Genomic DNA, 72,089 nt, shown 5'->3' on the forward strand with positions numbered 1-72,089 from the left:
TTCCAAACCAATAATTAAATCATAACATCTTTGCACAAGCAAATAGAGTTCTAAATTCTTCCTAGAGACCTATTCCTAAACCATTTAACTATGTACTTGTCACTATAGGACTACCCTAACAATGGCACCATCCTAAGATCAAACAAACAGAACGCAACTAATCTCGAAGTCGGCCGCCCCGGCGTAATGTGACGTCTCGTTCAGCCTGTTGATGTCTCCGTCGTTCCCCGCCTGGCGCGCCATCACTGGATCAGTCTAAAATAGGGTAAGAAAGGGTTAAAAGATGGGAGAAAGAGGTTGACTAAGTCAAAATGGAGTCCGGAACAATGTTGTAAACGACTTATATTTATAGGCTCGGACAGACCCTATCTCGTTTACAATGTAAACGAGATACACACGTGACAGCTGACGTGTCATATCTCGTTTACAGTGTAAACGAAATACACGCAAAGCCATCTCATTTACACTATAAATGAGATATGATCCTAAAATTTAAAATGATAAATAATTTTTAAATTATTTATTTTAGTAATTATTATATTTATTTTATTTATAAAAATAAAAAATCCGTGAGCATATACATATCAACTTGATAACCCAATTCTAGCAAAATTTGAGTCCAAAATACGTGAAGAAATTTTTATTAGGTATTTCACTTCTAATAAGATCTAGAATTTTATCAAATTCATCAAAACTATTGAAAAATTTATGCAGGTCTCTTTTTTTAATACTAATATTTTTAAAAATAACAGTGTAAAAGTTTCACAAATTTTTAAAATCTTCTATAAAAAAATAATTCTATTTTATTTTCTACTTTTGCTAAATTAAAGTCACAACAACTAAAGATAATACTAAAATTTTACATTGTGTTTGGATGAAAGGAATTTAAAAGGAAAGAAAATGTAAAAAAAGAAATTAGATGGAAAACTCAGTTTTTTATTGTTTGGATCACAAAAGAAATTGAGTGAAAAATCAAAAAGGATATATGGGATCCATATAAAAAAATTTTCCTCAACATTGCCAAAAAAATTCGTGGAGAAGGATAAATATGATTAAAATTCTATATTTACCCTTTTGATTTTAATAGTTTTAATATATTATTATAATAAAAATTTATATTTAAACATTATATATGTATTAGATAAATAATTTAAATTAAATATATAAAATTATAATATTTTTAAAATATAATAAAATATAAATAAATAAAAATATTTATATTTTATTTTATTATAAGGGTATTAATGTAATTTTATACTATTATAATTTTTTTTCTCTCACTTTTTTTCTATCTAAACAAAAAAAAAATTTATATTTTTTTCATCCATTTTCTCTTCATCAAAACAATGCATAAATAACTCTACTTTTTCTTCTATTTTCTCTCTTCTCATTTTCTTTCCTCTTATTTTCTTTCCTTCTATTTTCTTCCCAATATCTAAACAAAGCCTACTGGTTCAGATGGTATCCAAACAAATTCAAAAAATAAAAATTCTACTAGAATTATCCTCATAAATTTATTATTAAAGATCCATCAATAAAAAGATTTACTAGATCAACTTTAAAAAAATTGGAATCTACCAACATCACTTTCATTTCACCTATTGAGTTTAATGATATTTGTAACACCCCATTACCCTAAGCCTTATCTCTAACCGTAAAGCAAAGGATAACAAAGTACCACGACAGTTCTAAAACTTATAATATATAATATATGTCCAAGAATTTATATAACTAGAAGCCCGATGAAGGAATAAAGCTCAAAATCGCACAAAGCGAAATTACAAAACGCGAAGCGTTCACACACGATGACTAAATATGTAGGCACAGACAGAACAAGACATAATATATATAAAACCTTGTAGATAGCTCCAGAATATATAAGGTAATAATTAAATTAACAAGACATATATATAAGTATGAAATACCAAGAAGAGAACTAGTCACAGCCTGCGGAGTTTACGCCGGCTAGTCAAACTGAAATACAAAAGAATTTTTGGAAGTTTAAAATAGCTTGTACATCTTATCTCTAAAATCAAGCCTCTAAGGCCATAAAGTCTAAAATAATATATGAGAGAAGGTACTACAATAAAATAAAACAAAAATAATCAAGGAAGAAACCATACTCCGCTCTGTCACCATGTCCGCAATTTCACCGATGTGAATTACGACCTGCATCTGAAAATCAACAACAATATATAATATGAGAACCGGAGGTTCTCAGTATAGTAATAGTGCCCAATATATAAGATGTAAAGTTCCGGGACGCCAAAGGCAATCCTAGAACTTCACATCGATGCCGATATTCAAGCTTAACAAAATAAATAACTTAAACCGTAAACAATAAACAAGGGTATCTAAACTTAGGAGATTTCTAGCTAAAACTAGTCACCGCTGTTCCACAGCCTTCACCAACCTACCCTCCGTGTGATCCCATCGCCACCGCCTACCTAACCTCCTCAGCACTAGACAAATCACAGATAATGCAAGAAAGTAATACACAGTTAATATTCAAATATAGCAAGTAATTCAAGAAGCAAGTAGGCATGTTATACATTTAGGAAAACCACAAGTAATCAAGGCAACCAAGCACATAAGATATGCATATGATGAATGCCTGTCCTATTGGCTGTGATATCACATGTCGGTTGTAGTGCCAAACCCGACACATAATCCGGCCGGCAACTCCCAGATTAGTCTCTCTGTTGCGCATACTCAGGAGGAATAATTCTGAGGGATGAGTGCCCTACCACCTTCTTCTTTCAGAGGGAAACATTCCAAGGGAGAGTGCCCTACCACCTTCCTCTGGATGCCGCATGATTCCGTGGGTTAGTGCCCTACCACCTTCTCCTTTCAGAAGGAAACGTTTCGAGAGAGAGTGTCCTACCACCTTCCTCTGGATGCGAGAAATATGAGTGAGAAGCCCAGCTTCAACCCTCACATCCGAACGTAGGCGGGAGACTGTCACAGCCCCTACGACAAAGAACAAAGCATATCACAATCACATAATCCTTTTCAAAGGCCACTGCTCATAGCACACTTTCGTTCATACTCATTCCATTAACCATAATCATTCATGTTTTTGAAGCCAGGATGACCTCAACACTCTGCCCAAACACTCCAACTATTCCATCCACAAAACTTTCCAATCCTAAATCACCGTCTTCTAACTTGTAACTAAAATACCCCTTTTGTACACTTATTATTTTATTCCTTGATTCAAGATCCTAAAACTGGTAAAAAGGTTTTAAATAAGTGTTACGAAAATTTGTAAGCTTGCCGAGAAGATAAAACAGTTAAAAATAAAGTTTTCTTTAAAAAATAGGGCAGTGTGCGTACAGAAAGGGTTGTGCGTACGCTCTCAACAGTAGGCATATCCCTGTGTGTGCGTGCGCACCCGAGTGTGCGTACGCACGTTTTCTAAAAATCATAGGGTGTGCATGCTCACAAGGGTGTGTGTACGCACAAGTGAAAATGTGGCCTCTGTTCAGAGCACACGCATAACAGTGTGCGTGGACACACACAGAAATCATAACTTCTGCAACATCACAGAATTTCAGATTTTTGACACCAACTTTCAACGATTATATCTTTTTCTACAAAATCTATATTGTTTTAAAGCTCTTTAAATTATCTTTAATTTGGTACAAAATTTAATAAATCTAAAAAACTGTAGCTCAAGATATGATCCGCCAAAGTTGGTCTAAAACCCATTTTTACCAAAAAACACTAAAAACTCAATTTCACCAAAACTTTTAATTTAAAACCAAATCAAAGCCAACTCAATCATCATAAAATACCACTACATACAACAACATACCATTTCATATCACTTCCATCAATTTCACACCTAATTCACTCAACCATTATACCATAAATCATTACAAATCCATAATTTCCAATTCAATCATTAATCAACACTCATAATCATTATTCATAACTCTCACCAATCTATTTCTAACATCACAAACACTATCTTCACTACATTACATCATTATACTCATAATAATCATCATAATCATATATTGCACATTCCAACATTCTCTATACTTCTCTTCATCATACAATATAATTTCATATATAATTAAGCATACACCAACATCATTCAATCCTATCTTATGGTCCACTAGCCTAAGTGTCCAGAAACATTACATATTACAGAAAGAAAACTGAGACCATACCTTGGCTGATTCCCAAAATGCACCAAACCTCAACATGAAGCCACCAAGCTCGATCCAAAGCCACAAACTAACTCCAACAAACACCAAAACTCAATCTAACATCATAAAACATACCAACATCAAACCTAACGTTCACAAAATAACTAAACACAAGAGTTTAGTGAAACCTTACCTTACCCATCGATATTAAGGGCAAAATCCAACAATATTCCAATTCTATATCACCCCTAAACAAACAAAATAAAAAAATCTACTAAAAAACCAAACATAAAATTGCAAATTCCATTAGGGCAGAAACTGGAGTATGAGTTTTGATTTCTTACCTACAAAACTTAGCTAGAAATGACAAACTCAGCGAGAGCTTCGCGTGGCCGTAAACGGCTCATCAATCGGAGCTCCGTAGCTCAAGTTATGATCAAAACAAAGTTTGGGTGAATAGTAAAATCCCAAACCCCTTCTCTTCTCTCTTCTCACCGTCCATCTCTCTCTATTTTCTGAAAATGAGGCTGAATGCCTCTGTGTTTAGGAAATTTATATGTTGGACTTGGATCTACTTGGGCCCGGTCCAACCCGCTTAGTATTTTTGGTCCGTTTGGCCCACTTTGGGGCAAAACCTTTAAGATTAGTGCCCAATTTTCAATTCTAAATTATTTTTGTCCTTTCAAAATAATAAATCAATTTTTAAAATCTTATTTTCCAAAATACGCGGTACTGGACAGACTAGAGCTGGTACTGCCGGCTTAAGTGCCCGTACACATTTTTACAAAAGCTTTTTGAAAAAGATACATTTTTCAATTCAGAAAAATTCATTGAAATCAAATTTCACCTTTTTATTCTCAAAATATTATTTCTATATTTTCGAACCTATTTCGGGCAATTAAATTATTATTTTATTAAATTGGTTAAGCCGGTTGTTACATTCTCCTCTCCTAATAAAATTTTCGCCTTCGAAAATTTGAATCACGTGATATATCCTCCTCGAAGTGTCCTACTACCAACATTGTCAACCCGAACAAGTCGTCAAAGCATCTCATCCTCCGTCATCCTACCGTGTCGATGTTCCCTCTCGCCTTCCGCTGCGTCACTCTAATTATTATCATTAAAAATTCGAAATTTTTCTCAAACCAAATACCGATTTTATAATATTTTTCAAAATCTTTAAAACAAGTCCAATCTAAACGGGTTCATTGTTAAAACTTTTTCAACAGAGTCATAAATCATTTATTTGTGAATCAATCACTTTAAATCATGATTTTCCTAATTTCACTAAAATCCTTAAATCATAGCTTAAATTTCAAACCAGATTCACAAATTAACAAAATCATAGAAATCACTTTTCTTTTAAACGATATCATTTAAACCAAAGTTCCCAACCAAATTTGAAAATCATTCTAAACCTTAAAAATTTTTCAACATAATTCAAGACCATACTAATTAGAAATTAAAAATCATAATTAAAAACCGCAAAAGTATCAGCCGTTACTTCCGTTGCCATTAGTGCTGAACCGCACCCATCAACCAACATGCCACAAACTCCACAAACAGATTTTTCAGAACATGCTGAGCTCATAATGCATAGGCTAGGTTAATCATCCTCACTACATCTCCGTTAACATGATCGACCTCATCCGTCAGTTTCCATTCGGGTTTTCTTTCCACACCAAACAATCGATATCAAGGTGATCAATCTCAATATCTCAGGCTCAATGCTTCAATTATCCCCAAAGGCACTCACAAACAAGCATGCTGTGCATATCAAACAGATATCCTAAATAGCATGAAAGAAACACGACCCAGAGTGTGTAACGAAGCACAATCGGTCCATCCCTCAGGCTCACGAGGATGAACCTCGATCTAATATCATAAATGTAACATGTTGTTATCCTAAGCGTTACCTCTAGCTGTAAAGCAAAGGATAACAAAGTGTCACAACAGTTCTAAAGCTTATAATATATAATATATGTCCAAGAATTTATATAACTAGAAGCCCAATGAAGGAATAAAGTTTAAAGTCGCACAAAGGAGAATTACAAATGCGAAGCGTTCACACACAATGACTAAACGCGTAGGCACAGATAGAACGAGACATAATATATATAAAACCTTGTAGATAGCTCCAAGATACACAAGGTAATAATTAAATTATATATATATATATATATATATATATATATATATATATATATATATATATATATATATATATATTTATAAGTATGAAATACAAAGAAGAGAACTAGTCACAACCTGCGGAGTTTAGGCCAGCTAGTCAAACTGAAATACAAAAGAGTTTTTGGAAGTTTAAAATAGCTTGTACATCTTATCTCTCAAATCAAGCCTCTAAGGCCATAAAGTCTAAAATAATATATGAGAGAAGGTACTACAAAAAATAAAACAAAAATAAACAAGGAAGAAAACATTCTCTGCTCTGTCACCATGTCCGCAATTTCACCAAGGTGAATTATGACCTACATCTGCAAATCAACAACAACATATGGTATGAGAACCGGAGGTTCTCAGTATAGTAATAGTGTCCAATATATAAGATGTAAGGTTCTAGGATGCCAAAGGCAATCCGAGAACTTCACATCGATGCCGATATTCAAGCTTAACAAAATAAATAACTTAAACCGTAAACAATAAACAAGGGTATCTAAACTTAGGGGATTTCTAACTAAAACTAGTCACCGCTGTTCCACAGCCTTCACCAATCTACCCTCCATATAATCCCATTGCCACTGCCTACCTAACCTCCTCAGCACTAGACAAATCACAGATAATGCAAGCAAGTAATTCAAGAAGCAAGTAGGCATGTTATACATTTAGGCAAACCGCAAGTAATCAAAGCAACCAAGCATATAAGAGATACATATGATGAATGCCTGTCCTATTGGCTGTGATATCACATGTTGGTTATAATGCCAAACCCGACACATAATCCGGTCAACAACTCCCGGATTAGTCTCTCTATTGCGCATACTAAGGAGGAATAATTTCGAGGGATGAGTGTCGTACCACCTTCTCATTTCAGAGAAAAATATTCCGAGGGAGAGTGCCCAACCACATTCCTCTGGATGCCGCATGATTCCATGGGTTAGTGCCCTACCACCTTGCAACCAGAGAGAAAACGCATACTCAGGCGGAAAAATTCCAAGGGATGAGTGCCCTACGACCTTCTCCTTTCAGAGGAAAATGTTCCGAGGGAGAGTGCCCTATCACCTTCCTTTGGATGCGAGAAATATGAGTGAGAAGCCTAGTTTCAACCCTCACATCCGAACGTAGGCAGGAGACTGCCACAGCCCCTACGACGAAGAACAAAGCATATCACAATCACATAAACCTTTTCAGAGGCCACTGCTCATAGCACACTTCCGTTCATACTCATTCCATTAACCATAATCATTCGTGTTTTTCAAGCCAGGATTACCTCAACACTGCCCAAACACTCCAATTATTCCATCTACAAAACATTCCAATCCTAAATCACCGTCTTCTAACTTATAACTAAAATATCCCTTTTTGTACATTTATTATTTTCTCCCTTGATTCAAGACCCTAAAACTGGTAAAAAGGTTTTAAAAAAGTGTTACAGAAGTTTGCAATCTTGTCAAAAAGATAAAGTAGTTAAAAATATCCCTTTGAAAAACAGGGCAGTGTGCGTACGCACACACAGAAGAGTTCTTCAAGCTTGTTCGTACGCATGATGTTGTGCGTACACACAACTTGAAAATTTCACAAAATGTGTGTGCGCACCAAAGTGTGCGAACGCTCTCAACAGTAGGCATATCCCTGTGTGTGCGTGCGAACAAGGGTGTGCGTACAGACAAGTAAAAATGTGGCCTCTGTTCAGAGCACACGCACAACAGTGTGTGTGGGCACACATACCAGAAATCATAAATTCTGCAACATTACAGAATTTCAGATTTTTGACACCAACTTCCAACGATCATATATTTTTCTACAAAATTTCTATTTCTACAAAATCTATATCGTTTTAAAGCTCTTTAAATTATATTTAATTTGATAAAAATTTAATAAATCTAAAAAACTGTAGCTCAAGATATGATCCGCCAAAGTTGGCCTAAAACCCGTTTTTACCAAAAAACACTAAAAACTCAATTTCACCAAAACTTTTAATTTAAAACCAAATCAAAGCCAACTCAATCATCATAAAACACCACTACACCCAACAACTTACCATTTCATATCATTTCCATCAATTCCACACCTAATTCACTCAACCATTATACCATAAATCACTACAAATCCATAATTTCCAATTCAATCATTAATCAATACTCATAATCATTATTCACAACTCTCACCAATCCATTTCTAACATCACAAACACTATCTTCACTACATAACATCATTATACTCATAATAATCATCAACACTTATCATCATCATAATCATATATTTCACATTCCAACATTCTCTATACTTCTCTTCATCATACAACATAATTTCATATATAATTAAGCATACACCAACATCATTCAATCCTATCTTATGGTCCACTAGCCTAAGTGTCAAGAAATATTACATATTACATAAAGAAAACCGAGACCATACCTTGGCCGATTCCCAAAATGCACCAAACCTCAAAATGAAGCCACCAAGCTCGATCCAAAGCCACAAACCAACTCCAACAAACACCGAAACTCAATCTAACATCATAAAACACACTAACATCAAACCTAAGGTTCACAAAATAACTAAACATAAGGTTTAGTGAAACCTTACCTTATCCATCAGTATTAGGGGCAAAAACCAACAATCTTCCAATGCTAGATCACTCTAAACAAACAAAATCACAAAATCTACTAAAAAATCAAACATAAAATTGTAGATTCTATTAGGGTAGAAAATGGAGTGCTAGTTTTGATATCTTAACTACAAAACTTAGCTAGAAATGACGGGCTCGGCGAGAGTTTTGCGTGGCCACAAATGGCTCGTCAATCGAAACTCCGTAACTCAAGTTATGATCAAAACAAGGTTTGGGTGAATAGTAAAATTCCAAACCCCTTCTCTTCTCTCTTCTCACCGTCTCTCTCTCTCTCTCTATTTTCTGAAAATGAGGCTGAATGCCTCTTTGTTTAGAGCATTTATATGTTGGACTTGGGCCCACTTGAGCCCGGTCCAACCCGCTAAGTGTTTTTGGTTCGTTTGGCCCACTTTGGGTAAAAACCTTTAAGATTAATGCCCGATTTTTAATTCTCAATTATTTTTGTCCTTTCAAAATAATAAATCAATTTTCGAAATCTTATTTTCCAAAATACGTGGTACTCGACAGACTAGAGCCGGTACTGCCAACTTAAGCGCTAGTACACATTTTTACAAAATCTTTTCGAAAAAGAAATATTTTCCAACGCGAAAAAATTCATTGAAATCAAATTTCATCATTTTATTCTCAAAATATCATTTCTATATTTTCGAACCTATTTCGGACAATTAAATTATTATTTTATTAATGCGGTTAAGGCGGTTCTTATAATATTGAAAAAGTTCTAGATGATTTATTTTGGATAAAAGCAATGAAAGAGAAGTTACAACAATTTGAAAAAAATCAAGCATGAATACTAGTATACGTCTAGACTAATCAAAAAGAAAGTGATCGACACTAGATGAATTTACAGAAACAAGATAAGAGAAAATGACACAATAGCTAGGAACAAATAAGACTGCTGGTAGTTCAAAGGTTTGACTAAGAAGAAGAAATTTATTTTAACGAGTCTTTTGCTCTTGTGGCTAGAATGGAAGTAATTAGATTACTACTCACCTATACTACACACAAAAGATTCAAACTATTTTAAATAGATATAAAATATGCATTTTTAAGTGGAATTATAAATAAAAAAGTTTATGTTGAACAACCCTCGGTTTTTAAAATGAAAATTTTCAATCGTACTTTTATTGAGTCAATTCATATATTTAGTTTTAAATTTTGGAGTCTTTCTATTTGAAAAGAAAAAGACATATTTTAATATGAGAGATTTTGAAGAAAAAATCGACGAAAAAAAAGATCTGATATAGAAAAAAGGGCAAAAATAATTTCTATAAAATTTTGAATCTTTATTATTAGTTTTGTTTGGTCTTCGCATCTTAGGTTTTTTTTGGTTTATGAAACTCGAAATTGTAGCTTCATTTATCTGGGGTAGAACCAGTTTGAATTTATTTGTCCTTGTTTTTGTCTTTGAATTGGTATTTGTAATCTTGTTTATCGTTATAATGAAATTTCACTAAAATTATGGTAGAGATTAGACATGGTTCTCATTGCACTTCAAATTTAAAATAGAATACATGTTGGTGTCACTTTCTCTCCTCATTTATCTTTAAGCTTTTATAATTATAAGAGACGAAACTGAAAATCTCCTATTTACTTAATAACTCGTTCTAAAATTAAAATAGTTTCTTGATTTAAACTCTTCCTTTTCTCAATACCTATAAAATTTACATTTGTGTTTTATAGGATAGAAAAAAGGTTGGTTTCTTCGACACAAGTTATATCTTGATATATTTAATAATAAAAAGAAATTATCTATTTTGATTTAAGTTAAAATTCTACTTTTATTTGGAAAAATATTTAAAAAAAAAATAAGATTAAAATATTCATTTTATTTTTGTCAATAAAACTATGATATTATATTATAGATTATCATTCTAAAATTTAATTAAACTATTGAATAGAAATTCAACATCTACTGTAACAAAGCTCAGTACATGTTCTCTTTTTAACCTTATATGAAGGGAAAATTTAGACTTAATTAACATTGTTGTTGACTATTTAACAATTTGTGGACGGGAAAGCAGCATATTAGGCATATTATTATTATTATTATTATTTAATTCTAACCGACATAATGACCTAATAAATCTCAATGCAACCAGTTGGTGGAAACCGATTTATTAATTTTCTTTGTAAAAATCAAAAAGTGAGAGAAATTTAAAATCTTCAAGAATCATCAGAAACTTTTTTATTGCGTTGAGCTAATGGCACCAACAAGGTACTATATATTAGTGGTATCTCTTTTGGACCCTTATTTGTCCACCAAACAGACTCAACGAATCTCCTTTTAGAGTCAGCCACTCTGCACTTCCTTGACTCCTTAGCCTTGACTCCTTAGCTTCCTTGTATTCAATAATCAATAGAAAAGTCTAGGGCTAACAACTTTGTTAAATTCTAGCCAGCATCTAACCAACAAAGAAAAGTGAGTTATTGAATGAAATCTCACACCAATTTCACATCATTAAAATTATTATTGATGACTATTTGATGGCTACAAATCACAAAAGTTGCTGGCCCTCTAACATTCCTCATAATCAATATTCAATTAACAACAAACCTTTAAATTGCTATCTCGTGAGAAAAAGAGCTATTTCTTATACGAAAGAACTTAATTTATAAACATGTGTAAAATAAATTATTAAATTTTATCAATATAATAATAAGAGGGAATAATTTTGTTCTTAGAAACTAATTAGAGAAAAATAACATTGCTATGGCCAGCCCTGTATTTTATTTTGAATATTTTCTTCCTTTTTTGTACATGAAAAATTCTCTATAAACATTTAACAAGTTAATTAGTAATTATCCATGTTTGAACTAACTAAGATAAATTTATTATTATTATTATTTTTTTTTTTTTTATAGAAACCAACTAAAATTTTTGTTAGTAGTTATCAGCATGAATAAACATAAGCGACTTTGAGAGTCTTTAGGCTGATACACCCTCAGAAAAGAGGTGTGATATGTGATAGTCTTTTTTTTTTTCAAGTTATATTAAGAAAGGTTTGAGCTCTAAATTATAGTTCTGAAATTGGATTAAATTGGCCAATTGAAACGGTCCGACCGAAAATTGGATAGCTTTGTAGTTCGATTGTAACAGAAAAATCGAAATTATAAAAATCATTATTGAACTGCTGAATCTGCCAAAAATTAGTCGGCTGGACAGAACCAAACCCGACTGATTTATATATAGTGACTCCATTTTTTAAATTAAAAAGGAAAAGAAAAACGGTGAGCTGAAACTGAAAATGCATTCTCCTATCCACTTCTCTCTAAAACAAAAAGAAAGCTAAAGCCTGTAGGTGAGAAACCCTATCTTCTTCCCACCGCCGCAAAGGTTGCTGCATCACCGTCGCATGGACTGCTGTAAGGATTGCCACCGTTTCGTCTGTCGCAACTTCTTCCTCGAGTTTGGCGTCAGTCCCTGGAATTCATCTGCTCCGTCGTGCTCCTGCCGTCGTCCGTTACCCTCTTGTCGCCATCTGTCGTGCTTAGGCACCATCGTCTTCGTCTGATCGTGGTGCTCGAAGTCCTCCCCAACCCACCAATCGGAGCTTCTTCCTCGAGCTCAACATCTTCGAGTCTGCTCTTTGGTTGCTCAGCCGCAGGACTGTTGCCGTCCGTCGTTGTGCTCATCGTCTAGCCTTTGTCTCTGTCGCACTTCTACCCCTCTACTCAAAAGTCGTCAGAACAAAGGTTTAGGATTTTTCTATTTCCTTGTTTTCTTAATTTTTCATTCTTCATTCTTTGTTCTTCGGTTTAGGATTCTGCTAGTGCCACTCAGATTGAATTGTTGAATAATTAGCTTGATGTTGCTCTGTTTTGTTTTTTTTTTTTTTGTGTTGTGCTAAGACTTTGATAATCTTTGTTAATTTTTAGAAAAGTTCGTTGAATTTTTGTTAAATTTGTGCTGAAATTATTAACATGATACATGACAGAGCACAATGATGTCGTTTGATTTATTTAGCCGACCCCACCTAATAGGACAAGGTTTTGTTGTTGTTGTTGTGCTAAAATTATTAACATTGTGATGTGCCTGTTGTCTGTTGAAAATCTTGTTAATATTTGTTCAAATTATGAACTTTGTTACAACTTAAACATTTGTCATGTTATTGCTGTCTGCTGGATAGGTCAAGTTTGTTAAAACTTACAACTTTGTTCATTATGATTAATTTTTTGTTAGGGAAGGAATAAATTGGTTAGCTTTGTTTTTAATTCAATGAAAAAATAGATGAATTGACTTAAATCAATTAACTAGATGAGTATGAGTAGATTAGGGATGGCAATTTTCTCCGGCGGGGTGGGTATCCGCGGGGATTTACCCAGGTGGCGGAGATGGGTACCTGTCTATTAAATGGGGCGGGGGCAGGGAAAGAGGTACCTGTCCCGTGGGTACCTGTATAATACTCACAAATATAAAATTACATAAATGCCCATATAAAATTAAAAGTCCAGCCCCAAATGTTACCTTAGCAGCTGCCCTTCTCACTTTAGATTCACTTTCAAACTCTCTCCTTCAACCCAGTAGCCACCTCCTTCTTCCTCTGCCTCCAGCTGCTGCTTCTCTTCTCCAACAACAGCATCGCCGCTGTCTTCCTCCTACCTCGTCACCTCGCCAGCCACGCCAAGGTTCTCCGCTGCTTACAAGCCTCATCGTTGGTCACCGCCTCCTTCCCTCATTCACATCGCAAATCACCGCCCTCTCACTCACCGTCGCTGCCTCATCATGCCGCCTCCTGCTCCTTGCTCATTCATCATCATTGCAGCCTCCTAATCGGTCTTCCTTGTCGCTGCCTCCTCAAGCAGAATCGTCACCGCCACCAGCACAATTGTCGTCGCCTCCAACAGCTTCTTCACCGCTCACCGTCGCTGCCAGCCGAAGCCTCGTCGTCGCCGCATCAATAAGACCCTTTCTCTCTTATTAGTTTCTTTTAAGGTTTTTTTTTCAACATTTGGGGTTTAGGGTTTGTTCAATGTTTCAAATTGTTTATCTTCTGTGATTGTATCTTTATTTCTGCAATTATTATTAAATTTTATTTGGCAATTCAGGATTTGTTCAATTGCTAATTTTCTGTATTTGAAATTGTTAATCTTCTGAGTTTTATTTCTGTTTGGGCAATTGTTGTTGAATTTTGATTTGAAAATTTAGGATTTGTTCAATTGTTAATGTTTTGTGTTTGAAATTGTTTATTGTTATGTGTTTGAGATTGTTAGTTTGTAAAATTTGTGGATATCCAGGTCTTCGGCGGATACGGGATTTCCGTTATTCATGGCGGGGACGGGACAGGGACGGGGGGTGGATTGTGGTGACGGGGCCCCCGCCCCATGAAGACCCGTTGCCATCCCTAGAGTAGATGGTTGAAAGAATTTTTTTTGTTTCTTTAGACTATTTTGATAAGTTCAATAGTAATATAATGACTAGTAAGTGTGAAATTGAAATTGTTAATAATTCAGTAGATGACTGAATAAATTTTTGTTTATTTTGTTATTTAACATTGGAGTTTGTATTTTGATAATATCATAAGATTTTGGTTGATGTAATATTTTAAATTTGGATAATATTTTAAAGTTTATATTAATTTATAATCATATTTTAGTGTGTTTATTTATATTTTATTTATTATTTTACTATAAAATGATTATTCCAGTTGAACTACAGTTGAACTGGTTAATTAGACCAATAAATTAATAAATTAATAATTAAAATGATTTGATGATTGGTTCGATTTTTAGAACCTTAACGTAAATCTCTTATTTTAGGTGAGAAATATATACCATTTGAATTATAGTCTATTGGCTGATATGTGATAATTTTATTATGTTGTTCTCTCCCTTTTGGATCGAGAATTTTGAACCAATTAAAAAAAATAAAATTATAACTCTTCTTTCTTTTAAACTCAGGTTATTCCTGAAAAAAAAAAACCCTCAAGTTATGTATTGCCAGTAGAAATGAGTAAATTAAATTTCTTCACATTCTTAATTATTCTCATAGATCAAGATTGAATATCAATCACATTTTTAATGGAAATAATCATCTAAAGTAAAAAAAGGATTAAATTATATATTAATTTTACTAACTTGATTTAATGATAATTAAATTTTTTTATTTTTTTTTATCTCATCACCTCTTTATTTTAGAAGAACTTAATTCACAGATAATAAATTGTTTCCTCATTTATTACCACTTTATTTTTTGTTGGGTGGTAGGAGTACTTAGCAGTAAAATTTAACTGGGTGCATTTTAATTTTATACTATAATAATGATGTAAATATTTATGTCAAATTGTCAACATATATTAATTGTTTGAGTAAGTTTATAAGGAAATTCGAGTTATCTTTTTTATTTAAAAAATTTTTAAAATAGTAAAAATAATGTTGTGTTTGGATATTTTATACAAAAGGATGTTTTTATTTATCAATTATATTTAAGTACAATAATATAAAAATAGTTTTTGTTTATTTATTATATGAATTTTTTTTAAGAAAAAGATTTCTTTTAAAAAATATAAATTATAACTTCTCGAAAAAAATATTTTTTAATTTTTTAGTACTTTTATTTTTTATTACTAAAAATTTATTAAATACAAAAAAATAAAAAAAAATTTATTAAAATTTTTTTTTTATATATAAAATTAATGGTACCTTGCACAACCACTAATAATACTAACTACTGCTACTATACTCTTTAGTCTTTACTGTTGATTTTCCATGTTATATAATTATAGATTTTGGTAATAAGTAAAAGGTTGAACTTTGAAGAGCTAATCTTCAGTTGTAGGATGGACCTTTTGTAAGGAATTGAGTTGTCTTAATTAAGAGAGAGATATAGATGAAACGGAGTAAGGTATAATTAATAGATAATGCTACATAATTAAATTGTTTTAGTGACTAATTAATAAATTCAATCAAATTAGTCTAATAATACTTTATTGGTACAATAAAAATCAATTAAAAAAACACATAAAAAGTAAAAAAATAATTAAATTATAAATTTAATTACAAAAATAATTTGTGCATTCTTTCGTAATCAATAATTCTCTATTGTCACAAATCTCTCTAAGATTCGGTTTGGATAAACAGTTTAATTAAATTGTTTTTGAAAAAATAGATTAAACAATAAATGATTATATTAAAAGTAATTTATATATAAATTATTTTGTGTTTAGATTTTTAGTTCTAAAAGTGCTTATTTTATAGAAATGTAATAAAAAGTAGTAGTATTATGAAAGAAGTTATTTTTTTTAACTTTTTATAAACTCCTAAATAGCTTCTTAAAACACTGCAATTTGATTTTAAAAATTACATCTGACATTAATATTACTATTTTTCATAAATCAAAAATTCAAAAAAATTACTTTTTGACTTTCTAACCGATGCGTAATGGTAACACTAATTACAATTTGTTCTAATTAATTACTTAAATTCCACAATACGAATAACCCACACAAACATCATCAACTACTATTCAATTCATCCAAGTCTATATACTCATATAGCATTTTCCATAGTAGTTTTAAGTCTTTCTCATACAAATTGACGGAACATACGCATTATCTAGAATACATAATATAGCTAGCAAATAACATCAATCATTAGGATTATTACCAAAACCCAGTCAATAATAGTGATATTGAATTACTTTATTAGAATTTTCTTCATTCAAAGGCTTTAGTGCTTTATTTAATTTTATACGTGAAGCCTTTGTCTCATACATCTCTATCAATGGTTAATCTATAGTTTCATCATCATCTTGATCAACATTATATATATATATATATATATATATATATATATATATTGGATTTGTATGCTTTTCATTTTTCAATATATAACATGTGTTCGCTTCCAATCTCCTACATACCTTATGTATTGATCCACATAAATATTCACAATTTCATAATCTCCACCTACCTACTAACTATTGTAATTGATTAAATTACATTTCATCTCCGGATTTGGAAGTAATTAAGGAATAAATCCGCGAGTATACATGTGTCGTTGATGTAATAATCCTGATTCTAGTTTCTTGTCTCAATCTTTAACAGCTAAACAAAAGCGTCGGCAATTATTGTTATTGGGCACAATACAAAACACATTCATACGTATTCTCGTCTATCTATTAAAAAAGGCTAAACAAAGTGGACTCAACAACTGCTTAATTGGTTGATGAAGCTAACATGGTTTCTTTAATTAATTAACCTTAGTTTTATTTTTCTAAGGCACTAAGAGGATTCCCCATTTCTTTATTAATGCATTATATTATTGTTACTTTGCTTATTATTCTATTTACATGACACCATTAATTAATAATAAAAAATAAACTAAGAATCCGTATTATTGTTTATTATTATTTTACCTTTGTTTTCTTTAATTTTTTAAAAATGAAAAAGAACATATGCTTCTCTCTGTAATTTCTCTCTTTCATCCAATAACAAAAAAAAAAAAAAAAAAAACATACAACCTTATAAAAATGCAGTGAAATTATCTGAAGAATGGAGCCAAGCTGTCAGGGGGGACACATACTAATAATAATACCAAAAAATGCTTGGGTCCATAAGGATACACCATAAATAGAGAACATACGTGGGGGTGATTGATGCTTCCTTCGTTTTGTCTTCAAAATGAAGCATAATGTTATTAATTTATAGAGGTCTTAATGCAATATGCAATATTTGAGTTGAGTTGGGTATGGACTGAAATTAAAGGAGTGGGGGCGTAGTGGCAGAAGCAAGTTTCACATTCCTTCTAATGTGCATGTGAATAGACTCCGCGTGCCTTTCTTGGACTAGACATTGCACCTTCTTCATTCTTCAATCTTCCCTTACATTTCCTTCTTCGACTTCAATCCTAAGGTTGTCCACACGTCTTCGTCCTCACACCATTGACTATACCATTCATCGCTATATATATGATATAATAATTAGAATATAAAAATTCTTATTGATTTGTACGTTACAACTCCGCCATAATCAATGATAAAGTCAAATTTTGAGTTAATTATATTATGTGTAACATTATACGTTGGTTACAATAGACTATAATCAATCTTATTATTGTAATTAATAATCCAATGATAACTGATCATACGAATAAAGATAAATTCCTATTCATCCATCTATAAAGAAATTTTCAGAAGAGGGAAAGAGGTACGTCTTTGTAAAAAGAAAAACATCACAAGTAACACACATATATTGATTTGAGTGTTGAGTGTCTTTTATAGGTAAAGATATTCTATATTCTTGGTAGTCCGATTTATATTCCATTCACCTCAAAAATATTGATGAGCTTAAAACCCTGGTTGAACAAGCTATACCACATGAAGATCAATCAAGTCAGAACACTTATTAGTTAATTTATTGATTGTTTAGTAATTATTTTTTTTTTGTTATTATCTTCATCAATTGCTAAGATAATTTTAAAAAAAATGTTAGGAACCAACACTTATTAATATTTGCTAATATTTTGCTCCAATACTTTATTTTATATTATTCCAATTTAAGTTTAGAGTTTAGAGTCTAAAATTTAATATAAAAATATTTTTATCGACTAAATGTTTGCAAAAAATAATAAATTTTATTAATATTGTAATATATTTTTTTTAAGATTTGAAACCGAACAAATTTTAGAGAATCGGACAAATTTACTAAACCCCCTCCTCCCTTCAAAATTGCTTTGGTGGATTAGTTTCTTTCTTTTTTTTGAAAAAAGAAAAACGATTAATAAGATAGTACCCGTTCAGAATTTTCCCTTTTTGCTAGAAAAATCTTATCCATATACACACGTTGAATGAACCAAACCAATACTATATGTGCACCAAAATGTACTGAACAGAGTCTCAGAAATTAAGGGCAATATAATATCCATCTATCCACGCAATAATGCATTATTAACTTCAAATACATTGTTTTAATTTGTGGTCTATACTCTATACAACCGATAATCAATTGTTGCAATGTTTAAATCAGTATTATTTTGATTAATCTCCCGGTTGACATAGCAACGACACTCTTCTGTTACACGCTAAACTTTGGTAGAACAAGAAAAGTATTAATTTGCTCCTTAGCCTTGTACATAATTATTTTGTATCACAATAATATTAGGAAGCGGTAGAATGTAAAAATTTAATCTTTAATAGTAAAAGAAGGAAAAAAATTATATACATTATATTACAGTATATTAAAAAGTTCTACAAATATAATTATTTAAAGAATTATTTTAATATGGTTATATGGATTTTTTTTAAATAAATTAAATAAATATATTATTTTGAAAATAAATAATTTGTACCGTTTTTCTGAAATTGCATCCTATTATTATTGATTTCGTTTACGGTATAAACGAAATAATTTTAAATGTATTTTGTTTGCACACAGATAGGGAAGGCCTAGAATATATTGTCGAACATACTGCATTCACACACCAAAAGGTGACTATCATAGTACGGTACAATACTGATATCATATACTGTTCTGGGACAACAACTCTGCGGTGCTTGTAATAACCTTGGCACACTACAAGAAAAATCATTTTTAGCGGCTATTTATTTTAGTTTTAGTGGCAATAAAAATAGCCCCTAATACATTTACCGGCAATTAGACATTAGCCGTCTTATGCTCTGTCGTTAAAAGGTTTTAGAGGCAATTATAACATTTACCGAAAAACCATTTTAATGGCTACAAAAAGTATATAACTTTTAGTGACCATTTTCTTGGCAATTTATATGGCTACTAAAAGTAATTCTAAGATTGCAATGTTATTCACTTTTAGTGGCCATTACTATTGCCGCTAAAACCTATTTTACCGGCAATTTATATGGCCACTAAAAATAATTCTAAAATAGTAATATTATTCACTTTTAGTTGCCATTACTATTGCCGCTAAAATCTTAAGACTTTTTTAATTATACTCTTTCAAAAATAACAACCTATCTTTTTTTTAAATTTCAAATTATTTTTACCAACAATTATTATTATTGTATATAATATAAATATACTAAAATTAATTACTACAAAATAAAATATTTCATTAAATTTAAAATATTTATACATAAATTTCTCTTAAAAAAGATACAAGGCCAAAAATAATGACTTGCAATTCACTTTTGTATAGATAGAATCCTATATATCAGTATTAAAAGTAGACCATCCATCACTTTAATGTTTTTGTATAGATACAAGGCCAACTAAATGAACTGTGCCAGTTCGCTTATCCCTCACTTTAATGCTTGAAGAACCTGTCATGCAACAAAAATGATATTATTACATGTAAAAAGTCAATTTTGAATTAAAATTAAAATCCTGTAATTTTATTACTAATTCTAACCCAAACTTAAATGACTTGCAAACAGATAATGCGACTTGACTTTCTTTTCAAAAAACCAAAAAATGATACTCACAGTTGTACTCGGTCCACCCATTAACTTGACTTTTAAAGTTGTAAAAGACAAATTTATTTGAAAACACCAAATCTACAATAGATAAATGAAAAGTATTGTTGAAATTCAGACATTACTAAGCATAATAGCAATAAATCATAAAGTTGGCATGGGCAAAGGTTTTTAAGAAAAATACCACCCAGTAAAGTCATATTCTTGTTATCTCTGGATTGAGTCCCACTGTTTTACCAACCAATGCACCAGAAGTTACCCTACAGACAGGCCATATTAGTATTTAACTTATATAAGTATTATACATAATGATTAAGAGGCACTACATGTGGTGCTTTGCACTCTTTCAAATGGAATGAAATTGGAAAGATGAGGAAAGAAGATTGATGCAAGCTGCACTTTTTGCAAGTGTCCATGTTGTTATTGATATAGTTGCTCATTTTAAAAGAATACTAAGATATCTCTTACTACATTACATTTTAATAAGTTATTTTTATTTCATAAGCATATCTAATTTCTTTCGCTCATCATCTATGCTAGTAAATTTTTCAAATTAATGTTGTACTGGAACTGCAGTCTCAAACAGAAAGCTTATAACACACTTGAGAAGTAAATGACAAAGATAAAGCTTGAGTGGCTCAAATGACAGAATAAGCCAACAATAGGTCCCAAAACAAGGGTCAACAACCCTTTGATAGCCATAACAACAAAGATATAATGGGTTTGTTGTGTACTTATAGAAGCAAATAGATAATCATGTGGATAAACCTTCAAGGAGAGTCCATTTTCAAAATAGAAAGTGACAAGCGGAAATCCATCATTAACACTGCAACATCGAAACAAATAGCAGTTACAAAACTAAATGGAGAGATACTAGAAGTCATTTGGTACACTAAGGGACGTGACTAGTTACTGAAGCACCCCGTTGATACATACTAAATGATTTCAGAAAAGTAAAGTGATAAAAACATATTGCAAAAACACCACCTCCATTTACTCCATTTAAACAATGAGCAAACATGTTTTTCACTTTTCCAGAAGAAGCAAGTTGTGAAATCAATGAAGAATTAGCTTTTCCAAATCCAAGTATTCCATCAAGTGCTTCTTCATTTGATGAGCTTAGCTCTCCAGACTGTCTAGCACCATACCTTAAAAAAAAAAAAAAAATCAAACTTTCATGTTAAATTGGAAGGCAAAAAAAATAAAAAACAGAGGACATATTTAAGTATATCAAGTTAATTTATCATATACAATTACCTATGAACACCATTACTTGCCTCACAAGGCTTCATAGAGAAAGATTTACCTTTGCAAGTTGGTTTTTGGGGCTTGGCAAGACACCAAGATACAGTTCCTCTTTCACCTGGCACGGAAGGGTTTGCAGCGTGGGTGTCAAAGGTTGAAGGCTGGTGGTGGAAGATTGCAGCAAAGAACCAGGTAGAGTTGACTCCAATTCATTGTGAAGATCATTAATCCACTGCAGTAACTCCCTCAAGTAGTCGATTGCATCCCCAAGTATCGAAGTCCTATCCATCTATGAAAATGAAATACATTAGAATGTATAATCCCTAAATCCTTAACACATCAAAAGAATGCATTAACTAATTAACAACATAATCTGAGGTAGAACTTGTCATGAACATCTATGTGACCAGTAATTCAACAAGACACCAAGGCATCAACATCAGCCAATTGATATAACACTTAAACAAATCAACAATTATAACTACTGTTCTCACTCAATAGTCCAAATATCAAAAGGCTTCACAAATCACAAACCTTGCTAATCTTTGGCACAATAGACCTAAGCATGTACAACCTATCATTAAGCATCTTCCTGCGCCACCTCTCGGCCATGAGATTCTTCATCGGCATCCTGATGAGGGAAAACGATTCCACACAAACTCACCGGCAAGTGTATCGGGTCGCATTAAGTAGTAAAACTCACAAAAGTGAGGTCGATCCCACATGGATTGATGGATTGAGCAACTTTAGTATAGTGATGAATTTAATTAAGCGAATATTTGATGAATTAGGTGAAATTTGGTCAATAGAAAATAAATTGCAAATAAACTAAAGTGCAGAATGAAAAATTGCAGAATCTTAAAGTGCAGAAGAAGTAAATTGCAGAAACTTAGAATGTAAGAAATTGAAATAGCTGAAACTTAAATTGCAAGAAAGGTAAATGACTGAAACTTAAAGTGCAAGAAATTTAAAGTGCAGAATCTGAATTGCTAAGAAACTTAAATTGCATGAATAATAGAGGGAATTGGGTGCTGGGACTTAACACAAAACTGAAAAATTTAAACTGCAGTAATTTAAAAGACTCTCAAGTGCAGAAATTTAAACTTGTACCAAACAGAAAAGGAACAATTGCAGAAGAAAGAAAAATGGGAAGTAAACCAAGATCAGATCTAAAATTCTAAAGAAAATTATGAATAGGAAAAATAAAAGGAAATTCCAAGGTGAAGCAATTCAAAAGAATTGATTAATCAGAGTTCCAAAACGCCAAAAACAGAAAAGAAAAGTTGCAGAGGAATAAGAGTAGAAAGAAAACTCAGATCTGATCTCCAAATCTTAAATTCTAAAAAGGAAAAATTAAAAGAAATATCCCATCCTTTTTTTTGAAATCAAATTCTTCTCTATTTATACACTTTCCAATTCTGTCATCTAGTGCTTGGAGTGGGCTTTTTGGCCATTGTTGCAGTGGGTCAAAATGACACTTGATTTCAGCTTCCAGGGGAACGTTGCATTCTCAAAGTGAGTGCAGCGTTCATTCGTTCTCGGGCATCCCTTGTGTTCTTATCCATCGATGCATACGCGTCACATATGCGTGTGCGTCGCTGCCAACTTCAGCCTCAGCCATGCTTGCGCTTCCCATTCACGCGTACGCGTGCTTCAATAGCGTTCTCTTATCGAGCGCTACGTTCGCGCCAACAACGCTACCCACGCGTTTGCGTCCTCTGCACGTGCGCGTGGGTAGCAAAATATCAATTCAATGCTTTAGCGCCACTTATGCGTTTGCGTGCTTCCTTCCAAATTCTCCATCGATGCGTGCGCGTCAATTGCAAAACTCAAATTCCAATTTTGAATTTGCCTGAAAATGTTGAGTTAATAAACGTAGCGCTCCTTTTGAAACGAGCGCCAATCACTTTCACACGTACGCGTCATGCACGCGTACGCGTGGATCTTCAAACTTTGTTGCACGACGCGTCAGCGTCCTGTACGTGTGCGCGTCGCAAGTGAGCGTGGCGTTCTTTATTTGAACGCAATGTTATTCTGCAGTGCCCTTCTTTCCCTTCATTTTTCACCTAAAATAAACCAAACAAGCAATCAAAGTCTCACCAAAATCACAAATTTTTCGCATCATTCATAATAATCACCTAATTCTTGCATAAATCTCATGATTTTGTATACAGTTAGTGATGTTTGATTGAATCAAGATAAACATAAAATTCCACTCCAATCACTTACTTATTGTGTAAGAAAGTGCATAAAACCTAATGAAACAAATGAAAAATGCTTGTAAAACTAGCATAAGATGACTTGTCATCACAACACCAAACTTAAATCTTGCTTGTCCCCAAGCAAGCACTAAAACATGAGAAGACATGAGAGGAAACAGAAAATCATATATGTCCTTATTTAGCAGGTAATTGAATTTGGTTCATGGGGTTTTATGCAGATGTAATTGAAGTTCTACTTTTATTAGTTTTCAGGATTGAAATGTCCCTTTAAGTGATAACCAAAGTTGCTGCTGTGAACTTTATTATTTATCCATCCTTTGTGTTTTGATTTTCTTTTGTTTTTCTGGTAGGAAGCTTACATTTTTATTCACAGCTAAGTGTTATGTGTTGCAGCAGCTTTTTAGCTTTGTTTTTCAGTCAACACATCTTCACTACAGACACTTGGCTCACACTTCATCCTAAGACATTGATATCCAGCACCTCTTTGGGTTACTAAATGCCTTGTAACTAGGTTGCTCTTGATAATGGACTTTCAGTTGATAATCCTGGATTAATCAACCCAAGTTACCAAGTTTTAAAATACTCCTTAGAACCTAATTGTCCAAGTAGATCCTAGTACAAGAAGCACCACAGGCATATGTCCTCAGGTCTAAGCTATTGGTGTCTAGCCTTATTATTTGTTTCTTTCATTTTTGTTGCCAATTCTTGGCTTTTCTTCCTTTCCTTTCTTGTTCTTTCTTTTCCCAAGGATATTTATTCATTAAGAGTTCACAAACAGCAGTCTAGTTCATACTATAAAGGAAAATCCTAACCTTTATCTTTTACTAGTGAGCTTACTTTAGCAATCAAACATATATACCACTGAACTTTATTATTATTCCTACCACATTGGACAATCATTTTCTGTTTCAACATTTTTTATTTTATTCATGCAGAGGAAAACAAGACATACATTCAAGTAGGATGAGTGATGCACAAGTAAACTATCATCATAATGTAAAACAAGAAAACTTATTCAAAAGTTTAAAAGTGCAGATATATAATCTTAATCATAAAAATGCATAAGATGAAAAACTTGGAAGGCATATCATTTTTCAGAGGTGCATATTCCTTATTGTCTAAGATTATGAAAGAACTCCACCACCTCTACTTTTTATGCTTTTTTCCTTTGCTGGATTCTCCTCTCTTCTTTGGCGCATGCTTCTTCTTCTTTCTGAGTTCTACTTGTTCTTCAAACATCTCCATCGGAGCCTTGGAATGATCTATTTGATCTCAGAGACCAGCATCCTTAAATGCCTTGTCCATTCTCTCTATATTTCTTTTGGCCCTCACTCTTTGTGTGTCTCCTAGCTCGGGCCACTGTTGATATGGCTTGATCTCTTGGTTTATCACTGGCATGCCATAGACTATGTAGTTTATCTTTGCTTGAGTATCTATGTCGTACTCCATCCTGTCTACCTGCCTAGCCTCTCCAGCTGTGTGATATATATTCTTCCATTGATGAAGATCTTGGATGTACCTTTCTTGCCTGGCTTGTTGTTGAAATAATTTGTTGAATGATTCTTGATTTTGTGCCTCTTGTTCCCTCTGCCTATCCAGGGATCTTGCTTGAAATTCCCTTTGTTGATCCATCATCTTACTTGGAAGGTCTCTTGTTGCTCCATCATTTGTAACTGCCAATTTGCTTGTTGCTCCTGAGCTCTCATGAATTGATGAGATAATTCTTCTATGCCAACTTTCATTTGGCTTAAATCCATGGTGTTAGAGGCTTGTCCTTCTTCCATTTGTGGTCTCTTTCTTCTTCCTTGGGGTCTTCTTTCTTGTTGAGTGTCAGTGTCCGTGGTACCTTCCATCCTTTGCTTGGTGATTCCTCTGCCTCCCTTTACCCAATCTGTATCTGCATCCTGAAAGAGTACTCCTGCTCTGTTGCACAGCCTCAATATGGTACTTCGGTGACCAAGTCTGCTTGATTTGTCGCTATCCTCAGCCATCTCTTGGATGCTATCTACTATGAGCTGTGGGACATTGATTTCTCCTCCTTTGAGTATGCAGTATGTCAGAATTGCTCTCTTTATTGTGACCTCTGAAGTATTTCCAGTAGGGGGTATGGATCTTTTTACTATCTTATACCAACCTTTGGCCTTAGGTATGAGATCAATCCTCTTCAAGTAGCTTGGATCTCCATTTAAATCTCTTAACCATTTAATAGCTTATCAGGATCATTCTCACCCTTCATTCTTTCATCAAAGCTGGGTTCTCCAAAGGGTATCACTCTTATTTGAAAAACCCTCATGATAGATGATGGGCTAAAATCCACATCGACCCCCCCTAACATAGCTCTTGTAGGGAGGGCTGGTTTTGCTTGGCCTTACAGCATTTGCATAGAACTTTCGTATCATGGTTGCACTTATGTCTATAAGAGGTTTACACAGGAGTTCCCATTTTCTCTGCTCGATTATCCTTCTCATGATGGGGTACTCTCCTTCTTTCAATATGAAACCAATCTCTAGAATGACTTCTTTTGCTTCCGTCAACCTATGATATCGTGACTCATGAAATTGAGACTTAAATCTCTTATCATCATAGGTGGATGGTTCAGCTTCGACTGGCTGCTTTCCTTTTTTTTTTTTCTGGAGCTTGATGAGGCCATTTGAATGGGGGTGCAATGGAGTATGAAAAGAAGACTTTGGATATAGCACGGCTTATGATGGAAGAAAAAAAAAAGACGAAGGGAAGTGGGCACAGTGTGATATTCTTGGTTGGAAGATATTGCATGAAAAGATTATATTAATAAGGCAAAGATGTGTAAGCTCAGGAAGTGTTACTAGCCAATTTACAGCAAGGATATAACTTATTGAAGCAAGATAAAGGCAATGGTGGTTCGGTCATTTTCAAATGAAGGGTGAGGATTGATGAAAAATTGATGAAGGTGTTGTTGAGAGAGTGGGAATGAACGGTGTGCATGTAGAGATGGATGAGGACAAAGATCACCTCTTCATTGAGCATAAGGCTCGGTCTCCAAGGTATTGATTCTTGTAGATTTGTGCTTCCCAACCATGCACATGTGACCTACTTTTTCTCCTTGGGACAACGATGAGCGGATAATTTATACCCTATTTGGCATTGTTTTTACATAGTTTTTAGCATGTTTTAGTTACTTTTTATTATATTTTTATTAGTTTTTATGCAAAAATAATATTTTTGGACTTTACTATCAGTTTGTGTATTTTTCAGTGATTTCAGGTATTTTCTGGCTGAAATTGAGGGACCTGAGCAAAAATCTGATTCAGAGGCTGAAAAAGGACTGCAAATGCTGTTGGATTCTGACCCTCCTGCACTCGAAGTGAATTTTCTGGAGCTGTGGAATCCCAATAGGCGTGCTCTTAATTGCGTTGGAAAGTAGACATATTGAGCTTTCCAGCAATATATAATAGTCCATACTTTGCTCAAGATTTGATGGCCCAAACTGGCGTTAAACGCCAGCCAGAGAACCTTTTCTAGAGTAAAACGCCAGAACTAGAGTTAAACGCCCAAACTGGCACCCAAGGTGGCGTTTAACTCCAAGAATGGCCTATGCACGTGAAAGCTTCAATGCTCAGCCCAAGCACACACCAAGTGGGCTCCGGAAGTGGATTTCTGCACTATCTGCACTTAGTTACTTTTTTTCTGTAAACCCTAGTAACTAGTTTAGTATAAATAGCACTTTTTACTATTGTATTAAGGAGGCTTATGCCATATTCACATTTGGGAGGCTGGCCATTCGGCCATGCCTAGACCTGTTTCTCTTATGTATTTTCTATGGTGGAGTTTCTACACCTCATAGATTAAGGTGTGGAGCTATGCTGTTCTTCATGAATTAATGCAAGTACTATTGTTTTTCTTTCAATTCATGCCTACTTCTTTTCCAAGATATACTCTTGTACTTAATTCAGTTAAGTCAGAATGAAGGGGTGACCCGTGACAATCACCCACTATCTTCGTTACTCGCTTAGCCAAGATCCACGTGCTTGACAACCACAAGCGGTCTACATGATGTTTAACATAGTCATTAGACGACAGCCGGAGTATATTCTCTTGGGTCTCTGATCTGTGATTCGCATCGTCTCTTCTGACAATAGAGCATCCGAATCTGAGATTAGAACCTTCGTGGTATAGGCTAGAATCATTGGTAGCATTTCTGAGATCCGAAAAGTCTAAACCTTGTCTGTGGTATTCTGAGTAGGATCTGGGAAGGGATGACTGTGAAGATCTTCAAACTTGTGAATGTTGGGCGTAGTGACAGTGTGCAAAAGGATAGAGAGATCCTATTCCGATGCTAGTGAGAATCGACAGATGATTAGCCGTGCGGTAGCTGTACCTGGTATTTTTCATCCGAAATGAGAAATCTGACAGTTGATTAGCCGTGCAGAGATCGTACCTGTTATTTTTCATCTGAGAGGATCATACAGCTTGCCATGGAAGGGAGCACGCATGATTGGAGGAAGACAAAAGGAAAGCAGAAGTTCAGAAGCAACAAAGCATCTCCAAACACTTATCTGAAATTCCCACCAATGAATCACATAAGTATCTTTATTTTATTTTATGTTTTATTTATCTTTTAATTATCAAAACCTCATAACCATTTGAATCCGCCTGAGTAAGATTTACAAGATGACCATAGCTTGCTTCAAGCCGACAATCTCCGTGGGATCGACCCTTACTCACGTAAGGTATTACTTGGACGACCCAGTGCACTTGCTCGTTAGTTGTGTGGAGTTGTGAAAAGTGTGATCACAATTTCGTGCACCAAGTTTTTGGCGCCGTTGCCGGGGATTGTTCGAGTTTGGACAACTGATGGTTCATCTTGTTGCTTAGATTAGGTAATTTTATTTTATGTTTACGCTTTTTATTTTTTTTCCGAAAAATACAAAAAACTTTTAATAAAACCATAAAAACCAAAAAAATAAAAAATTTTGTGTTTCTTGTTTGAGTCTTGTGTCAAATTTTAAGTTGGTGTCAATTGCATCTTTTTAATTTTTCTTAAAATTTTTGAAAATTCATGCATTGTGTTCTTATTTGATCTTCAAGTTGTTCTTGATTATTTTTCTTGTTTGATCTTTAATTTTTCTTGTTTTGTGTTTTTTGTTGTTTTTCATATGCATTTTCGAATTCATAGTGTCTAAACATTAAAAATTTCCAAGTTTGATGTCTTGCATGTCTTTCTTTTCTTAACAATTTTCAAAAATATGTTCTTGATGTTCATCATGATCTTCAAAGTGTTCTTGGTGTTCATCTTGACATTCAAAGTGTTCTTGCATGCATTATTTGTTTTGATCTTAAACTTTTATGCCATGTGTCATTTTGTTGTTTTTCTCTTTCTTCATTAATTCAAAAAAAAAAAAAAATATCTTTCCCTTATTTCACTCATAAATTTCGAAATTTTGGGTTGACTTAGTCAAAAATTTTTAAAATTTAGTTGTTTCTTGTTAGTCAAGCCAAAATTTCAATTTAAAAATTCTATCTTTTCAAATCTTTTTCAAAATTAAATCTTTTTCATTTTTCTTTCATGTTTTTCAAAAATTCTTCAAAATAAATTTTCAAAATCTTTTTCTTATTTTATTTCATAATTTTCAAAATTATTGCTAACATTTAATGTTTTGATTCAAAAATTTCAAGTTTGTTACTTTCCTATTAAGAAAGGTTCAATCTTTAAATTCTAGAAACATATCTTTTAGTTTCTTGTTAGTCAAGTCATCAATTTTAATTCTCAAAATCAAATCTTTTTAATTTCCTTTTCAAAATAAATTTCAATCATATCTTTTTCAAAACTTAATTTCAAAATCTTTTTCTAACTTCTTACCTTTTCAAAATTTATTTTCAAATCTTTTTCAATTAACTAATTGACTTTTTGTTTGATTTTAAAAGTTTACTATTTCTTATCTTTTTCAAAATCACGTAACTACTTTTCTCTCTCTAATTTTCGAAAACCACTAACCACTTTTTCAAAATTCTTTCTAATTAACTAATTGTTTTAAATTCTAATTTTGTTTTTTTTTTAATTTCGAATTCTAACTTAATTAATTAAATAAAAATAAAAATATTTTTCTTCTCCCTCTTTTCAAAATTCGAATACTCTCCCTCATTTCTTTCTATTTATTTTATTTATTTACTAACACTTCTCTTCTACTTATAATTCGAACCCTCTCCCTCTCTCTGTGTTCGAATTCCTCTTATTCTCTCTCTCTCTACCTCGTTCTTCTATTCTTCTATTCTTATACTCACATAAAGGAATCTCTATACTGTGACATAGAGGATTCCTCTTCTTTTCTGTTCTCTTACTTTTTATATGAGCTGAAACAGGGATAAAGACATTCTTGTTGAAGCTGATCCTGAACCCGAAAGGACTCTGAAGATGAAGCTAAGAGAAGCTAAAGCACAACACTCTGGAGAGGACCTTACAAAAATTTTTGAAAAATAAGAAGACATGGCAGCCGAAAACAACAACAATGGTGGAGATGCAAGGAAGATGCTTGGTAACTTTACTGCACCAACTTCTGACTTCTATGGAAGAAGCATCTCAATTCCTACAATTAGAGCAAACAACTTTGAGCTTAAGCCTTAATTAGTTTCTCTAATGCAGTAGAATTGCAAGTTTCATGGACTTCCATTGGAAGATCCTCATCAGTTCTTAGCTGAATTCTTGCAAATTTATGACACTGTTAAGACCAATAGGGTTAATCCTGAGGTCTACAAACTTATGCTTTTCCCCTTTGCTGTAAGAGACAGAGCTAGGATATGGTTGGATTCACAACCTAAAGAAAGCCTGAACTCTTGGAAAAAGTTGGTCAATACCTTCTTGGCCAAATTCTTTCCACCTCAAAAGTTGAGCAAGCTTAGAATGGAAGTCCAAACCTTCAGACAGAAGGAAGGTGAATCCCTCTATGAAGCTTGGGAAAGATACAAGCAATTGATCAGAAGGTGTCCCTTTGACATGCTTTCAGAATGGAGCATCTTATGTATATTCTATGATGGTCTGTCTGAATTGTCCAAGATGTCATTGGACCACTCTGCTGGTGGATCTCTTCATCTGAAGAAGACGCCTGCAGAAGCCCAGGAACTCATTGAAATGGTTGCAAATAACCAGTTCATGTATACTTCTGAAAGAAATCCTGTGAATAATGGGATGACTCAGAAGAAAGGAGTTCTTGAGATTGATACTCTGAATGCCATATTGGCTCAGAACAAAATATTGACTCAGCAAGTCAATATGATTTCTCAGAATCTAACTGGAATGCAAGCTGCATCCGGCAGTACTAAAGAAGCTTCCTCTAAAGGAGAAGCTTATGACCTTGAGAATCCTGCAATGGAATAGGTGAATTACATGGGAGAATCCTATGGAAACACTTACAATCCTTCATGGAGGAATCATCCTAATTTCTCATGGAAGGATCAGCAGAAGCCTAATCCATACTTCAATAATAATAATGGTGGGAGAAATAATTTTAGCAATAGCAAGCCTTTTCCATCATCTTCTCAGCAACAGATAGAGAATTCTAAGCAGAGTCTCTCTGACTTAGCAACCATAGTCTCTGATCTATCTAAGACCACTCTCAGTTTCATGACTGAAAAAAGGTCCTCCATAAGAAATTTGGAGGCACAAGTGGGTCAGCTGAGTAAAAGAGTTACTGAAATCCCTCCTAGTACTCTCCCAAGCAATATAGAAGAGAATCCAAAGAGAGAGTGCAAGGCCATCAATATACCCAAAGTGGCCGAACCTATATAGGAGGAAGAGGCAGTGATTTCCAGTGAGAAAAACCTTGCTGGACGTCTACTGACCAATAAGGAGTTCCCTAATGAGGAACCAAAGGAATCTGAGGCTCATACAAAGACCATAGAGATTCTACTGAACTTACTGTTACCATTCATAATCTCTGATGAGTATTCTTCCTCTGAAGAGGATGAAGATATATTTGAAGGGAAAGTTGCTCAGTATCTAGGAGAAATCATGAAGCTGAATGCCAAGTTATTTGGTAATGAGACTTGGGAGGATGAACCTCCATTGCTCATCAATGAACTGAATGCCTTGGTTCAACTGAAATTACCTTAGAAGAAACCGGATCCCGGAAAGTTCTTAATACCCTGTACCATAGGCACCATGACCTTTGAGAAGGCTCTGTGTGACCTGGGGTCAGGTATAAACCTCATGCCACTCTTTGTAATGGAGAAACTAGGGATCTTTGTGGTACAAGCTGCAAGAATCTCACTAGAGATGGCAGATAAATCAATGAAACATGCTTATGGACTTGTAGAGGATGTCTTAGTGAAGGTTGAAGGCCTGTACATCCCTGCTGACTTCATAATCCTAGACACTGGGAAGGATGAGGATGAATCTATTATCCTTGGAAGACCCTTCCTAGCCACAGCAAGGGATGTGATTGATGTGGACAAAGGAGAGTTAGTCCTTTAATTGAATGAGGACTACCTTATGTTTAAGGCTCAAGGATCTTCTTCTGTAACCATGGAGAGGAAGCATGAAAAGCTTCTCTCAATACAGAGTCAAACAGAGCCCCCACACTCAACTTCTAAGTTTGGTGTTGGGAGGCCACCATTAAGCTCTGAGTCTCTGTGAAGCTCTCTAAGAGCTCACTGTCAAGCTATTGACATTAAAGAAGCGCTTATTGGGAGGCAACCCAATGTTATTTAATTATATTTATTTTAAATATTTGTTTTCCATTGTTATTTTATGTTTTCTTTAGGTTGATGATCATGTGGAATCATAAAAACAGCTGCAGAATTAAAGCAAAATAAAAAATAGCATAAAAAATAGCACACCCTGGAGGACAGGCTTACTGGCGTTTAAACGCCAGTAAGGATAGCAGAATGGGCATTTAACGCCCATGCAGGCAGCATTCTGGGCATTTAATGCTAGAAATGGCAGCATTCTGTGCGTTCAGAAAAACGCCCAGTAAAGAAGGATTCCTGGCGTTTAACGCCAGCCAAGGTATCTGCTTGGGCGTTAAACGCCCAAATAGGCAGTCAAGTGGGCGTTAAACACCAGAATGGATAGCATTCTGGGCGTTTAACGCCAGGATGACACAAGGGAGGTAATTTTGTTTCCAATTCGATTTTTTTCAATTTTTCATGTAAAATTCATAATTTTTTGCATCAAACACATTTTAAACATTCATCTTTCAATTTCTATTTCCAAAAAAATTTAATAATCTTTCCAATTCTTTTTAATTCTTTTTCAATTCTTTTCAATTCCTTCCAAAATGTTTTCAAACCTTACATATCTTTTCAAATTCTTTTCAACTCTTTTTAATTTTTTCTTGCATAAAGTAATAAGTTTTTAAAATTAATTGCATCATTCTTCTTCTACTCCCTTCTATCTTATTTTGCTCAAGGACGAGCAAAACTTTTAAGTTTGGTGTGGAAAATCTCTGCTTTTTATTTTTCCATAACCATTAATGGTACCTAAGGCCGGAAAAACCTCTAGAAAGAGGAAAGGGAAGGCAATTGCCTCCAACTCCGAGTCATGGGAGATGGAGAGATTCATCTCAAAAGCCCATCACTAGAAAGAGGATGGAGCAAACAAGAGAGCCCACTCATGGACCTCAACAAGAGCATGAGGAAATTCCTCATCAAGAAATCCCTGAGATGCCTCAAGGGATAAGATGGGGCACCAAGAGCACTCCATTATCCTCCATGAAATTAGAAAGGACCAAAAGGCCATGAGAGAGTAGGAACAAAGGCAAGGAAGAGACATAGAGGAGCTCAAGCACTCCATAGGATCTTCAAGAGGAAGAACTAGCCGCCGTCACTAAGGTGGACCCGTTCTTTAATTTCCTTATTCTTATTTTTCTGTTTTTCGATTTTTATGCTTTATGTTTTGTCTATGTTTTTGTCTTTATTACATGATCATTAGTGTTTATGTCTATGTCTTAAAGCTATGAATGACTCCATGAATCTTTCACCTTTCTTAAATGAAAAATATTTTCTGAAAAAGAAAAGAAGTACATGAATTTTGAATTCTATCTTGAAATTAGTTTAGTTATCTTGATGTGGTGGCAATACTTTTTGTTTTCTGAATGAATACTTGAACAGTGCATATTTTTGATAGTGAAGTTTATGAATGTTAAAATTGTTGGCTCTTGAAAGAATAATGAAAAAGGAGAAATGTTATTGATAATCTGAAAAATCATAAAATTGATTCTTGAAGCAAGAAAAAGCAGTGAAAAACAAAAGCTTGCGAAAAAAAAAGGGGAAAAAAAAGAAAAAAAAATAAAGAAAAAGAAAGAGTAAGAAAAAGCAAGCAAAAAAAGCCAATAACCCTTTAAACTAAAAGGCAAGGGTAAAAAGGATCCAAGGCTTTGAGCATTAATGGATAGGAGGGCCCAAAGGAATAAAATCCTGGCCTAAGCGGCTAAATCAAGCTGTCCCTAACCATGTGCTTGTGGCGTGAAGGTGTCAAGTGAAAGACTTGAGACTGAGCGGTTAAAGTCATGGTTCAAAGTAAAAAGAGTGTGCTTAAGAGCTCTGGGCACCTCTAACTGGGGACTCTAGCAAAGCTGAGTCACAATCTAAAAAGGTTCACCCAGTTATGTGTTTGTGGCATTTATGTATCCGGTGGTAATACTGGAAAACAAAATGCTTAGGGTCACGGCCAAGACTCATAAAGTAGCTGTGTTCAAGAATCAACATACTGAACTAGGAGAATCAATAACACTATTTGAATTCTGAGTTCCTATGGAAGCCAATCATTCTGAACTTCAAAGGATAAAGTGAGATGCCAAAACTGTTCAGAAGCAAAAAGCAACTAGTCCCGCTCATCTAATTGAAACTAATCTTCATTGATAATTTTGGAATTTATTGTATTTTCTATTCTTTTTATCCTATTTTGTTTTTAGTTGCTTGGGGACAAGCAATAATTTAAGTTTGGTGTTGTGATGAGCGGATAATTTATACCCTTTTTGGCATTGTTTTTACATAGTTTTTAGCATATTTTAGTTACTTTTATTATATTTTTATTACTTTTTATGCAAAAATCACATTTCTGGACTTTACTATGAGTTTGTGTGTTTTTATATGATTTCAGGTATTTTCTGGCTGAAATTGAGGGACCTGAGCAAAAATCTGATTCAGAGGCTGAAAAAGGACTGCAAATGCTGTTGGATTCTGACCCTCCTGCACTCGAAGTAAATTTTCTGGAGCTGCAGAAGCCCAACTGGCGCGCTCTCAATTGCGTTGAAAAGTAGACATCTTGGGCTTTCCAGCAATATATAATAGTCCATACTTTGTCTGAGATTTGATAGCCCAAACTGGCGTTAAACGCCAGCCAGAGACCCTTTTCTAGAGTAAAACGCCAGAACTGGCACCAGAACTGGAGTTAAACGCCCAAACTGGCACGCAAGCTGGCGTTTAACTCCAAGAATGGCCTATGCACGTGAAAGTTTCAATGCTCAGCCCAAGCACACACCAAGTGGGCCCCGGAAGTGGATTTCTGCACTATCTGCACTTAGTTACTTATTTTCTGCAAACCATAGTGACTAGTTTAGTATAAATACCACTTTTTACTATTGTATTAAGGGGGCTTATGCCATATTTCACATTTGAGAGGCTGGCCATTCGGCCATGCCTAGACCTATTTCTCTTATGTATTTTCTACGGTAGAGTTTCTACACCTCATAGATTAAGGTGTGGAGCTCTGCTGTTCTTCATGAATTAAGGCAAGTACTATTGTTTTTCTTTCAATTCACGCCTACTTCTTCTCCAAGATATACTCTCGTACTTAATTCAGTTAAGTCAGAATGAAGGGGTGACCCGTGACAATCACCCACTATCTTCGTTACTCGCTTAGCCAAGATCCGCGTGCCTGACAACCACAAGCGGTCTACATGATGTTCCACGTAGTCATTGGACGACAGCCGGAGTATATTCCCTTGGGTCTCTAATCCGCGATTCGCATCGTCACTCCTGACAATAGAGCATCCGAATCTGAGATTAGAACCTTCGTGGTATAGGCTAGAACCATTGGCAGCATTCCTGAGATCCAAAAATTCTAAACCTTGTCTGTGGTATTCCGAGTAGGATCTGGGAAGGGATGACTGTGAAGAGCTTCAAACTTGCGAATGTTGGGCGCAGTAACAGTGTGCAAAAAGATAGAGAGATCCTATTCTGACGCTAGTGAGAACCGACAAATGATTAGCCGTGCGGTAGCTGTACCTGGTATTTTTCATCAGAGACGAGAAATCCGACAGTTGATTAGCCGTGCAGAGATCGTACCTGGTATTTGTTATCCGAGAGGATCATACAGCTTGCCATGGAAGGGAGCACGCATGATTGGAGGAAGACAAAAGGAAAGCAGAAGTTCAGAAGCAACAAAGCAATTCCAAACGCTTATCTGAAATTCCCACCAATGAATCACATAAGTATCTTTATTTTATTTTATGTTTTATTTATCTTTTAATTATCAAAACTTCATAACCATTTGAATCCGCCTGACTAAGATTTACAAGATGACCATAGCTTGCTTCAAGCCGACAATCTTCGTGGGATCAACCTTTACTCACGTAAGGTATTACTTGGACGACCCAGTACACTTGCTGGTTAGTTGTGCAGAGTTGTAAAAAGTGTGATCACAATTTCGTGCACCAGACAACCGTACATGGCATGGTGTTGTCTTTTCTTCAGTTTTCTTCATACCTATCCATTTAAGTCAATAAAACAATAAGCAACAAAATTTGAGTTTAGCATAGTGGTGGTCAGCAACTGAAAAATATAGAAAAGCAAAAATAAAATTTGCTATATGTTCCTTATTTATGAATAACCAACTATGCCCCTTTGAAATTGAACAAAATATCGGTGAACACCAAACTTGTTTTCTGCCAAGTGATTCATATGAAACCCAATGAATGTCTGTCATAGTTAGTATATTTATTACAAGGAACATTTTATTTTCTCCCTTAATAAAATAAATTCATAAAATGATGCAAGATATGGTTTATCTCTTTCATGAATTTGAGTCTTTGAGCAAAAGTGATTTTCTTGAAATTCATAGCATATGTAGAACACCAAACTTAATGTTTGGCTATATACTTCAATAGAATGAATGAGTATATATCCTAAGATGGTTATATGATCAACATGCTTGAAAAGCCATTTTAGGTGCCTTTAGGCACACCAAACTTAGGAACCAGACATATGCTTCAAAACGATATGTGCATTTATCAAATTTACTCATGAGAGCTCAAATTTATGCTAGAAGAACCATCAATTATTAAAATTAAAACAAAAGCAAGAACATTAGATCATGGGCTGCTTCCCATGGAGTGCTCTTTTACTGTCACTAGCTTGACATTAGTTCCTTGTTAGGGTGGCTGATGATTATGGTGTCTCAGCTTGTCCCCTCTCACTGTGATCCTTTTTTCCTGTGCTTTGGTGAACAATCTCTATGTGTTCCAGTGAGAGTATTTTGTTGACAGTGTAATAATCATTAGTTTGTGGGCATGTCTCTAACTGTTGGTAGATCAGTTTCACTTTCTCTCCTTTTGAGAACCCTTCAATTGGGATTTTTTTTTGTTTCTCCACCCTTTTGGAACCTTTTTCTTTCTCTTCTTTCTTTTCTTCGGTGACCTTTCTTTCTTGGCAGCAGGCTTTATCTCAGGGGCTTTCTTCCTAGTGATCAAATTCTTAACCTCTTCCTACAGTCCCTTCTCAGCCTTCACATCTTCATTACCCGTTTGTTCTTCTCCTCTGTCTGTCTTTTGCTTCAAAGGTGAGTTGATGAGTGCCTCCTTGGGCTTTTCCTTCCAATTCAAGTCTTCCTCTTCAACTTGCATGCAGCCGTTCTCTCCATCAGGATGCTGCATCTCCTTAAAGACATTTAGAGTAATCTGCTAATCATGTGCCCTTAAAGTCATTTCTCCTTTTTCCACATCAATGATGGCCCTTGCTGTGGCTAGGAAAGGCCTTCCTAATATGATAGAATCACCTCCCTCTTCATCTAGATCCAAGATCATAAAATCTGCTGGAAATATGAACTTACCCACCTTGACTAAGAGATTCTCAACCACTTCATTAGGGACTACCATTGATCTATCAGCAAGTTGCAAGGTCATCCTTATAAGTTTCACTTCTTCTATGGCCAACTTTCTCATCATAGATAAGGGCATCAGATTGATACTTGATCCTAAATCACACAATGCCTTATCAATGGATATATTGCCAATGGTACTAGGCAGAAAGAAACTCCCAGGATCTTTGAATTTAGGTAGGAGCCCTTTTTGGATGATTGCACTGCATTCTTGGGTTAAGAACACAGTCTCCTTTTTGTTCCAACTTTTCTTCTTATTGATGAGCTCCTTGAGGAATTTAGCATACAGGGGCATTTGCTCCAATACTTCAGCAAGTGGTATGTTAATTTCCAGCTTCTTGAAAACCTCGAGGAACTTGGGAAATTGTTGATCCTTGAGCTCTTTTTGCAATCTTTGAGGGTATGGCAGAGGAGGAGTGTAAGGCTTCGCATCCTTCCTTTGTTCTTGTGAATGTTCCTCCATAACTTGCTTTCCCTTATTTGAGGCTTGTGGCTCTTCATCCTTCTCCTTGAGTTCTCCTTGGTTCTTTTCTTCACTTGCCACTTCCTTCTTACTACCAACCTTATCATTCTCCAAAGTTCTTCCACTCCTGAGTTGAATTGCTTTGTATTCTTCTTTAGGATTTGGAATGGTATCACTTGGGAAAGTGTTGGTTGGTCTTTCAGGCTGTTTGGACAATTGGCCTATTTGTCTTTCTAGGTTTCTCAATCAAACTTCATGATTCTTGTTAGCCAACTCTTGATGCTTCATTATCTTCTCCATCATCATCTCCAAATTGGAGATTTTTTAGGATTCTTGGGGTGGTTGTGGCTGAGTGTGGGGTGAAGATGGTTGGTGGAAGTTATTTTGGTTAGTTGATGAGTTATGGGGTGGATAGAAGTTAGAATTGGGGTAGTTATTTTGTGGTTTTATGTATGGATTTTGGTTAGTTTGCTGATGGTTCTGGTGGTTTGTGTTGCGGGAGTTATTTTGGTTGGAGTTCCTTTGCCATGAATTTTGGTTCTGGTTGTCTCCCCACCTTAGATTGGGATGGTTTCTCCAAGAGGAGTTGTAAATTTCTCCATGAAATTCATTTTGTCCAGCACCTTGGTTGTGCATATAGTTAACTTGTTCTGGCTGCTGCTCTTCATAGATTTCTTCATTCTGCCCCCATCCAGCTGGTGGTTGATTTGTAGTGTTCACTGCTGCTACTTGAAGACCATCAATCCTCTTAGCCATCATCTCCATTTGCTGCTGGATTTGTTGGTGCATCACTTTGTTCTATGCCAAGATAGTATCCACACCTTCCAGCTCCAACACACCCTTTCTTTGAGTTGGTTGGTGTTGCCTTTGATGACCATAGAAGTATTGGTTGTTGGTCACAGTGTCTATGAGATTTTGGGCTTCCTCAGCTGTCTTCATGAGTTGTACTGAACCTCCTGCTGAATAATCAAGGGCCTCTTGAGCTTTCAGGGTCAATCCTTCATAGAAATTTTAGAGTCTATCCCATTCACTGAACATTTCTAGTGGACACTTCCTGATCAAGGCCTTGTATCTTTCCCAGGCATCATACAGTGATTCTCCATCCATTTGAGTGAATGTTTGCACTTCTGTCTTCAACCTAATGATCCTCTGAGGTGGATAGAATTTGGCTAGGAATTTGCTCACTAAATCTTCCCAATTGTTGATGTTTTTCTTGGGGAATGTCTCTAGCCATTGAGAAGCTTTATCCCTTAAGCAGAATGGAAACAACAGCAACTTATAGATGTCTGGATGCACTCCATTTGTTTTGACAGTTTCACAAATCCTCAGAAAGATAGATAGGTGTTGGTTTGGATCTTCAAGTGGACCTCCTCCATATGAACAATTGTTCTGCTCCAGAGTAATAAGTTGAGGCTTCAACTCAAAGTTATTTGCATGAACATTGGGAGTGAGTATACTGCTCCCACATTTTCTTGGATTGGGGAAGGTGTAAGAAGCTAGAACTCTCCTTTGAGGTGGGCCATTGTTGTTGGCCACTTCCTCTGGTGGATTAGGGAGATTTCCCTCCATCTCTTGGTCTTCCTCTTCTGATTCTTCTTCTCCGATAACACCCTTCCCTCTTGCTTCTCTTCTCAATCTCAAAAATGTTCTTTTTGGCTCAAAATCAAAGGAGGTGGATTTGCCTCTTCTTCCTCCTGGCATACAACACAAGCGAAACTAGAAACCAAAGATAAGGCACTCTACTGCTAGAGTGAGGTTAAGGTTAGCTTAAGCAAAATCTCAAATAGTTAGTATGCTTAACAAAAAAAATAGAAAAAAAATGCTTAATCTAGATTATCATCTACGTAATCATTGTCAATCTAAATCAATCCCTGGCAACGGCGCCAAAAACTTGATGAGGGAAAAACGATTCCACACAAACTCACCGGCAAGTGTACCGGGTCGCATCAAGTAGTAAAACGCACAAAAGTGAGGTCGATCCCACAGGATTGATGGATTGAGCAACTTTAGTATGGTGATGAATTTAGTTAACCGAATATTTGATGAATTAGGTGAAGTTTGGTCAACAGAAGATAAATTGCAAATAAACTAAAGTGCAGAATGAAAAATTGCAGAATCTTAAAGTGTAGAAGAAGTAAATTGCAGAAACTTAGATGCAAGAAATTGAAATAGTTGAAACTTAAATTGCAAGAAAGGTAAATGACTGAAACTTAAAGTGCAAGAAATTTAAAGTGCAGAATCTGAATTGCTAAGAAACTTAAATTGCATGAATAATAGGAAAAATTCTTAAAGAATCTGAATTGCTAAGAAACTTAAATTTAAAGTCCAAATCTTAAATTCTAAAAAGGAAAAATTAAAAGAAATATCCCAACCTTTTTTTTTTCTGAAATCAAATTCTTCTCTATTTATACACTTTCCAATTCTGTCATCCAGTGCTTGGAGTGGGCTTTTTGGCCATTGTTGCAGTGGGTCAAAATGGCACTTGATTTCAGCTTCCAGGGGAACATTGCGTTCTCAAATTGAGCGCAGCATTCATTCATCGACGCGTACGCGTCTCTAACGCGTGCGCGTTATTGCCTTGCTGAATACCCATCACGCGTACGCGTGCTCCACGCTCAGGTGTCCCTTGTGTTCTGGTCCATCGACGCATACGCGTCATATATGTGTGCGCGTCGCTGCCAACTTCAGCCTCAGCCATGCTTGCGTGTCCCATTTACGCGTACGCGTGCTTCAATAACGTTCTCTTATCGAGCGCTACGTTTGCGCCAACAACGCTGCCCACGTGGTGCATGAAATTGTAAATCACACTTTTTACAACTCGTACCACTAACCAGCAAGTGCACTGGGTCGTCCAAGTAATACCTTACGTGAGTAAGGGTCGAATCCCACAGAGATTGTCGGCTTGAAGTAAGCTATGGTTATCTTGTAACTCTTGGTCAGGATATCAATTATGATTATCAGTTTGAATTGCGAAGAATAAAAGAGCATGAAATAAATACTTGTTATGCAGTAATGGAGAATACATTAGAGTTTCGGAGATGCTTTGTCTTCTGAATCTCTGCTTTCCTACTGTCATCTTCTTCACGCACGCAAGGCTCCTTCCATGGCAAGCTATATGTTGGTGGATCACCGTTGTCAATGGCTACCATCCGTCCTCTCAGTGAAAAAGGTCCATGTACATGGCTAATCATCTGTCGGTTCTCACTTGTGATGGAATAGGATCCATTGATCCTTTTGCATCTGTCACTACGCCCAACACTTGCGAGTTTGAAGCTCGTTGCAATCATCCCTTCCCGGATCCTACTCGGAATACCACAGATAAGGTTTAGACTTTCTGGATCTCAAGAATACTATCAATGGATTCTAGCTTATACCACGAAGACTCTGGTCTCACGAATCTAAAAGTTCTGTTGTCAGGAGAGGCGATCAGACTCATGAGCCAGGAACCCAAGAGATATTCATTCAATCTAAGGTAGAACGGAGGTGGTTGTTAGGCACGCGTTCATAGGTTGAGAATGGTGATGAGGGTCACGGATCATCACATTCATCATATTGAAGTGCGAATGAATATCTTAAATAGAAACAAGCGTGTTTGAATAGAAAATAGACATAGTTGCATTAATTTATCGAGACACAGCAGAGCTCCTCACCCCCAACAATGGAGTTTAGAGACTCATACCATCTAAGATACAAAGTTCAGATCTAAAAATGTCATGAGATGCAAAATAAATCTCTAAAAGTTGTTTAAATACTAAACTAGTAACCTAGGTTTACAAAAAGTGAGTAAACTACGATAGATAGTGCAGAAATCCACTTCTGGGGCCCACTTGGTGTGTGCTGGGGCTGAGACTTGAGTTTTATACGTGCCTAGGCTGTTTCTGGAGTTAAACGCCAGGTTGTAGCCTGTTTTGGGCGTTTAACTCCAACTTGTAACCTGTTTCTGGTGTTTAACGCCAGAATGGAAAATGGAACTGGCGTTGAACACCAGTTTACGTCATTTATCTTTGAGGAAAGTATAGACTATTATATATTGCTGGAAAGCCCTAGATGTCAACTTTCTAACGCAATTAAGAGCACGCTAGTTGAACTTTTGTAGCTCCAGAAAATCCATTTCGAGTGTAAGGAGGTCAGAATCCAACAGCATCTGCAGTCCTTCTTCAGCCTGAATAAGATTTTTGCTCAGGTCCCTCAATTTCAGCCAGAAATTATCTGAAATTATAGAAAAACACACAAACTCATAGTAAAGTCCAGAAATGTGATTTTTGTTTAAAAACTAATAAAAATATACTAAAAACTAACTAAATCATACTAAAAACTATGTAAAAACAATGCCAAAAAGCGTATAAATTATCCGCTCATCACAACACCAAACTTAAATTGTGGCTTATCCCCAAGCAACTGAAAATCAAATAGGATAAAAAGAAGAGAATATACTATAAATTTCAAAATATCAATGAAACTTAGCTCCAATTAAATTAGCAGGACTAGTAGCTTTTTGCCTTTGAACAGTTTTGGCATTTCACTTTATCCCTTGAAGTTTAGAATGATTGGCATCTATAGGAACTCAGAAGTTAGATAGTGTTATTGATGCTCCTAGTTCAGTATGTTGATTCTTGAACACAACTATTTTATGAGTCTTGGCCGTGGCCCTAAGCACTTTGTTTTCCAGTATTACCACCGGATACATAAATGCCACAGACACATAATTGGGTGAACCTTTTCAGATTGTGACTCAGCTTTGCTAAAGTCTCCAATTAGAGGTGTCCAGAGTTCTTATGCATACTCTTTTTTCTTTGGACCTCGACTTTAACCGCTCAGTCTCAAGCTTTTCACTTGACACCTTCACGCCATAAGCACATGGTTAGGGACAGCTTGGTTTAGCCGCTTAGGCCAGGATTTGATTCCTTTGGGCCCTCCTATCCACTGATGCTCAAAGCCTTGGATCCCTTTTACCCTTTCCTTTTGGTTTTAAGGGCTATTGGCTTTTTCTTCCTGCTTCTCTTTTTTTTCGCCTTCCTTTTCTCTATTCACTGCTTTTTCTTGCTTCAAGAATCATTTTTATGATTTTTCAGATCATCAAATAACATTTCTCCTTTTTCATCATTCTTTCAAGAGCCAACAATTTTAACATTCATTAACAACAAATTCAAAAGACATATGCACTGTTTAAGCATTCATTCAGAAAACAAAAAATATTGTCACCACATCAAAATAATTAAACTGGTTTCAAGGATGAATTCGAAATCATATACTTCTTATTCTTTTGTGATTAAAAGCATTTTTCATTTAAGAGAGGTGATGGATTCATAGGGCATTCATAACTTTAAGGCATGGACCCTAATCTTTATTCATTATTTAATAGAAATAATATAAAATAGGCATAAAAGCAGACAATTAGTAATAAAAGAGAGGAAATTAAAGACATAAAGACAAATGACTCTAATTCAAATACTCATGTACTCTTAAAATGGATAAAAGGTTATGACAGAGTTAGGACTTAACAACCTTTATTTTGGGAGGTAGATGCCTCTTTAGTCTGTGGGATGCTTGGCCCTTCAAGAGATAGCTTTTGGCGCTTCAGTTCCTTCAGTTCACGCCCTTGCTCTTCTTGTTCCCTAAGCAGTTTGCAGAGCATGCTGTTTTGATTTTGCTGTTCTTCCTTCAGTTGATCCATAGCTTCTTGCAACTTGGTGATAGATGCTTCTAGGCGCCCCCAGTATTCAATTTGAGGGATTTCCGGGAGGAACTTCGGTGCTCTCCTCTTGATGGGGTCGTCCTGCACTTGTTGTCCTTCCATTGATTTTTTGGTGATTGGTTGCTCAACTGAGATATACTCATCTACTCCCATCTTTACCCCAGCATCTTTGCATAGCTGAGAGATTAAGCTTGGATAAGCCAATTTGGCATCTTTGGAGTTCTTGTTTGCAATTGTGTAAAGCTCACAAGAAATCAGCTGATGAACTTCCACTTCTTTTCCCAACATAATGCAATGAATCATCACTGCTCTTTTGATGGTGACTTCAGAGCAGTTGCTAGTACGCAGTATAGAATGCCCAATGAAGTCCAGCCAGCCTCTGGCAACTGGTTTGAGATCTCCTCTCTTGTGTTGGTTTGGGACGCCCTTTGTGTTGGTTGTCCATTTGGCTCCAGGGAGGCATATGTCCTCTAGAATTTTGTCCAAGATCTTATTTGGTCTCATCATTCTCCTATTAAAAGAGTCCGGGTCATCTTGCAGTTGAGGCAGCTTGAAGATCTCTCTTATTTTGTCAGGGTGGAGGTGAACAATCTTCCCTCTGACCAGAGTTCGATAGTCATAGAATGCGGTTCCAGCTATTCTCTTCCTGTCTGTCTGCCACAGATTAGAGTAGAATTCCTGAACCATGTTTCTTCCCACCTTTGCCTCAGGATTAGCTAGGATTTCCCAGCTCCTGTTACAAATTTGCTTTTGGATCTCCGGATATTCGTCTTCTTTCAGATCGAATTTAACTTCCGGGATCACTGACCTTAGACCCATTATTTTGTAGTAATGGTCTGAATGTTCTTTGGTTAAGAACTTTCCTTGATTCCAAAGTGGTTCTAGAATATTCTCTTTCTTGCCTCTTGAGGTGGTTTATTTTCCCTTAGAAGCCATGATCTTGGTGAGTATTGGCTTAGTGATCACAGATAAACACACCAAACTTAGAGATTTGCTTGTCCTCAAGCAAAAGAAAGGAAAGGAGAGGGATATAGGGAGAGCCAAGTTCGAATTGTGAAGGAGAGGAGAGAGGCCGAACGAGGATTTAAAGGGAAGGGGGGTGGTTTTTTTTCGAAAATTTTTGAAAAAGATATGATAGAAAATGTGATTTGTAAAAGATAAGTATGATAGAAAAAAGATGTAATTTAAAATTGAAAAGATATAAAAGATATTTGAAAAAGATAGATTTGTTTTTTTTAAAAAAAAAAAGATATTGTGAAGATTTGATAAAGATATTGAAAAGATTTGAAAAAGATATTGAAAAGATTTGAAAAAGAAGTTGAAGAAGAATTGAGAAAGATTTAATTTTAGGATTAAGATATTTTTAATATTTTTGAAAAAGAGTTTAAAAAATGAAAGTATGGGAACATGTTTATGCAAGAAAGTATGGATGGAAATATGAAAATTTGAAAAAAATCAAGTTGGGAACAAAAACTTCCTCCCCTCCATAATCCTGGCGTTAAACCCGCTGCTTGTTTTGGGCGTTTAACGCCCATCTGTAGCCTCTTTTGGGCGTTTAACACCCAGCTGTTGCTTCTGGCTGGCGTTAAACGCCAGAATCCTTTGTCACTGGGCATTTTTCTGAACGCCCAGGATGCTATAAGTGTGGCATTAAACGCCCAGAATGGCACCCATTCTGGCATTTTACGCCCAGAAAGGTATCATTACTGGCATTAAAAGCCCAGTAGATGCTTCTTTTGGGCGTTTAACGCCCAAATATACCTCTTACTGGCGTTTTCTTTCCAATGAGCTCCTTCTTCCTGTTTTGTACTCTGAATCCTTCTATAACCCTATGAACTTATGCAATTGATTCTTTACCTTGAAGATTATTTATATTAAACTTTTATAATTATTATTTAAATAAAAATAGGCTTTGCTAATGGCTGGGTTGCCTCGCAGCAAGCGCTTCTTTATTGTCTTTAGCTGGACCTTGCCGAGCTTTTAATCTAGCCTCAGCTTTGAGCATTCTTGCTCAACATTGTCTTCAAGATAATGCTTGATTCTCTGTCCATTAACAATGAACTTCTTATTAGAATCAATGTCTTGAAGCTCCGCATAGCCATATGGTGTCACACTTGTAATCACATATGGTCCCCTCCACTGGGATTTCAGTTTCCCGGGGAATAGCCTGAGCCTAGAGTTAAACAGCAGAACCTTCTGTCCTAGTTCAAAGACTCTAGATGACAGCTTTCTGTCATGCCACCTTTTTGCTTTCTCTTTGTAAAGCTTGGCATTTTCGAAAGCAGTGAGTCTGAATTCCTCTAGCTCATTCAGCTGGAGCAATCTTTTTTCTCCAGCTAATTTAGCATCAAAGTTTAGGAATCTGGCTCCCCAGTAGGCCTTGTGCTCCAGTTCCATGGGCAGATGACATGCCTTACAATACACAAGTTGGTATGGAGAGGTCCCTATAGGAGTCTTGAATGCTGTTCTGTATGCCCACAGAGCGTCATCCATGCTTCTTGCCCAATCCTTTCTACGGGTACTTACAGTTCGTTCCAAGATTCTTTTTATTTCTCTATTAGAGACTTCAGCTTGTCCATTTATTTGTGGATGATATGGAGTTACCACCTTGTGGCTAATTCCATATCGAACCATAGCAGAGTAAAGCTGTTTGTTGCAGAAGTGAGTGCCCCCATCACTGATTAGTGCTCTAGGGACACCAAACCTGCTGAAGATATGCTTCTGGAGGAACTTCAGCACTGTCTTAGTATCATTGGTGGGTGTTACGATGGCCTCTACCCATTTGGATACATAGTCGACTGCCACCAGAATATAAGTGTTTGAGTATGATGGTGGGAAAGGCCCCATGAAGTCAATACCCCATACGTCAAACAACTCAATCTCTAAGATCCCTTGCTGAGGCATGGCGTAACTGTGAGGCAGATTACCAGCTCTCTGGCAGTTATCACAGTTACGCACAAACTCTAGGGAGTCTCTATAGAGAGTGGGCCAGTAGAAGCCACATTTGAGAACTTTTGTGGCTGTTCGCTCACCTCCGAAATGTCCTCCATATTGTGATCCATGACAATGCCATAGGATCTTCTGTGCTTCTTCTCTAGGCACACACCTACGGAATATTCCGTCTGCACATCTCTTAAAGAGATATGGTTCATCCCATAGGTAGTACTTTGCATAAGTAATTAATTTTTTCTTTTGTTGCTTACTGTACTCATTGGGTATGAATCTTGCAGCCTTATAGTTTGCAATGTCTGCAAACCATGGTGTTTCCTGGATGGCAAACAATTGCTCATCTAGAAAGGTTTCAAAGATCTCAATAGAGGGGAAGGATGCCCCTTCTACTGGTTCTATCCAGGACAGATGATCAACCGCTTGGTTTTCTGTCCCTTTTCTGTCTCTTATTTCTATATCAAACTCTTGCAGAAGTAACACCCATCTTATGAGCCTGGGTTTTGAATCCTGCTTTGTAAGTAGATATTTAAGAGCAGCATGGTCAGTGTACACAATCACTTTTGATCCTACTAAGTATGATCTAAACTTATCAATGGCATAAACCACTGCAAGCAATTCTTTTTCTGTGGTTGTGTAATTTTTCTGGGAATCATTTAAAACACGGTTAGCATAATAAATGACATGCAGAAGCTTGTTATGCCTCTGTCCCAATACTGCACCAATGGCATGGTCACTGGCATCACACATTAGTTCGAATGGTAATGTCCAGTCTGGTGCAGAAATAACTAGCGCTGTGACCAGCTTAGCTTTCAGAGTTTCAAACGCCTGCAGACACTCTGTGTCAAACACAAATGGTGTGTCAGCAGCTAGCAGGTTGCTCAGAGGTTTTGCAATTTTTGAAAAATCCTTTATAAACCTCCTATAGAATCCTGCATGCCCCAGAAAGCTTCTAATTGCCTTAACATTGGCAGGTGGTGGTAGTTTTTCAATTACTTCCACTTTAGCTTGATCCACTTCTATTCCCTTGTTTGAAATTTTATGCCCAAGGACAATTCCTTCAGTCACCATAAAGTGACATTTTTCCCAGTTTAAAACCAGGTTGGTCTCTTGGCATCTTTTCAGAACAAGTGCTAAATGATCAAGGCAGGAGCTGAATGAGTCTCCAAATACTGAAAAGTCATCCATGAAGACTTCCAAAAATTTCTCTACCATATCAGAGAAGATAGAGAGCATGCACCTCTGAAAGGTTGCAGGTGCATTGCACAGACCAAAAGGCATCCTTCTGTAGGCAAACACTTCAGAAGGACATGTGAATGCTGTTTTCTCTTGGTCCTGAGGATCTACTGCAATTTGGTTGTAGCCTGAATAACCATCCAAAAAGTAGTAATATTCATGACCTGCTAGTCTCTCTAGCATCTGGTCTATGAATGGTAAAGGAAAGTGATCCTTCTTGGTGGCTGTGTTGAGCCTTCTGTAGTCAATACACATACGCCACCCTGTAACTGTTCTTGTAGGAACCAGTTCATTTTTTTCATTATGAACCACTGTCATGCCTCCCTTCTTGGGAACAACTTGGACAGGGCTCACCCAGGGGCTATCAAAAATAGGATAAATAATCCCAGCCTCTAGTAATTTGGTGACCTCTTTCTGCACCACTTCCTTCATGGCTGGATTTAGCCGCCTCTGTGGTTGAACCACTGGCTTAGCATTGTCCTCCAATAGGATCTTGTGCATTCATCTTGCTGGGCCGATGCCCTTAAGATCACTTATGGACCACCCAAGAGCTGTCTTGTGTGTCCTTAGCACTTGAAGTAGTGCTTCCTTTTCCTGTGGATTTAAAGCAGAGCTTATGATCACCGGAAAAGTGTCACCTTCTCCCAAAAATGCATATTTCAGGGATGGTGGTAGTGGTTTGACCTCGGGTTTAGGAGGTTTTTCCTCTTCCTGAGGAATTTTCAGAGGCTCTTTTATTTCCTCTGAATCCTCCAGATCAGGCTGGACTTCTTTAAAGATGTTTTCTAGCTCTGATTCGAGATTCTCAGCCATGTTGATCTCCTCTACTAAAGAGTCAATAAGATCAACTTTCATGCAGTCTTTTGGTGTGTCTGGATACTGCATGGCTTTGACAGCATTTAACTTAAACTCATCCTCATTGACTCTCAGGGTTACTTCCCCCTTTTGGACTTCAATGAAAGTTTGTCCAGTTGCTAAGAAACGTCTTCCTAGAATGAGAGTAGCACTCTTGTGCTCCTCTATTTCCAGTACTACAAAGTTAGTGGGAAAGGTGAATGGCCCAACACTGACAATCATGTCTTCAATCACGCCTGATGGGTATTTAATGGAGCCATCAGCAAGTTGGAGACATATCTGGGTTAGTTTGACTTCTTCAATTAAACCAAGCTTTCTAATAGTGGATGCAGGTATTAGGTTGATACTTGCCCCAAAATCACATAAAGCTGTCTTGGTGCAATTACCCTCTAATATGCATGGTATCATAAAGCTCCTGGAATCTTTAAGCTTTTCTGAGAAGCTTTTCAGAATGACTGCACTGCATTCTTCAGTGAGGAGAACTCTTTCAGTTTCTCTCCAATCCTTCTTATGACTCAAGATCTCTTTCATGAACTTGGCATAAGAGGGTATTTGCTCAAGTACCTCTGCAAATGGAATCTTTATTTCAAGAGTCTTGAGATAGTCTGTAAAGTGGGCAAATTGCTTATCCTGCTCCTCTTGGCGGAGTTTTTGAGGATAAGGCATCTTGGCTTTGTATTTCTCAACCTTAGTTGCTGCAGGTTTATTTCCTACAGAGGTGGTTGGAGAAGCCTTTTTAGAGCGGTTGCTATAAACACTTGTGTGTGTTTGATCCCTCACTAGCGTTTGAATGCCAGGGTTGGAAGCTGGATTGGCGTTGGACGCCAACTTCTTACCTGTTTCTGGCGTTTGAACGCTAGAACTGAGCTTGCATTGGGCGTTTGATGCCAGCTCCTTGCCTGTTTCTGGCATTTGAACGCCAGAGTTATTCCTCTCTGGGCTCTTACTATCCTCAGAGGGATTTTGGATAATATTTTGCTCATCCTCTGTCAAATGTTCTTTTCTTGGCTTTCTGCTGCTCTGAAGTGAGGTATTTAATGTTTTCCCACTTCTTAATTGAACTGCTTGGCACTCTTCTGTTATCTGCTTTGATAATTGTTGTTTTGTCTGATTCAATTGTGCTTTCATATTTTTATTATCATTTTTAGTGTGTTGTAGCATCTCCTTGAATTCTGCTAGCTGTTTTGTTAGAAAACACAATTGTTGATTGAGTTCAGCAACTTGTTCTGGAGGACCAAGTTCAGTATATACTGCTTCGACTTCTTCTTTTATGGAGGACCCACTATGTACAGATGTTGATTTCTAGCAACTATATCAATAAGCTCTTGAGCCTCTTCAATAGTTTTTCTCATGTGTATAGATCCACCAGCTGAGTGGTCTAGAGATACCTGAGCTTTCTCTGTAAGCCCGTAATAGAAGATGTCTAATTGCACCCACTCTGAAAATATTTCAGAGGGGCATCTCCTTAGCATCCCTCTGTACCTCTCCCAGGCGTTATAAAGGGATTCATCATCCTCTTGTTTAAAGTCTTGGATGTCCAGCCTTAGCTGTGTCATCCTTTTTGGAGGAAAATATTGATTCAGGAATTTGTCTGATAACTGTGCCCATGTTCTTATGCTTGCTGTGGGTTGGTTATTTAACCACCTATTAGCTTGATCTTTTACAGCAAACAGAAATAGTAACAGCAATTTTTAAATTGTAAATTACAATTTTTACAACTCGTACCACTAACCAGCAAGTGCACTGGGTCGTCCAAGTAATACCTTACGTGAGTAAGGGTCGAATCCTACGGAGATTGTCGGCTTAAAGCAAGCTATGGTTATCTTGTAACTCTTAGTCAGGATATCAATTATGATTATCAGTTTGAATTGCGAAGAATAAAAAAGCATGAAATAAATACTTGTTATGCAGTAATGGAGAATATGTTGGAGTTTTGGAGATGCTTTGTCTTCTGAATCTCTGCTTTCCTACTGCCATCTTCTTCACGCACGCAAGGCTCCTTCCATGGCAAGCTGTATGTTGGTGGATCACCATTGTCAATGGCTACCATCCGTCCTCTCAGTGAAAAAGGTCCATGTACATGGCTAATCATCTGTCGGTTCTCACTTGTGATGGAATAGGATCCATTGATCCTTTTGTGTCTATCACTACGCCTAGCACTCGCGAGATTGAAGCTCGTTGCAGTCATTCCTTCCCGAATCCTACTCGGAATACCACAGACAAGGTTTAGACTTTCTGGATCTCAAGAATGCTGCCAATGGATTCTAGCTTATACCACGAAGACTCTGGTCTCACGGATCTGAAAGTTCTATTATCAGGAGAGGCGATCAGACTCATGAGCCAGGAACCCAAGAGATATTCATTCAATCTAAGGTAGAACGGAGGTAGTTGTCAGGCACGCATTCATAGGTTGAGAATGGTGATGAGTGTCACGAATCATCACATTCATCATATTGAAGTGCGAATGAATATCTTAGATAGAAACAAGCGTGTTTGAATAAAAAACAGAAATAGTTGCATTAATTCATCGAGACACAGCAGAGCTCCTCACCCCAACAATGGAGTTTAGAGACTCATACCATCTATGATACAAAGTTCAGATCTAAAAATATCATGAGATACAAAATAAATCTCTAAAAGTTGTTTAAATACTAAACTAGTAATCTAGGTTTATAGAAAGTGAGTAAACTACGATAGATAGTGCAGAAATCCACTTCCGGGACCCACTTGGTGTGTGCTGGGGCTGAGACTTGAGCTTTATACGTGCCTAGGCTATTTCTGGAGTTAAACACCAGGTTGTAGCCTATTTTGGGTGTTTAACTCCAACTTGTAACCTGTTTCTGGCGTTGAACACCAGTTTACGTTGTTTATCTTTGAGCAAAGTATGGACTATTATATATTGCTGGAAAGCTCTGGATGTCTACTTTCCAACGCAAATGAGAACGTGCCAGTTGGACTTCTATAGCTCCAGGAAACCCATTTCGAGTGTAAGGAGGTCAGAATCCAACAACATCTGCAGTCCTTCTTCAGCCTGAATCAGATTTTTGCTCAGGTCCCTCAATTTCAGTTAGAAATTACCTGAAATCATAGAAAAATACACAAACTCATAGTAAAGTCCAGAAATATGATTTTTATTTAAAAACTAATAAAAATATACTAAAAACTAACTAAATCATACTAAAAACTATATAAAAACAATGCCAAAAAACATATAAATTATCCGCTCATCACCACGCGTGCGCATCCTCTGTGCGTGCGCGTGGGTAGCAAAATATCAATTCCATGCTTTAGCGCTACCTACGCGTTCGCGTGCTTCCTTCCAGCTTCTCCATCGACGCGTGCGCGTCATGGACGCGTGCGCGTCTATTACAAAACTCAAATTCAAATTTTGAATTTGCCCGAAAATGCTGAGTTAATGAACGTAGCACTCCTTTTGAAATGAGCGCCAATCACTTCCATGCGTACGCGTCATGCACGCATACGCGTGGATCTTCAAACTTTGTTGCACGATGCGTAAGCGTCTTATACGCGTGTACATTGCAAGTGAGCGTGGCGTTCTTTATTTGAATGCAACGTTATTCTGCAGTGCCCTTCTTTCTCTTCATTTTTCACCTAAAATCAACCAAACAAGCAATCAAAGTCTCACCAAAATCATAAAGTTTTTGCATCATTCATAATAATCACCTAATTCTTACATAAATCTCATGATTTTGTATACAGTTAGTGATGTTTGATTGAATCAAGATAAATATAAAATTCCACTCCAATGGTTTACTTATTGTGCAAAAAAGTGTATAAAACCTAATGAAATAAATGAAAAATGCTTGTGAAACTAGCATAAGATGACTTGTCATCACATCCTTTTCTTCTTCCCTTTCTGATCTCCACTATTCACACCCCACTCAAGCTCAAATTCCCATTCCCTCCACCGCTATGATTTTCACTCTCCTCCACCACCATAGCCTTACTACCACTCTCAACATTCTCATTAGAATCATAATTTCACACTGACAGTTGGTCCAAGAATCGCTTTATGACTTATTGCATACCCACATGCATCATTAGAAAATCAACACCCCACCATACATTTAACACATACTTGAGAAGATCAACTAGAGTTAGGCAAAAACCAGCACACTTGCAAGATTTTCAGTGTTTACAAACCAGCACCTCATACCATGCAAGATATCCCATTTCAAATTATGCGAGTTACCAAAATTTGTCACAGTCACATAAAAGTTAAAACACTTGCTTTATCCATAACTAAGCTCATATAAGACCAAATAAAAAGCACACACATACCTATTGTGATAAAAATTTTATAGGATGATGGTATGGTAGCCAAGACTCCAATCTACAAGCTACCATATTCATACCTCTTAGATGAATCTCTTCAATAACCTATATAAATCAAGTGTGGAACATGGTGAATTCTTCATCTCATCACCGCTTCCTTCTGTTTCTATCTCCATGGTTATTGACATGAATATTTTCATAATTATCTACAAAATAATTTTCTAATTAACAATGGAAATCTTTTAAAAGCATTTACTTACAAGTTTCACATCAGAGGCTTTTTTAAAGCAGAACCAATATGCAGAACTTCATCATACACTTCCTTATATATTTTCCAAGCATATAGTCCAAACTATTAACAACCACAAATAAAATATCAATTATCTTATGTTATTGCCATGAGAAAATAAACTATTACAGTGATGTACATTACAAGATGTGCCAGGTCTTTATGAGCTCAATGTGCTCAACTCTAATGGCGGATTTTACGACTGCGGTGAATTCCAAAGAAGTTTAGAAAATCGAAGGAAAAAATGATAAAGCCAAAAAAATAAATCAAATTATCAAAATCTAAAACCGATAACGCATTGCTGAATCATTGAGCAAATAAAACCCTCAAAATTTTGATTCTAAATCACTGAGTGATGAGTTCGATCTGCAATAAGTGCATGCGATAGGGATCAAAACTAAGAATAGTAGAATCCAATGTGGGAGAAAAGTTAACTCAAATAAAACTAAAAATTGATAAGAGATATGGAAAAAGGATGCAATAGAACACAAATTGGGAGCACAAGAATCAGAATTGAGAGAGAATTAAGGAACTTATACCTGATTACTAGAGCGCCATTGAGATTTCAATCGAAATCAACACAAGCTTGTCCGAGAAAAGGATTTAGAGGGCGATTAAGATTGAGATGAAATCTGAGAAGATATTTGAGCGATGAAGAACATCAAATGATGGAGATGTGAGAGCGAGAGAGAGATCGAGAAGAAGAAGATTGGCGTGTGTTATCACTTCTCAGAGAGAATAAGGCACTTAGAGAGTTGTTAGTGTGAGGAAGAGTGGCGAGGGCGCGAGGCACGGAGAGGGATGATTTCGCGTTTTACAGTTTAGTTTTTTTTTTTTAATTTTAGCTTTTTTAGAGGCAATAGTTGAAATGGCCATTATAACCTATAGTATTAATAGCAAATATATAATTGCCACTAAAAAATGGTTTTGAGAAGAGAATTTACAGCAATAATACTATTGTCGCTAAAAGTTTGTCGCTAAAAATCTTTTTTCTTGTAGTGGCACTTTGTTGTATGACTCCTCTCAATCACTGTATATCTGAGAAATTGTCTTCTACTTCGCCATCCACACCTTTCTATACAAAGGTTTAAAGTGATAGCTTTGTCTAACTACACCCACTATGAAAAAATAGAACATTTGTAACCAAAATTTTGTAACAAATTTAAAATTGTTACAAAACATTATTTTTTTTTAACAAAAATTAGTAATTGTTACATAATAATAATGTTTTGTAACAACAATACAATTTGTTACAAAACTTTTTGATATTTTGTAACGACTTGATTTTTTTTGTTACAAATTATATTGGCTTTTGTAACGAACTAGTTTTTTGTTGCAAAATTTTAAAATATTTTGTAACGAAAGATGAAGTTATTACAAAAGTTTAAAATATTTTGTAACAAAATATCCATTTGTTTCAAAAACTCCAATTATTTTGTAACAAAAAATTAATTTGTCACAAAATTCAATATTGTTTGTAACAAGTTATTTGTTTGTCACAAAATACAAGATTTTTAAGTAATTTTATTATAATTAAAATATTTTGTATAATTTTAGTAATTGAAAAATAAAAAAGTATTGTACAATTTAATTTAAGTAGCTTTTATTATGAAAAGTTATGAGTTATTATTAATTTGAATTCTTTATTTTATAAACTAATCTATTAAGAGTAATTAAATTAGTTTTATGAATATTTGGAGATAAGTTAGTTAATGTTCTTGTGTAAATTTTATAATTGGTTATTTTATATAATTCTAAATTAGAATTCAGTAATAGGAGTATTATATAATTGAATTTAACATTTTTTTATTATGAATAAATTATGGTTTATTTTATTAATTTGAGCTCTTAAAGTTTAAGACAATTAATAGTTATGTATAATTTTTATTATAATTAGCTATTTTATAAAAATTGAAATTTAAGTTTTGGTAACAGAAAAATAATGAAAAATTATATCATATCATATAATATGAATAATTGGTATTTTCGGGTTTAAACTATATTTTATAAAATGTAATTAATACATTCAATTTATAATTTAAATTAGAAAATAATTATTTTGAGCTCATTGATAAATTAATAGATAAAATTATGTGTTCTGAAATTAATTTTTATAGTATTATATTTAATCCTAAACTATTATTCTATCTCAAATACTTTATAAAATTGTTATATTACTCATATATATTTTACCTTAACACTAAATCCCCAAATAAAACCTTAATTCTCAATTTGATTTCAATCAAAAACACAATGCGCACACACATACGTTCAGAAAGAAGGGAGGGGGGTTTGAAGGGGAAACAGAGAACAGAGGGGGCTCGAGGGAGAAGAAGAAGGAAGAGAGGAGAAGGGATGTCGCTAACAGAAGAGGGAACTGCTGCCGTCGCCGTTGCTGTCGCATGAAAGGGGAGAGAGGGGGCCGAAGCTGTCACGCGAGAGAGGGTGGAGATACTGTCCGCATCGCTCTGTTTCCACCACTGTCAATCTATTGCCGCTGTTGCTAGGGCTAAGAGAGAACGTCGTGTTCTATTCTGTCGCCATTGAGGGAGTTGCCACCGCTGTGCTCTGGCCGTTGCTGCTGCTATCCCACGCGAGAGGAAGGAAGCGATTAGACGCACGAGAAGCATCGGAGGCAGAGAAGCAGAAACGTGACAAGGAGGGGAAGGATGAGATCCGTTCTCGCGCCGTCCTGCTCCGCCGTCACCGCTGCCGTTGATTAGGGTCAAAACCGTTGCGGTCGCGTCCTGTTCCCATCAATAGAGTCGCCGTGGGAATCGCTGCTTCGATTCCAATTCCTCCATTCACGAATCTGTAAGCTTTAATCCTTGCTATGCTTCCATCTTGTTCCTTAGTCTTTTTCTGTTCTTAGTAAGGAAAACCTATGTCCCTGTTTAATACTACTACTATGCCTCCCTGTGAGCTGATGAAATTATCATAGGTGATATTATTGATAATAATAAAGAACTATTAGAGTTGTTGCTGCTGCTGCTAGTGAATTAAAACAAAAGAAGGGTTTACTCCGTTTAATTATCGAATTTCGGCTAATCGAGGTAGGGGGTTTAATTTAAACGGTTTTAATTTAAGAATGCCCACAAAGTTTATTGAGTAATTGCAAATAGGTTTAATTGTTGTGAATAATTGATTGGCTATATGGATATTGAATATGATTGAGCTTGTTGATTTTATGAGATTGATTGGTTATGTGTGAATTATAAATTGTTGATAAATGATTGCTGAGAGTGCTGAATCTTGATGTTATTGGTTGATTGCTGTTGAGTTGGTTTTTAGATATATTATAGGAAACATTTCAAGTGCACCGGGAGTACCGGTGCTCCAGTTGTTTTAACCGTTGATCTGAATTATAAAAAATATATATAATATATATTAATTGAAATCAACAGTTAAAAAAATTGGTGCACCGGTTGAAATGTTTCCTATATTATAATGGTGGTGGGCTTAGTTGGTGTTGGTTTGAAATTGATTTTGAGAGAAATTGAAGGTTGAATTTTGAAATATTAAATTTTTGTAGGAAGCCTGATTTTTTGAGATAAACGGCAATTTTGAAAAGCAAAGCAGTATTTTAATAATGATTGAAATAATGAGATTAAAAGTTAAAGTGAATTAGAATGAGTATAGTTGCTAAGATTTAAATTTTACAGGTTTCGTATTAACTGGAGAATTTGTTATGATTTTTTAAAGTTGAATTGTGAAATCTGATTTTCTGCATTACTTTTAAATAAAGCTAAAAACTTTGAAAAGCTATAACTAATTCTGTGATAATCAGAATTGTGTGGTACTAAGTCTGGATTAAACTTAGGAATGTATAGAGCTGGACTAGAAAATTTGAGGTATTTTTCGTTAAATACACAATTTATGGTGAATTTTTAAAGTTAGGTCGATAAATCTATCCTGCAGCAAAAAAGTTCAAACATGGCAGCAACTTGTTTGTCTTGCTGCGATGCCTACAAGCTGAGTTTTGGGGCGAAATCAATTTTGTTTTAAAATCTGATTTACTTGATTCATTGGTCTAAAACTTCAGAATTTTAGGAGTTAAGTATTGGGAGTTGTAAATTTTTGAAAGTTATTGATTAAAGCTGGAGAGAATCAGTTTTCAGCAAGTTATGCATCAATTTCCAATGCTTGTGACTCTTAGAATTGAAATGCAATTGGGTTGTAACCAAGACAAACTTGTTGCTAGATATGTTAGAAGTCTATAAACGAAACTTTAACCTATTTGAAGTTTTGTAGTAAAAGTTATACAAGTTGAAAGATACTAAGCTTGTTGGTTTCTAAAACAGATTTTGACTTATTTTTACCTAACTTTCAAATTATGTAACTTCTTTATTAAAAATTATATTAACCTGGAACTAATTGATAAAGAAATTTGGATAAGTTAAGTTTAACCATATTAATTCTGAAGGTGGTTGGATTTAATTTGGATTTTATATGGAATTTTGAATGTTGTACGCTGCTGCTATTTTTTGATTTTTAAGACACTGTAGAGCAGTCATGGTTTTGCTTATATTCCTGAAGTTAGAGTAAGTGAAAAATTGTGATTTTTAGTTTAATGGAAAGCCTAATTCGAGACAGTCACATGGATATAATGTTTGTGCAATTCCGAATTCATTTGGTATTTTAAAAACAGAATTGAAATTAGATTGCCGTAGTTATTTTTGGCAATAACCTTGGCTATGGCCTATAGGGCTTAAGAATAGATTTTTATGCTATTATCAGATATTTTTGAGAGTGTATTATTTTAATAATTGTAGAGAAATGGTTGATGAGTTGTTGAGGTTGAGGAAACCCATAAGGGTGGTTTAAATCCATTTTTAGTAGAAGTTATATCCAAATTTTTATAAAAATATAATGATTTAGTTAAACCTTTTGGTTATGTTGGCTGTGTAATTTTCTCACATGTTTATGCTAACTAAACAATTTGAAACTATAGGCACTAGAGAAAATAAAGCTCAAATTTTTTAGACAATTTTTTAGAATTGCATTAATTGACATCATATTGTTATTGACCTTGTCCTAGATATTAATTACTAATTTCATTTTATAACTATCTTTTGATCTTATAAGTATTTTACATCAACAAAGTGTTGGTGCTGAAGGTTTGAAAACTGTTTTAAAACTTAGGAGGAATGGCTCTGCTGCATCTAATATAAGTAGTGTTGCTTCTTATTGTGCTACAATATTATGCTTACTATTTCAGATTTTGTTTGTAGCTCCTTTAAAACGCATGAGTAGCTTGTGTTTCAATTAAAAGCTATTTGCTCTGTCACTTTATAAGTGAATTAATTTCCTTAAACTTCTATTATTTCATATTTGATAACAACCTACTCTGTTACATAGATTTCGGAAAAAGAAGTTCTAAGAACATTTTCTTTGTGCAGGTCTTGATTTCTATCTCAGAAACTACTCCCATCATTTTATACATTAGAGATATTGAGAGCCTTGTTCTACAATCACTAAGGTTATACAACTTGATACATAATACTTCACTGTTTTTGAAAGGAGATGCATGAACATGATGGAGTTTATAATTTGTAATTTATATTTTGGAGATCTATAATTTCTTGTTTTTCTTGTCCTATGTATCTATCTAGTTCATTAGGGTTTTTCAATATATCTTGTTAGTTTGTACTTTAAAGTTTATATGTTGAAGATTTATAAAACAATCTTAGTTAAATAAACGATATTTGAACTATCTATGTTATTATATATTATATAAATATTAACTTGCTGAGTAAATTAGTTAATATATTAATTAATTAAAAAATAATATAATTTGGCAAATTATGCGTGTAATTTGTATTAAAAAAATTATTATAAAATAAATAATGTTTTGTAACTAAAGAAAAAAATATTACAAAATTAAGTTACATTTTGTAACAAAATTTTATGATAGGAAAAAATATATTGTCACCAAAAATATTTTGAAGATCAAAATTTGTTATCACTTTTGTAACGACTTTTGGTTTTTTGTATCAGAAAAATTTATTACAAAATATTACTTTGAATTGTAACAGTTCTATTTTTTGTTACAAAAACTTTTTGTAACGGGACATACTGCAATGGCCCCTTTTTTTGTTACAAAATCATTTCGTTTCAAAATTTTGATTTTTGTAACAATTTTTTTGTTACAAATATTGTTTTTTCTTGTAGTGACCCTGTAGGGTAGTTCTCCTCACAGACGGGTTGGATTGTATCAACGAGAGAATGACACGGCAGATGAGGCTGTTGTCCAACTGTTGGTGGTATTGAGACATGGTGGGTGCTCGACACGTGTGCGCGCCTCCTACCCTACGAACCTCCCTAAAGAAGTAAAACTAAGTTGTTTCACATGTACACCAACAATAAAAGTAATAACTTAGAATATAGATGATAATTAAACTTACCAATACCCGAGATTTTGTCGGAGAGCGACTCGAAGACTCTAAGGGCAGCTTGCTTCGTGTTGTCGGCAATGCACATGGTACTTTAATCAATCCGACTCCAGAACTCAGTACTCTGCACTTTAATGGATACTATAATTCTTTACCCATGCAGTACTGCATATCTGCTTTTGAATCTGTAGCCCACCCTGAACTCCAGACCACCGTCTAAATTGTAATTGTCTTCACCTCTGTTGGAATATTGATTTTTCTCTTGCATCGCATCCATGTCCAATGTATGATAGTGACTAGGCATTGACGACAATGCCAGAATTGGGTGCGGAGCCAGCAGAAGATACCGACATGATGGCTCAACCGAAGTCTCCAACACGAACTCCTCTTTGTCATCATCTTCTGACAAATCGCTGTCGTTGCTATCCGCAACATAGTCGTCGTAAGATTCCTCACCATCAATGTCCATGTCATCGAACGGACTAGCAACGTGGATCGGTACGTTGGTGTTGTGAGAGGTGGATCATCCTGCACAAAGTCCGACTGTCCAGATCCATCACTACCAATATCACAAATCTTCGCAGAAAGTTCCATCACTTGTTCGGCCATGATTCACCCATGGATGTCAAACATCAGCCACACATGCTCATCACCATGCATCCAAAATAGACGAAACCGAGAAACTCCATTTTTCATCGGTGCTAGCAGCCTATACCCTACCCGTCCGACCTCTTTTCTCCCACTACCAGCGACGTTCCTTATCAGACTCTTCAGCTCCGATGAGGCAACTCGTCGTTTACGCAACAATACGGGATTCTCACACTCAAAAACAACTCCATTATCACCATTTTTCATAAGGCAATTGAGATACACACGTACAACCAAATATCCACTACTACTAGACATTATGGCTAATTTGCGAAAGAAAAAGGTTTAGAAGAATTAGTGAACTTGTTGTGAAAAATACAAGGGGTTGCATATTCTTTTATAACTGCTAATAATTTGTCGTAACGTATTTCGTCTATAATATAAATAAAATAAATAATACGATGCAATTTCATAAAAATACTGCAAATTGTTTATATCCGTAAATAATATATTTATTTAATTTATATAAAAAAATCCTGATTATATTATAGTAATTACGGTAATTATAATATTTTAAAATATATTATTAAAATTAAAATAATATTTTTATTATTATATAATATTTTTTTAAAAAATATTATTTAAAAAGTTACCATCAAAATATTAAAAAAATGTGATTTTAAGTCGCCGTAATTTTTAGAGTATACACTAGAATTCAGTCAAGTAAAAAATATTAAAAATTGATAAAGAGAGGTAACACGCGACGCATGTGGTTAGAGAGTCTTAGAGAGTACAAGTTAGCATGGGAAACAGTGAAAGGTGTTTCAAACAGCTAAGCTAGGATCAATTCTTTGGATTCTTGTCTTTATTTTTTCACTTTTTTAAGGTTCATATTTTAGTTTCCATATTTCTTATTAGGTGGCTACTCTAATGAAGATTTAATAATTGTCATCATGTGAAAATATATCATTTTGATCATTGGATAATAAATTGTAGGGTTTGATTTTATTTGAAGTAAAAGTGTTACTTTTATTTAAAGTGTTGCAAAATAAATAAGTTACACTTTTAAACAAGAATCATCATGAAAAGATATTTTTAGCATCTTTATAGGAGTAGCTGCCTTCATATTATTCTTGTGACCGTTGTTATTACTATACCCATTGCCAACTGCCAGACAATGCTACAATAATGATGAGCCAATTGGTGATGCTGAGTTAATGATATCCACTGTTTGGAAAACCTGTTTTTTGAACACAAATCTATTATAAAGACAGCGAAACAAGAAAGATATATAAAGACAATTAAAAAATAATAAGAAAAAGTATGGAAATATTTTTTTTCAATGTCTTATTTCTATTGTTTTTACTTTTTGAAAAAACATAAAAATATTTATTATCTTAATTATTAAATAAATTTATACGTTTATTATTTGAGGTTTTTTTATCTAGAGACAACACTGAAACACTAAACCATTGACAATTATCCAATGCATATTATAGAAGTATCAAGAGCTTAAGTTTTAATGTTTTTTTTTTTTATCGATTTAAATTTTCAAGATTTAAGTGATATTATAACATAATATTAAAATTTTTAAAATTTAAAAGTCTAGAATTGAAATTTTGTAGATTTTTAAAAATACAAGTACTATTATGACACATATATATGTTATCCATTGCTTACTACTATATACAATTAAAAAGTGAAACTACTTCTCAGACTTAAATCGAACAAACTATTTTTTTTATAAGATTAATAGTTAAATTAGTCTTTAAAAAATGGTTCATTATATTCTTTAGATTTGTTTTTTAAAAATTTTATTAATTAAATTAATTTTTCAAAAATTATAAATTAATAGTTTTTGTCAACAATTGAAGATGACATAGAACGTTAACTTATATCATATATGATATCTAGAATATTTAGTTAGACACTAAACAAATATATTTATGAAAATTTATCAATTTAGTGTCGTTAGGTTATATTAGGATTATGGCTTATATAATTGAAAAAATGGACTAAATTGATAGATTTTCATAAACATATTTGTTCAATGTTCAATTAGATATGATATGTGTCATATATGTTATTGATCAGTAAACGTTTTTTATCATTAATCGTTGACGGAAATTATTAATTGAGTGATAGAAGAAAAAAATAATTAATCTGTAATATTTGAAGGACTAATTTAATTAATAAGAATTTAAAAAATGACCTATTTTTTAGGAACTAATTTGACCTTTAACTAACTTTTTTATTAATTGATCAACCAATGTATGTGACCCCACCTCTTCATTCGAAAGTTCAACAATAAGGACTAACAACGTCTTAATTAATAAATTAGTGTATATACGTGTACGATGTACGAAAAATATTTAATATTTTATTTATATCTGAGATATTGTTAACAAAAATATATTTTTAACATATTTAATTTTAAATTAAATCTTTATTTCTTTTTATTCATGTGAATACTAAATAATACTACATAATAAAGAAATTTCACAAAATAATTTGATTAATTAAAGAAAAAGACATAATATACCATCAATCAATGTCTTAATTTTTATGAGAAAATGTGTGTATACAATTTTTTGTCTCTAAAATTGATTGTTGTACATCTATAGGTTGTATCTTTATTTTTGTATCAAATAAAATTTAAATATTATTTATATAAAAATTTCTATCCAACTACAAAAAAATATGAAAAACATAATTAACAACAAAGAAATACAAATTGATTATGTAACATCCTACTACACAGTGTTTTACACTTAAGTCGTAGAACAGAGGTAGTGTGGTATAATAGACCTCTAAATAGTAAAGATATACATATAATACTGAAAGAAATAATATACTAGGAGCCTTGAAACAAAACGGGTAAACAAAATTCCAAAATAAAAAGTGCAACGCTCAAGGAATAGGATTACTTGCATGCTAAGAGACCTAATAGGAACATGATAAAGATAAGCAGAAGGATAAAGGAAAGCCAAGGTAACAGCATAACTAGCCCCTGACTCAGCCTGCGAAGCTAAGGCTGGCCGGAGGATATATATATATACATATAAACATACTTAAGTATCCCCAAAATACACCAAAACATCAAAGTAAACTCCTATCTCTCCCTAATCCTCTAAGAGGAGCAGCATACACAAGTTACTTGGAGAGTAAGCTAAACAAATATATACATATATACAACCAAAAACCAAAATACACCCAAGGACTACTTCGCTTCCCAAGATCCAGACGTCTAGCGAGGAGCCTTTCGACCTGCATCTGAAAAACAACAATACAATATGGAATGAGAACCGGAGGTTCTCAGCATGGTAAAAGTGCCACGCGCATAAGAAATACGGTCCTGAGAATGCCATAGGCAATCATAGAACTCCGTTATTCAATTATCCAACTTAAGTACTAAACAGAAACCATAAATAGGGGTAGGTATTCTAAATCTGCCTAACTTACTCAAGTTCAAGCTTAACCTAACACCAAACCATTTCCTCCGTTTCCTCCATCCTTTCATCATTCAGAATGTAACAGAAACAAGCAACCAAACAAGTTCACGCACAAGTAATGATCAAATAGTACAAATAGCAAGTATAACAAATAGCAGGTAATATATATCAATTAGGCATACCCAAAAAAATGCATAGCAATCAATACAAACAAATGCATATGATGCATGCCTGTCCTATGGCTGATGGGGCCCATCTGTCGGTTATCCAGCCAACCCGACAAGTCCGAAAACCTTAGACTGTCCCCCGTCGCGCATCCCCAAGAGTCTATGCATAGAGTTCACATTCATATTTCATAAAATCACTCAATGGGGGCTATCCATACCCGGGAATTTATACGTGCCCGGTCACCCTTACGACGTAGGGTCAACAGAGTATCGAGATTCAACCTGGAACACGTGATGGCGAGCCACGGCTCTTACCTAGGGAACTCGTATCTCAGATAGCATTATTCAAAAGCCATTTCATAGTCATAATCATTATTTAATCATTCATCAAGTCATGGCATATTAACTCCTTTTATTAACAACCTCCCTTTCACATTTTTCATCGTCATTCCCTTATAATTCAACTTGATTACCCTTTCCGGGTCCTGACCAAACTTTTTATCAAACTCTTCTCATCCTTCTTAATATCTAATAATCTTAAAATCAACCCAACTCTAACATTAAATCAATCACATCACACGAGGATTGAACTTTAACTTCTCGAACTCATGACTATCACTAAGACATCCTCGACACTCTATTTTCTTTTCTGTTTCTAATATAGCAAATGAACTCGGAATTGCACAAACTTTATGTCCAGGCGTTCATATTGAAATAAAATTTCTAACAAACTAAATATCATAATTTTCTGATTTTTCTAGCCTCAGAAATAAAGGAAAAACCGTGACTGCTCTGCAGTGCATAAAACCAGAAAAACAGCAGCAGCATGTGATATTCAAAATTCAATATAAAATACAAGTTAAATCCAATGACTTTGAAAATTAATGTAGTTAAAATTTACTCATCCAGGTTTCTTTCTCAATTGGTTCTGAGTCAATACCATTTTTAATGAAAAAGTTACATTACCTGGAAGTTAAGTAAAAATGAGACAAAATCTGTTTTAAAAACCAACAAGTTTAGTACCTTTCAATTGGAATAACTTTTATTACAAAACTCCAAATAAGCTAAATTTTGATTTGAGAACCCCTAGCTCATCCAAAACCAAGTGTGTCTTGGTTGCAACCCAATTTCTATTTAATTCTAAGAGTTACAAGCATTGGAAGTTGATGCATAGCTTGCTGAAATCTGTTTCTTTTTAGTTTTGACCACCAATATTCAAAAATTCACAGCTCCCAATCCTCAACTCTTAAAATTTTGAAATTTTAGAGAAATAAAGCAAGTTAATCAAATTTTATAACAAAATTGGTTTCGCTCCAAAACTCAACTCGTAAAAGTCGCAGCAAGACAAACAAGTTGCTGCCTGTTTGATCTTTTCTGCTGCTGGACAGATTTAACAACCTAACTTTAAAAATTTGTCATAAATTGTATATTTAACAAAAAGGTCCCAAAATTTCCAGTTTAGTTCCTTATATTCCCAAGTTTAGCCCAAACTTGGTCTCATACAATTCCGATCATTACATAATTAGTTACAGCATATACAATACCACCACAACACAACTCTACATCCTTATTAACAAACACCAATTCTAATCCATCATAAATAAATATAAGAGCACACCATTAATAGCTTTCACACCTCATAATTCTAATATATAAATTCACTAACAAATCTATTCTAACAACATTACAAGGCTAATCATTAATTACAACAAACAATCCAACTTATTCTATGGTTCCTCTAACCTAAGTTTTCACAACACCGTAAATATTAAACGTGCGAAACTTAAACCATACCTTGGCCGATCACTTAATTCACCCAAGGCAGCTTCTCAACATAAAATCACAGCCCCTCCAAGCTCAATCAAACAGCCCCAAAGCAAGCCTTGTCACCAACAAAGCTCCAAGTAATCCAAATTCAAGTTCAATGCATAAACACCCTCTTAAACTACACCTAATACACATATATATGTTCCAATTCAGTTCTCTATTACCAAAAACAAGATTGAGCTAGGGTTAGGGTGTTCATACCATACCCATATGCTCAATAGCTTGAGCCCACAAGTTCCGGAATCTAACTTGAACCTAGAACACAAAAATTGGACAAGATTCACTATAGGTTTTCAAGTTTACCAAAGAAAGAGGGATAGAGATTCTGAACTCAATAGAAGGCTTACCAGAGAAATTGTTTGGATAGAAAGGTAGAGCTCGACGCGCTGAGCGCGTGGCCGCGAATGGTGCGGCAATCGGAGCCCGGATGAGGAAGTTATGGTAGTTGGAAGGAATGGTGAGGGTTAGGTTTCTTCTCTTCTCCCCCTTGCTGTGTTTTTCGTTGCTGTGGTGAAATGGAGAAGATGAAGCTGCTGCTTCATTTATGTTAGGGGCCCGGTTGAACCCATGGATCCGGTTTGGGCCCCGGTTCAACCGGTTCGGCCCTTCCGGTCCGATTTTGGGCCAAATTATCGAAATTGGTATCAAAATTCTCGTTTCGATGAGCTCTATCCTATTTTGATATTAGTTTTGTATTTTTAACTTTCCTAATTAAAATTTAATTTACTAACTAATAATTTACCGATTTTAGCGGGGTTTACAGATTAAATAGTATCTGATCATCTCAATTTATCAAAGAATTCTCTATACACAACATTAATCATGCAATTCTCAAAAACTCCCTCATGATATAAAAGTTTATAATAACATAATACATTAAGGGGATAAATACATAGAGTAAGATTAATCTACTCTAAATTAGAAATAGAACTATTTAATTAATTTGATTATCTATTTTAGAACAAATTATTATAATTATGTGCATTTGATTCCTGAAACTAAAAATATATGATTTCTTTTCAATTGATAGTTTTATTATTTATATATATGTATATATTAATTATTTAATTAATGGTTTCTTTGTTACGAGGATATACTTATTTTGTTTAAATAATTCTAAATATTTTTTTATTTATGTATATGTATATATTAATTTTAGGTAAATATATTTAAGTCACATAGGTTAATTATTTTTTTATTATGATTATTTTCTTTTGAGCCCACAATTATTCAATGGTTCTTTTAGGGTAAAACATGTATATAAACCCGAGCAATGCCAATATTATACGAATCTCCCAAAACAAATAACATTACTAGATGTCTTCAATTATATCTTTATATAAATCGAATTAATAGAATTCAAATTACACATTATAGTACTATATCGAAACAAGTGTGTTCAAAATACATGAAAATCCGGATTTAAGTATAAATCGAATTCATCAAATTCAAATTAGCCCTCATAGCACTAAATCGAATCATTATGATTCGAATTACATGTAATTTGATTTATGCTCAATGGTGGCCAAGGGTAAATAGAATCCATTATGTTCGAATTAGTATGCATTGAGCTATATATAAATTGAATTTAAAGAATTCAATTTAGTATGATACCAACGTATTCATGTAGGAGCTGAACGTGAATTGCTCATCATAGTGGGACTCAAAATGGCCAGTGATGGTATTTTTTAGTTCAGAGCACTATAGAGCGTTTATTAAGAAAAAATGCGATATGGAATTAAATTTACTAATAAGGATCCGCTTAGTATTTTTCTCAAACATTCAACAAGTTTTATCGAGTTTCAGAATACTATAATCCAAAAACTAGGGATGCATGGTGTGAAACAGGTGAAGAAGTTATTCTATAGAATTCTGATTTCTGTATTGTGGGATGATGTAAAGTACGATTCATTTGTCATAGGCAGTGACAAAGATTTTCAAGTTCTATTCCATTGTCATTGTTAGTTTCCTGAGGTGAGGACCCTTGAGCTATTGGCCCAGCTTTTAGACATGGCCTATAGTTTAGGAGGTTCGAACCAAAATCATCAACCTTCAACAATGCCAGGCTGCTCTAGTTCAATGCTTCTTGGTGTCTCATCATCTATGCCTGTGGTGCACTTGAGACAGTTTTGATTGCGTCTCTGTCCTTCGCAGTTGATTGAAATCACAATCGTGACGGAGAAATATGTAATACTTGACCATTCGGTGAGCTTGCAATTGCTATGGCTGGTACTCCTGTTATAGTCCTAGTTTCCGGAGAGGGTGGAGCCTCGGATGGTGTGAAGGATGTACTGTGGGATGATGATGATTATGATGATGATGATGATGATGATGACGTGGATCCTGATGATTGGACTTTTGACGGTTTAGAATTTCACAAATGAAATCTCGTTGCAAGTATAGTTTCTAAACCAACAATAGTCCTTTCATACAAAAATTTGGTTATCACAAGTAACAAACCCCTAAATTTATAAACCGAAGTATTGAACCTCGGGTCGTTCTCCCTAGGAATTGCAATAAAGTGTTCTTGTTATCGGTTATGAGGTATGTTTTGGGGTTTTTGATAAGAGACATGAAAGGTAAATGACAAGAAAGTAAACTAATTGCTAAAAAGGTCTTGGCAAGGTTTGGTGGTCAAGGATCTCTATCCTAATCACTAACCACAACATGAGAATTGGCAAGGATCAATCCCACTAAGTTAACCTCTAACTAATAGTAGAGGAAAGTCAAGTGAGCTATATCAATCCAAGTCCATAAGTCCTAGTTCTCCACCAAATCAATTAGTGAGATCTAGAGCTAATGGCTCCCAATCGTCAATCACTTGGACATTAGCAACTCAAGAGTTCCTAAGTTACCTTCCCAAGCCAAGAGCACTAAAATTCTACTCTAAAATCCAACCAAGCATTTTATCAAATACTTGGAAGGCATGAAAGGAAAGCATAGTAAAAAGTGCAAGGAAAGTAAATCTACACTTCTCAATTGCAAGGAATTAAACAACAACAAATCAAATGAACAATAAAGGAACATGAATCATAAATTGTATTAAAGAAAAATAGAAGAAACAAAAGTGCATCAACATAAAAGTAGAGAATTACATGAATTAAATGCAAAACTAGAAAGAGGAAAGGTAGAAGAAGAAGAATTGCAAGAGAAAAGTAAATCAAAGCATGAAATTAAACTAGATCTAAGAGTTCCTAATCTAGATCTATCCTACTCTTAATTCAAGAGAGAAGAGAGAGCTTCTCTCTCTAGAAACTAACTAAAGCCTCATAAAACTGAAATAAAACTAAACTAATGGCTAGATGTCTCATCCCCCTTCAATCCTTGGGTTAAATAGCATTAGAAATGAGTTGGATTGGGCCCACAAGGCTTTAGAATTCGCTGGCCACTAATTTGCTTTTAATGAATCACGTGAAAATCGGTACGTAAGCCCCCCTAAACGTGATGAAACTATGGCAAATCTTATATCATTTCGAAGCCCTGGATATTAGCTTTCCAACACAATTGGAACCACATCATTTGGACCTCTGTAGCTCAAGTTATGGTCGATTGAGTGCGAAGAGGTCGGCTTGACAGCTTTTGCGATTCCTTCATTTCTTCATGAGTTCTCCATTTTTACATGCTTTTCCTTCATTCCCTTGATCCAATCTTTGCCTCCTAAACCTGAAATCACTTAACAAACATATCAAGGCATCTAATAGAATCAAGGTGAATTAAATTTAGCTATTCTAAGTCCTAAAAAGCATGTGTTCACTTTTAAGCACAATTAAAGGGGAATTTACAAAACCATGCTATTTCATTGAATAAATATGGGTAAAAGGTGATAAAATCCCTTAAATGAGGCATAAGATAAACCCTACAAATGGGGTTTATCAACCTCCCCACACTTAAACCAAGCATGTCCTCATGCTTAAACCAAGAGAAAGCATAGGGGTATCAACATTTATTCAATGAAATCTAACTAAATGCAACCTAAACTATATGGAATTATCTACGTGAATGAATTTCTTGGTCAAAATAAATCAATGTCCAAGAAGCATATATGCACAAGGGATAAAGGTATTAGCAACCATGCCAAACCACAATTGAAGTGAGCTAATAAATATTTTTACAAACTTGCATGAAAAATGATAATCATAGGTGAAAACATGTAATTGAGAATCAAACCCTCACCGGATGTGTTTGCACTCTATTCGCTCAAGTGTTTAGGGTTAATTCACTCAATTCTCCTCTATTTCATGCTTTCCAAGATTTGTTTTTCATCTAACAATCAACATTTATTTCATGTACGCATACAATTATCATGAGGTCTTTTTCTTAGGTTGTAATGGGGCTAGGGTCAAGGTAGGATGCATATTTGGTTAAGTGAGCTTGAAGTTTGAATCTTTGATAAGCTTAGACTTCCCACCTAACCCATGACATCCTATACACTTCAAAACTAACCTAACTACCCATTTTTTCACTTTTTATATACTCATGCATTTTCTTTTTCATTTCACAACACTTATGCATTGATTTTATTGAGCTTCACTTTGGGGCATTTTGTCCCCTTTTTATTCCTTTTCTTTTTCTTTTTCTTTCTTTTTTTTTCTATATACTTTTTTTCTTTTCTTTTCTTTTCCATGCTATTTTTCTTTTTCTTATCTTTTTCTTTTGTTTTTTCTCATTTTTTTTCTATAAACAAGAACATCAATGCATAAGGTCTATATATTTAATCAATATATGAGTATGTACCCAATTCCCAATATTTACAACAAAATACAAAACTACCCTTTTTCTCAACCAATGTCCCAAGGTTCCCACACTTCAATGATACACACACTCTAGCCTAAGCTAATCAAAGATCCAAATAAGGATATTTATTGTTTTTCTCTTTAAACTTGTAATGTACTAAATTAAGAACAAGTGGGTCAAACGTAGGCTCAAAGTTGGCTAACAATAGATGATAAAAGGTAAGGCTATTTGGGTAAGTGAGCTAAATGAAATGATGGCCTCAATCATATAAATGCATGAATATAAAAAAATAATAGACATAAAGAATTAAACAAATCAAGGATTACAATCATAGAAAGAGAATAATGCACACAAGAAGGAAAAAAATAAGTGCTTATAAGATGTAACCACACAATTAGGCTCAAATCTCACTTGCTTGTGTTCTTAGCTCAAAAACATGATCCACAATGTATATAATTCAAGCAAGTTCTATGAAAAGTTTTCACTCAAATCAATTGAGATGCCCTATAGATAAATTTCTTGAAAAATCTCATTATTTTGACTAAGCTTATTCTGTATATATATGCAAAAATTAAGAAAATGCAAGTAAAAATCCTAAAAACCTAAAATGAAATGCAAAAGTGTTGGAGTAAGAAATTTGTTACCCAAAATCGCCGAACGGTCGGACGCCCTCCCCACACTTAAAAGTTTGCACCGTCCTCGGTGCATTCAGAGATGAGCAAGGGGATATGGCGACTTTCCGGATTGCTACCTTCAGCTGGTAGATCAACCGGTTGCTGCGCGTTCTTTCCTCCGCTTCCATTTTTGCTTACGATGCATCATTCATGAAAAACAAAAATATAACACCATAAGATGAGAGAACACAAAAACAAGGAAGCATACATTGTTGGAATGAGGTACTAATCACTTGAATTGAGTGAGTGAATTAGTGTGACATTAATGACAAAAAGGAATGTGAGTCCTAAATTAGGCACCTTTAAGAACACACATTATCATAAAAAGCGATGTCACAAAAGAAGCATGCACTTCACTTATCCTAGTGTGCTTGAGATGCTTTAAGTAAACTTGTAAGGTAAAACAATCATTAAAGAAGCATGAGAGCATTCAAGCTATAAACATATGGATACATATGATCATGAAACACAATGCATTGAAGTAAATGCTCAACATCCAATATCAAGAGATTGCCTAATCAAAGAATAGGGGTCAAATCACATGGTGGCCAAATCATGAAATTCAAGAAGAGTTACAAGCTCGA

At 34.9% G+C, this 72,089-nt stretch overlaps 1 long non-coding RNA gene and 1 other non-coding gene across 2 annotated transcripts; both read right to left on the bottom strand.

The window, feature by feature from the left end:
- Positions 1 to 30,688: 30,688 nt before the first annotated feature.
- On the bottom strand, positions 30,689 to 30,796 carry LOC148561572 (small nucleolar RNA R71). Its single transcript, XR_015887579.1, has one exon. It is a non-coding gene; the product is annotated as a small nucleolar RNA R71 (small nucleolar RNA).
- A 32,713-nt stretch (positions 30,797 to 63,509) lies between these two features.
- LOC107648249 (uncharacterized) lies at positions 63,510 to 66,661 on the bottom strand. The gene is made up of 4 exons (XR_015885768.1): positions 66,445 to 66,661; positions 66,299 to 66,352; positions 66,065 to 66,221; positions 63,510 to 63,924 (listed from the first exon to the last, which is right to left on the bottom strand). It is a non-coding gene; the product is annotated as an uncharacterized LOC107648249 (long non-coding RNA).
- Positions 66,662 to 72,089: the final 5,428 nt, after the last annotated feature.

This window comes from Arachis ipaensis, chromosome B6 (assembly GCF_059453495.1).
Source record: "Arachis ipaensis isolate K30076 ecotype BB chromosome B6, ASM5945349v1, whole genome shotgun sequence".
In the NCBI taxonomy this organism is placed as follows: Eukaryota; Viridiplantae; Streptophyta; class Magnoliopsida; order Fabales; family Fabaceae; genus Arachis; species Arachis ipaensis.